This window comes from Cryptomeria japonica, chromosome 5, assembly GCF_030272615.1.
Source record: "Cryptomeria japonica chromosome 5, Sugi_1.0, whole genome shotgun sequence".
Lineage (NCBI taxonomy): Eukaryota > Viridiplantae > Streptophyta > Pinopsida > Cupressales > Cupressaceae > Cryptomeria > Cryptomeria japonica.
The window spans coordinates 802,314,404-802,386,492 of record NC_081409.1 but is presented as its reverse complement, the minus strand read 5'-3'; the positions used below and the strand labels follow the sequence as shown (position 1 = coordinate 802,386,492).

General features: G+C 34.7%; 6 protein-coding genes across 6 annotated transcripts; 2 read left to right on the top strand and 4 right to left on the bottom strand.

Moving 5' to 3' along the window:
• Positions 1-28,665: 28,665 nt before the first annotated feature.
• Positions 28,666-29,717, top strand: LOC131075563 (L-type lectin-domain containing receptor kinase IV.1-like). The gene is made up of 2 exons (XM_059221025.1): positions 28,666-29,140; positions 29,536-29,717. The coding sequence occupies exons 1-2, from the start codon at positions 28,666-28,668 to the stop codon at positions 29,715-29,717; spliced, it is 657 nt and encodes a 218-aa protein (XP_059077008.1).
• Positions 29,718-29,757: 40 nt separating this feature from the next.
• Positions 29,758-30,654, top strand: LOC131075562 (L-type lectin-domain containing receptor kinase IV.1-like). The gene is made up of 2 exons (XM_059221024.1): positions 29,758-30,452; positions 30,537-30,654. Exons 1-2 carry the CDS (start codon positions 29,758-29,760, stop codon positions 30,652-30,654), a joined length of 813 nt encoding a protein of 270 aa, XP_059077007.1.
• Positions 30,655-37,336: 6,682 nt separating this feature from the next.
• On the bottom strand, positions 37,337-38,362 carry LOC131876193 (L-type lectin-domain containing receptor kinase IV.1-like). Its single transcript, XM_059221023.1, has 4 exons — positions 38,204-38,362; positions 37,823-38,155; positions 37,607-37,695; positions 37,337-37,409 (listed from the first exon to the last, which is right to left on the bottom strand). Exons 1-4 carry the CDS (start codon positions 38,360-38,362, stop codon positions 37,337-37,339), a joined length of 654 nt encoding a protein of 217 aa, XP_059077006.1.
• On the bottom strand, positions 37,433-41,979 carry LOC131075561 (L-type lectin-domain containing receptor kinase S.4-like). Its single transcript, XM_059221756.1, has 2 exons — positions 38,970-41,979; positions 37,433-38,721 (listed from the first exon to the last, which is right to left on the bottom strand). The coding sequence occupies exons 1-2, from the start codon at positions 39,112-39,114 to the stop codon at positions 38,465-38,467; spliced, it is 402 nt and encodes a 133-aa protein (XP_059077739.1). The 5' UTR covers positions 39,115-41,979; the 3' UTR covers positions 37,433-38,464.
• Positions 41,980-42,501: 522 nt separating this feature from the next.
• LOC131075597 (L-type lectin-domain containing receptor kinase IV.3) lies at positions 42,502-45,101 on the bottom strand. The gene is made up of 2 exons (XM_058012450.2): positions 44,232-45,101; positions 42,502-43,983 (listed from the first exon to the last, which is right to left on the bottom strand). The coding sequence occupies exons 1-2, from the start codon at positions 45,064-45,066 to the stop codon at positions 42,746-42,748; spliced, it is 2,073 nt and encodes a 690-aa protein (XP_057868433.2). The 5' UTR covers positions 45,067-45,101; the 3' UTR covers positions 42,502-42,745.
• Positions 45,102-63,751: 18,650 nt separating this feature from the next.
• LOC131075534 (L-type lectin-domain containing receptor kinase SIT2) lies at positions 63,752-71,271 on the bottom strand. Its single transcript, XM_059221022.1, has 4 exons — positions 70,875-71,271; positions 70,475-70,753; positions 70,081-70,223; positions 63,752-64,985 (listed from the first exon to the last, which is right to left on the bottom strand). The coding sequence occupies exons 1-4, from the start codon at positions 71,269-71,271 to the stop codon at positions 63,918-63,920; spliced, it is 1,887 nt and encodes a 628-aa protein (XP_059077005.1). The 3' UTR covers positions 63,752-63,917.
• Positions 71,272-72,089: the final 818 nt, after the last annotated feature.

Genomic DNA, 72,089 nt, shown 5'->3' with positions numbered 1-72,089 from the left:
TTGTCAAGATAAATCACATCACCTCAGTAATTGAACTATAACAAAAGATTGCATACAAAGTGCAGGTTTGCTATGAAACCTATTAAAAGGGTTAAACTGTTTCAATTAATACAAACACTGGAACTATTAAACAACAATAGCTTGTTGGTAATCAAGATTTTGGACTATACCCACATTTTACACCTTTTCATATAGTTACAAAGAACATAGAAAACATGTACATGGAACTACAGATTCCAACATATGTAAAAATACAACAATCTAAATAAGAATGGGAAGCATGTGGAGAATGGTTAAGACATGAATAAATAAAAGGAAAACAAAAATCTCTCAATGTGTATCACAAACAAATCAAGGAAAAAAACTTTTAGGTAGGGGACCGATATGATCATAAAAATTTCAAAACTTCCAAAGTATAGAGCATTTGAGATTTTACAGAGAATGCACTAATTCAGCTTTATTCATGATGAGGCATATTCACAACTTTTGTAGTCACACCATGGTGTTGTTCGTGTCGGCTCTGTTGGACCTTGCAATTAACATTCAATATACGTACATTATTTAATAAGATTAACTGTGCAACATAATGAAATATTTAAAAGTGTGTTATCTTATTGAGCTTCGCTTTGTTTCGAGAATAGTTTAATAGTCTCTACTTAACAGGGCCAACCATGTGAAGGGGGAAGCTCATTTGGCCCCTCCCCCCCCCACCCTCCTAACATCAATCTAAATTCCCCGTTAACATCTAACATTCATTCATTCTTTCATTCATTCTTTCATCCATTATTAAAATATAACATTCATTCATTATCACATAACGTTCATTAACACATAAAATTCATTAACTTTCATTAAAATGCAACATTAATCAATAATCATCAACACATATCATTCATGAACATTCATTAGCACATAATTACATTCATTAACACATAAAAATCAGTCATTATCAAATAAGGTGGATTACAATCATTTCTTTCTTTGTTTTTTCTTTGAAGCTATGAAAAGACTAAGTGGAACATCTGTTTCTTCATCATTTCCCCCATCTTCAGATGTTCTACCCTCTTCTCATGATCTTGATGTATGCCTAGTCCTATACAAAGGACGAGGATGCTGAACCAAAGGGGGGTCCTCTGCAATAACAAAGAATTGGGTTAAATTCAAAACATTTTTTTATTATTATTACAAGTATTTCATTAATTTAAAGAACACAACTGTTACACTCTTTACCTGATGGGGCCACATCATCTTCCACATTATTATGTCTAGCCTCAACCTCGACATGCTGAACACCCTCTAGATCCTCTAGAGTTGAAATATGAAATGTTACATTAATCAATACACCAATTTCAATTAAATTTGTTTAAAGGAATAACAGTGGTCCTCTTTACCTGATTGGGGAACATCACGTTCCTAATGTTGTCTACCCGGATCATGCTCCACTTGGTCACCACCGACTACATGCTCTAAAATATTAACAATAAAGATTACATTAATTACTACACTAATTTTCAATTTAAGATGTTTAATTGTATTAATAATTACATAAAAAAAATTTGAATAGCAAATGAATACCTCCACTACTAGGATGCACATTCAGACCTTCATGTATAGGTTCTATTCCATGATTATCATGCTGCATTCCAATGTCACATGCAGTGTTATCACTACTTGCTTATTTAAAAAAAATATAGTCACTTTATGTTGAAACTTAACATCAAATAGATTATTGGTTAAGTATTCAATTTGAAATAATTTTCATTTAGCTTATTTACCATTGTGACAAATGCATCAGAATCTTGTGTTCGCCCACTCAATTCTCCTAGCCGTCCAGCCACGGCTATATAGCCTTGCTAGTAGCCAATTCTCTTGTCATCTTCCATGGGCACTCTATTGAATTCAAAGCCCTGCATTTTTGCTTAGTATTGTGAATTTTGCTTGTATTGTTTGATAAAAAAAAAATTGTTTACAATTTATAAATATTTTGATGTGATACTTAATTTATTGATTCTTACAATTCATGTGGCAAGTTTCATATAACCACCAAAGCCAAGTTTGTGTTGCCCATGCTTTTCTCATCTTGCCTTGGTTACCTTTGACGTGTCACTCAATCTATGAAAAGTTTGAAATATGTTAGATTATATAAATATAATGAATAATTAGTACATATTCACATTCTTAATAGTATCACATACCTTCTTCTGGCATTTGGTGGTGTATTTCCTTTTTTCCTTTCAATTCTCTCCTTTGCATCCAAAATCAGGTCCTTCCACTCCCTCTCTAGAATCATGGGGGGACGCTCATACTCTAGGTTCTCTAAATGTGTCCTATATTGGTCCCTCACATACTTTAGATATGTGCCATCTTTTTCCAGGAGCTTATTCTTGTCGAATGTGTCATTTCCAAACAACCCTACCATACAGTTTGTGAGTTCGTCTTTTAACTTTTTTTCTTGGTCATTCCACCTTTAAAACAAAAAAAAACCTATTAGATCTAGAAAGAAACTGAAGCTACCTTTGATATAGTTCAAAAAATGGATAAAAGGAAAACTATTCTAGCAATGATATGAAATCAAAATAGTGGATAAGGGTTAGTTCATGTATGATGTTCCACCTTTTGCATATGGTGGGCCCAAATCTCTGCAATGTAATGTCATTAAGATTTTTATAAAAAATATCATTTCCTACAAAAAAACATGGGATCATTAGTCCAAAATGAGTGATCAGTGAGTAAATTACAATTAGACTATATATAATAATAATTTTAAAGTACCTAGAACCTTCTGTATCTTCAAGAGAATCAATTCTTCGTCGCTCACCACCAATGTGGCCTGCAACATTCCTATACTAGCAATACGAGAAGATCCAGGAAATGATGGTATGTTATCACCAGTACTCGCCTCTAGCGCATCCTCATGTGCATCTCCTGCCATAGTAAATGAATCCACTATGAAATACCTCCAAGAAAGAACACTTCAAGGGTAATAAACACCTAACGAAAGAGAGAGAAAAAGAGGAATCTACCACCAGTGGGTAGGTTGACATGAGCTGGTGCAATACATGATGTCTGCATGCTACGTGTTGTCGACATTGCAGTCGGCAATATAGTTGGGGTCAACCTCGAACCCATGTCAACACCTAAAGAGTAATACATTAAATATGTAAAACATTAAAAAAGCAAGTTCACAAGTCCAAAGGAGTGGTTTTAATATATAGAACATTGTCATCACCTGAACTACCCACAATACCCTAATCATCGCCACCAGAATGATGAGGCCCTATAAATTTCTGTAAAAACAAAACATACATATTTTAGTTAATGACATAAAAGAGAAAAAAATATAAACCATTATTGAACTTTTGTTATGATTAAAGCTTTCATTACTGCTTAATTACAAGTTTTTGATTGTCCACAACAATAGTTGCACCCTCTTTGTCATCTCATCAGTCTGAGGGCTTATGGTTGCCAAATCAACAATCTCTTGCCTATTTTTTCTAATATTATTTTGTACAAATTGTATAGGGTTTGCGCTAAGTGCTATGTCATCAGCGCATAACATTGTTGAGTGCCCCACATTCCTATGGAGGTGCTGAGGTACTGCAAGTTCCTTTCCCTTATCTTGAATATCCATCTGTGACAAGAATATAATTAACACTATCAAAATTACTTCAAAACACTCAAGAAATGATCATAATGTAATAGTTTGCTTCTATCTAATTTGTACAACTACAATGAGGTTTACCTGCTCCGTAGAAGTGTCGGGACCTACACCCCTATCTGTGCTATGTGGTGGATCCATGTGGCCCTGTGACAAAGAAAAAATATAAAAATGTTAGCGAAATGAAACCAATAGACTTAGCAAAAAAATTAATAATACAATGGTTTATTGGATTCATTAATTAGAAGTTGGCTTAAATGGTATATATATAGTACGTACCACCCCCATGATAGTAACTTTGTTTGTATCTATACGATTCAAATTCTAATCGATTAGCAGCTCTTCCCCTGCACTTATTGATTTTATTGCACATACAAACACACAATTTCCCTCACGTGCCTCAAATATGCAATCAGGTTGCTTATTAGTTGACCTAGGTCATGTACTATTTATAAAACCTACAATATTCCCTATTGCTTTTGGCCTTCCATCAATGTATACAGCCACTCATTTACTTTGATCGTTATCTTTTTGTTGTATATAATTGGTTGACAGTGCATACCTATGCATACTTTTATTATATCAAACAATCTGCATCCAATCATTATAATTGTAACAAGGTCCAACAAACTCCATCAATTCAGCAACTTTGTTGTAATAGACCTTTATGTTGTCCATGGAAAATAGGCCCAAACCATATAATGACAAAGGTGTTATGCGATATATCCTCTCATTAACACAAAAATCGGTGTTTATTGGAGGAAGTTCCTTGGGTACACATTGTTTCAATAGATGTTTGTACCTCAAGGGAACCTCAATGTCGCCTTTGGTCTCATCATCATAAGAACATGACCCCCCTTGAGCAAGAAAAAATTCCATGTGTTTATTGAATTTTCTTCTAATCTTTTGACCTCTAGTTGATCTCCCTATTTGAGATCTACTACATGTCTCACTTTCATCTTCTATTCCTATATTTCCCTCACTTGAGGAAGACAAATCTGACAAATACCTATTTGGTGATACCTATGCACCATCAAATGAGAGAGTTAGTTGGTAATGAGAGAGATATTTTGCAAATGAGGGTAATATTGATGAAGAAGTCAGCCATAAAGTTGATGTTGAGATTAAAATTTGAGTAAGTCCAACTAGGGCCTCAAGTGTTGACAACTATATTAGATTTGCTGCTAATGTTGAGGTTTGAAAAACTGAGGAAGTTTGTTTTTCTTATAATTTATTTATAATATATTATTTCTATAAGGTGTATTGACTTATACCTGTTGATCCATGAGACTGTGTAGGATCCTTGTCAAAGGGGTTCAAGTTCCTGCACCAACAATTGAGCATCATAAGCATTACATTTGTAATTTGATAAACAATAAATACTACAGTATCATAAGCATCATAAGAATCACATATGTATCATCATATATGTAATTGAGCATCATAAGAATCACATGTGTATCATCATAAACATGTAATCCATCACATACGTATCATAAATCACCATCCATCACATAGCTAATAGGTAGTCCACATTCCATAAATAAACACAAAGTTCAAAAAATGTCACATGTGTCATCATAAGCATGTAATCCATCACATATGTATTTTAAATCACCATCTATCACATAGCTAGAGGTGCATCATGAATTAATTAAGTAATGGCATTAGAATTCAAAACATATGAATTATTTATGTAACCATATAAGTCAAATCAATTTCTATCAAGATATCAATATTAAATAGATAATATAATAATCGCATCTCATACATTTCATTCATGTCATTGATCTTCTTCTTCATCCAACTCATCATCATGACCATCATCATCATCATCATCATCATCATCATCATCATCATCATCATCATCATCATCATCATCGACATCATCGTCGTCATCATCATCATTGTGTTCGTCATCATCATCGTCATCACCATCACCGTCACCATCACCATCACCATCACCATCACCATCATCATCAGCAGCAGCAACATCATCATCATCAGCTTCTTCTTCATGTACATTTCCATCAGGAACATCATCGACTAATTGTCAATCGTGATCATCATCTATATCATCTTCTACTTCTTTGGTATCTTCTTCTTCCATCACATTATACATTATCGGCCTTCCTCTTGGATCATGTCTAACAACAAATGACCAACCCTATTTATGTGGAACCTCTGAGTAAAATACCTGCTCACATTGACTTGGAAGAACATAGGGCTCATCCCCAACTCGTTCAAATGACCTTGTATTAACCATTGTAAATCCATTATCATGTTCGATAACAGTTCTATCAGGATCATTTTTATTCAGTCGTAGCCTATACCATTTGATGACGAACAAAACTAATTTGAAGGAATTAAAGTCACACTCAAGTATATCATCCAAAATGCCATAGTATCAATTTTGAGACTCTTGAGGATGTATGTCATTTCTAGATGAAATATTGGTCACCTCAAAGACTGCAGTTATCCCAGAATCACAAGTTTTCTTTGTGTCATCCAACTATTTGATATGAAATTTATGACCATTGCAGCACATAGCCTTGTGGTGTTTGACCTGCAATATGTCTAACATATTAAAATTATTGCATCATGAGTTGATAAACATATAGGTGATTAATAAAATTATACATACCTGTTGATCTCTTAAACCATATGCTAAATCAATTTCCCTTTGTGTAACATTGGAATCTCCATTACGATGAGCTTCTTTAACCAATGAAGCAACACCATCCCATGTTAATGTGCAACCAGAATGTTGACATCATTCAATCCACACCGTCATCCAATCAAGATTGTTTGCAATATACAAATGTAGCGCATCCCACTCCCGACCAACTGTACAAATAATTAATAGACCACTTACAACTGATTTATTCAAAAGATGAAGAATTAATTTACTACAATAACATCTTATAATTACCTCTCACTTTCTTCAATCTACCTTTCCCCATCAAGTGCTCCCCTTCAAATTTATTAATGGAGTTGGGATCCCAAATGCGATCTACGTGGATTTTTGTTGCAAACTTAGGAAGATATTCAGTAATGTACACCATAGTTTGGTATAACATATATCCCTCCACCATAGAATCCCTCCACCATAGAATCCTCAGGGTGTGCTCTTTGTCTAACCAAAGCCTTCAAAAATTTCAAGTGCCTCTCAACCATCCACATTGACCTAGTGTGTATAGGTCCACACAATTCGATCTCCTCAACTTGGTGTATGAGGTAGTGTTCTTGTGCACTGAAAAAAGTTGAAGGTAGACACTTTTGCATTTCACACATTAGATGAGGGATTTTTCTCTTCCAATAGTTTATATATTCATTGTGGATTTCTTTAGATGACAACCACCTAAAAGAGATTGAAGATGCAAAAATATATAAATGAGACTTTACAAAATAATATACAATATATTGCATAACAAGTAAAACAAATGGCAAATATAATATCTATACAAAAAATTGAACAAACATCACTACTTACTGCATGTATTTTCCAAGATCATATATGACTTGCTTGATATTATTGTTGAAGTGGTCTGGGAGAGATAGAGGTAGAACATACTGCAACAATTATAAAATGATCTTTTCATTGTTTTCTAACATAATACAATGAAAAGTACATGTGCAGTATACAAATATATAGTAAATACACAAGAACATGAATTACCTTAATGAAGGTATGCCAATCATGTGTTTTCATCCCTGGCCCAAATTCACTCTTCTTTGATATGAGATTGTTTATGTTCGCAGCAAATCCTATGGGAAATCGAATTTTTCATATGACTTCTTTTATAGAATTGCTTTTCTGCGCCGTTAATAACCAAGAAAGGGCACTTATATTAAATTGATCTCCATTTCTATTTGATTGAATGACATTTTTCATTGCATGATTGGATTCCACAATGTCACTACAAATTTTGACATTTTTTTCTTTGTCATGCCTTCCATCCAATATTTTCCATAATGTCTCTGTTATATTCTTTCCACTATGCATTGTATCAAACAAATGAACAATTTGTAGCTGCTCGTAGTAAGGCAACCTACTGAATTGTTTGGGATAACTTATTAGTCCCTTTGGAAGGTGGCCATCCATGCCTTGATGACCTCCAGTATCATCAATTACATCATCAGCAAACAAAACATGATAGAAAAATTCAAATTCCAAACATAAACCATTAGATGGAATGACATTACCTTGACGATTAATTCTATTATATTCCAACTTCCATAAGTGAGGAGCCATTCTTCATGGCTTTGACGTAGTCTCTTCTTTCCCATTGAAAAGATGTTTTTCAGTATTCTAGTACCTATGATTTTTGTGAAGGAAGTGCCTATACTCATCAAACTCCTACTTTCCTAAACTTTTTGAATGATGGGATTTCATCTTTGGACCACAAACTGGACATGCAAATTTTCCCTTTGTTTGAAGACCTACAAGGTAATGTATAATTCTATTAAATCTATTAATTTTTATAATTATAATTATCATGCGCAACTTGAACACTATAACGTACCACAAAAATGTGTTAGCCCTGGGGCATCATGTATTGTCCATACAAGCATTGCATGGAATTGAAATTGTCTTTGTCCTATTGGTCTAGAGATGTCATACATGGTCACACCATTCCATAACTCCAGCAACTCATCAATAAGAGGCTCAATATATACATTCATATCTTTAACTTGGTACTTGCCTAGTGGAATGAACAGAAACATTACATAATTATTATGACCATTTTACTACAATATTTATAATTAAATGTAGATGACTATTAAGTGATAAAATACCTAGAACAATCATTGCCAACATTATGTACTCCCTCTTTATTGACATCCATGGAGGAATATTATTGTTGATAACAAAAGTAGGCCACACCGAGTAAATAGATCTCAACTCTCCAAATGGATTGAGACCGTCCGCTACCAATGAAAGCCTAAGATTACGAGGTTCTTCTTTAAAGTGTGGCCACTTTTCCTCTATGTCCATAAATGCTGAACCATCCATAGGCATTCAAATAATGTCATCTCAACCTCTATTGCATGCATGGTAATCCATAAATTGTGCCAAGCTAGTGCACCTGAATAATCATTGCATACATGGAATGATGGGAATATAACGAAGAACCTTGCGAGGCACCTTTTTTGTTATTTGATCTGTTCGATATCTACTGATATGACATTCAGGGCATTCTGTTCCAAATTCATGTTGTATATGATATATAATATGATCATTGGGACAAGCATCTATTGTTTGATACTCCATTCCAATATCTTTCATAATGGCAGATAATTCTCGGTATGAGTGAGGTAGAATATTTGATGGTGGTAAGAAAAACTCACCTATCAATCTACAGCAAAAAAAAAGTTTGAGGTGTGAATATAAAGAATATTAATGGTACATGATTCACCATTTATTAACTGTAATGACATGTATGACACACCTTAACATATGTGAGATTGTTATGTTGGATAAACCATTCATAACCTTCAAGTTCACCAACAACAATACAACAGAGAGAAGAGTTGTTTGGGAGCCTTTGTAAAGGGGCTCATATGCCTTCTCAAGAAGAGGTAAATCATGAACATCAAGGTCATCCTGATCATCATGATCAGATATGCCAGTACTAAATGTGTCATGGATCAATGTATTTGTACCATCATCTTCAATTGTGTTTTCTGGTGCATGATCATCATCTTCCATGGGATCATTATCTTCAGCTTCGATATTCACACCTCAATGTTCCTCCACTTCAAAAACCATATTCTTAGATTTTTGTTGATCCATACCATGTGCTCCGGGGTGCTCCACCTATATAAAATTGATATACATAAATAAACCATGATCATGATCTCATTATCAAGTGATTTCTTATGTATATAAATTATTAAAACGATATAATGAACAACTTACCAGTGGATGATAATCATGTCCCCCTTCAATATGACGATGTTGCCTACAATGTTTCTTAGTTGTTTTGATTAGAAGTCTTCTAGTCTTTAAGCCCTTACAAATTTTGCAGGGACAATAAAATTTCCCATCACCTTTTCTTTTCAAGTTAGACCATAATCTAGCAATTGTCTCCTTATTTTGTTCTTTGCTGATATTATCTAACATGGTCTTTCTTCACAGGCAAAAAAATCAGGCTATGGAAACTTCAGTGCAAAAGCTTCACAAAAATTGCAAATCAAACCAAAACCATTTAACTCTTCTTTTTCATCTTAAAACATTGAACTTAATAGAGAACGTATTTAATGTAGCTGATTGTGTGAATTTCTGAGCATTGTGTCTACAAATTCTTACTAAAAGTTTGCCTATTGCAGACTTTTAGAGAGACATTTTTAAGTATTCTAAGCAAAGCATTTATTTTAACATACACTTATTCATCCACATTGCAGGGATAACAATACAAGGCTCACATATTGGTCTAAGAGGATGCCATGGTCTCACAAAGTAACCAAGAACCATATGAAATGATGTTCTTGAATCCACACACAACTAGGGAGGATCCATATGATTATGTATGACTTCCCCCTTGTTTGTTTAATGGGATTAGCCTCCAAGACATAGCCGTCAATAATCACTAAGAATGTACAAGTGGATCGTAGCTACCCATACAACAAACACTTACCCCTATCCTCAAATTTTCCCAATGTTTGATTCCTTATATAAACTCGTCCAAGGTTATCTTCATTGATCATGGTGAGGAATCACATCACAACAAAGAAGGCAACATTTAAAAATAGCAAGAGTTTCACTAAACTACCAAAGATCATAAATATTGAAAGAAAGAAAAAATAGTACCAATAATAAGTCAAATAAATGTGTTCAATTCCAATAGCAAATCAAACATAGCCACAATAACTACACAATAGAGAAAACTCACAATAGTGATTAAACTAATTCAAACAAGATAAAATAAAATTGTTGGCCCATGCAACAAAGATGAGAGATCATCAATAATTGAAGGAAACTTCACAATCCTTAAAAGTGCACATTATATAACTATACGACTAGAAATTGTGGCTAAATAGAGTGAAGATTCATCATGACTCCAATAATAGTCCCTCATGTGTGCATTTGTGGCATGAACACAAAAACTCCCACATGGCATGGCCATGTACCTAATGGAGAAGACATGCCTAGGCTACATGCCCAAAAAACATGACTATAATAATAGTCCCTCATGCATGCATTTGTGGCCTGCACACTACAAATCCTAACATATCATGGCAATACACCTCATAGAGAAGATAGACCTAGGGCCACATTGCACATAGCAACGTGCCTCACAAAGAAGACATGCATAGGGCACATGCCACATAGCAATGTGTCTTATGGAAAAATGTGCATGCATGTCACACACCAGAGCTATATGTATACATCATGAGGCACATTCATATGTTATCAAACACAACCTATTGTATCTAACATGAGTTCCTCTCTACATGTGTGCAAATCTTCCAACACTAATTGCCACTAAGAAGGAATAATATAAAATGCATCTTCAAATATTTGTGTGTGTGTGTGGAATTGTGTCTCTGAACCCAAATTGCTACCATCAACAACATGTAACCATCACCTACACTATATCAAAAAATAAGTATGGTGTGACATCATATCTATTTGCATAATGTCAAAACACATGCAAACATGAAAATCATCATAGCATGACAAAAATCAATCTACACATGTTGGAACAAAGATATAAATAAGATAATAGGGTAAGAGGAAACCCATACCAAGAACCACATACCAACTATCAGCAATGCCATCAAGATAAATGTAGGATAGGATACCACTATGAGCCATCCAATGGTTCATTCTATGAGGAGAACTAGGGGATACTACCTTTGAAAGGTGTGGTCAATAGAGATAATCCCTACTAATGCCACAATATGTCACCATAGCTTCTTGAGTTTTCCATTCTTCTACTTAACACCACATTTATTGAGTTCCTCAACAGCGAAGTTGGTTCTCAATAGGATGCACAAACATGTAAACACACAAGCAAGGTTTCATCATACTTTTACAACAATACAAATTCATTTTTTTAGTTAATTACTTAGTTTAAAAATAACTCCATTACATAACGTAGGGCAATAATCACCATAAGTTTTCAAATAAACTACCCAAACATCAATTGGAGTTACCCTTTCTAAGGTACAAATATAATTTATTTATAACTTCAAAATTAAAATAATCACAATACATCCAAATAAGTTCAATAGTGCATGGAAATAGACGACATGATCCATAATTAAACCCATAAATTACCCTAATTGGATATGCTAATAAAATGGTGTCTCAAATAATAGAGATTATGTTGGACCTATAATAGAGATCTGGACTTTGTTTCATCATACACAAGCATGGTTTCATCATAATTGTATCCAAATACACCATCCATAAATAGGTACTCAGTACCACAATCTCATGGGTACTCTTTTAGCTGAATTTACCCTATATTTAGGTGAATCTACCCTTGTATCATTCCTTGATCTAGTATGTCATTCCACCAATCAATAATTTTCCATATTCTTGGGAGAATACACTATCCCTTAGGTGAATATGCCATATCCTTAAATGAATCCTCCTTGTCATCATCCAAAGTCATCTTTTTGTTAAGTTTTATCCCTTCATCTTTAGGAAAATCCACCTATCCTTATGTGAATCTTTAGGAAAATCCACCTATCCTTGAGCATTCTATGTGAATCTTTAGGAAAATCCACCTATCCTTCTTAGGCTTGTTGCCCTTGGAAGATTGGGTCTCATTAGTTGCTTTTAAAGTAAGTGATGTCTGATCCTTCTTCTCCTTGCTATTCTTATGTTTCTTATCCTTACTATTGTTATTACTACTTTGTCCTTTTTGTTCTTTTGTGCCTTGGTTGGCAGCAAGGGCATGTTGCTTAGAGGACTTAAGAGTGCCCATCTGAATTAGCTTATCCTATTCCTGAGTGAGAGAGATAGCAAAATGATCTAGAGATGGCATGGTAAATTGTTTACCAAGTGCACCCTTAGTAGCATAGAAGGTAGAAACAAACACAGAATATTCTGAATTTAGCTTAGAGAGAATACTAAGAATCAATTGTTCATCTTTCTTTTCATTTCCACATTGTTTTAACTGCAACCTTAGTGATTTCAATTTAGTGAAGAAATCTTGGATTGTGTTGAAATTACCTGGACTTAAACTAATTAGTTCATTTTCCAACACATGACCCTTCATTGAATCTTGTGTGCCAATTAGTGTTTCTAACTTTTTCCAGATTTCATTTGGTGAATTTAAAGACTCAATGTGAAAGAGAAAGTCAAGAGAAATAGATAAACACAATGTTCCATATGCCTCATCACATTTGTTAAACAACTTAGGCTTATCTTCATCTTTAGCAAGTCTAGTTTCAAGCCCCATAGTTATCCTATGTAATCTAGCTTTCCTTAAGTAGATTGTCATGCGTGATTTCCACTCAAAGTAGTTATATGGAGTTAGGATAGGCACTATTGTTCGATCCATGATGAAGAAGTGCAGAAAAAAAAAGCCAAAAAGAAGAGAACACAATCAAGACAACCCCCCCCCCCCCCTTTTCACTCAATCAAAGACCCCCCCAATAAATTATGATTTGGCACTTTATATTAGTGCATTTACAACTACCACTAGCAAGAAATACTAAGTGGTCTTGATTTCAATGCATTACAAAATCCTCATGAAAAGCATATGCTAAGAATGAACTTTTGGCATAATATCTAGAAAAATAAACAGCACCACTGCAATCTACACAAAAATCATGCACTTTCAAACAAACAATCACCTTGATATGAGGTCGTATGTGAAAGTTATGATCCTCCGAAGTTCACAAAATGAGAACTATGCAGTGTCACGATTGAGAATCTTCAATTTTGGAAATATCTCTGCATCAAAATCAAAAAACGGCCACACTAGTGCATAGAGCATGAAAAAATATCCAGAATCAAAAAAACTTTTGTGGAAAATGGAGTCCATATGAGCAAGGATGAAGCATTTGAAAACAACCTTCAAAACTGCAACAGCCAATGGAGAGGGGTCCTGCTGTAACTTTTTGAGTGCGTTTCTACAAAATATACAGTCTGCATGCAAAAACTAAAAGATACCCAGATGGTTTTTTTATGCTATGAACAAAATCCAGAAGGCATTTTTTTTTTCTAATGTATAGAAGATGTAGATCCAGTGTAAATAGAATGACTTTAGATATAAAAAATGACCCCAACAACCAAAAAATGGCATGCAAAGGCTGAATCAGCTACCAAAGTCAAGAAAAGGAATGTTGAAACCTGCAACATTGATTGAAAACACCAAATATGCAAGATGGTTGTCAGATTTGATATTGAAACCCTAGTTTTGCAACTGTGTATGAGGATCTCTGATTTCGGTGAAATGAAAGTCAGATTTGACTTTCTCAAGCCTCCTGGACGCATTGGAATAGCCACAGATGCTTCCAGTATAACCAAAAATGTTGCAATCACCCAGACTTCATGAAACACATGTGTAAACCCTAGCGATAAAAAAATTTCATCAAACTTTTCTAATTCTCAAGATCATCTAAAGATGTGAGAGAAGAGCATACTGGGTTTTTCAAAAAACTAGAATAAGATTTATTAGCACCCCCCCTCCGCCCTTTGAATCTATCAAATATGGAAACTAAAATCTACTCTTGCACATAGAATAGCTCTGATACCATGATAAAATATGAAAAGATTATAAACCCAGAAAACTAGTGCAAATGAATAGATATCTAAACTATGAATGCAAATGATATGAAATCAAAGTAGCAACACAGAGTTAGTCTCCAAGAGAGTAATGCAAATGCTAGAAGCAAAATAGCATTAAGAGGATGCAAAATCAAGAGATACTAAATACAAGCCAGGTAGCATGCTTTTATAGACCAGGGAGAGGGAAGAGGTGGCAATATCGACCAATCAAGAGCAACCATCTCTTGGACTAAAGATAGCAAGTATCTTCCCAAGATAGAAAATGGATGCACACATGTAGGAAGGTGACACCTCATAACCACTCACCTAATTTAGCATGATTTATTAACCTAAGCGAGATTAAAAGAAGTGTAGAAAAAACTTAGGAATATAGGAAAATAAATAACCCACTAGGAAATAAAAACCTACACTAACAATAATAATGTTAAAAAAATTGGGAGCACATTGGTGATGGAAGAGTAATATTGGGTTTGGGGAAGAGGTCCCCCTTATGGCCTCTCCTGGTGTAGGCTAGGCTAAAAACCCCTACTATTCAACAATAAAAAAAAGTGATTTTAAAGAGATATATAAAATACAATTATAAAGAATACATATAATAATTAGATTTATTTTTTTAATATAAATATTTGTATTTAATTTTTCATTTAATTTAATTAAAACTTTATCAAATCCCTATATTTGTTTTCATTATTTATATTTTCAGATAAAAAAGAAGTATTAAAATTTATATATCTATTTAGAAAAATATTTTATTTATAATATTATAAATAATAAAAATATTAAAAAAAACTATTTAAAATGGACATTTCTTTTTTTTTAAATACAAGGAAATCCAAAAAAAACATAAAAAATCTACCATTCCTAAAAATTTGCTCCTATAACATTAAATTTTTTAAACCAATCATAATGTAGATAAATAATTTTTAAAATATCTTAAATTTAAAAATAAAAATCTCAACTTTACAAAATCCAAGATTATTTTGAATGCAAAATTAATAATCACTTTTGATTGGTGCAAAATTATTGAGTGGTTGGGCATGAATGCAATAGTATTGCCTACAAAAAGTATAATAATAAATAATCAAAAACATTTTTTTTATGTATAATCCATCAAGCAATATATTTTTTTTTGATTGGTTAAATAAATTTCTATACATAAATTAATCTAGAAAATCATTTTCTACACAACAGTTTAAAAAATAAATTATTTAAAATATTAACGATATCTTAAAAAACCTATTTTACAATAAAAAATGATATCTAAAAAGCCATTAAAAAATAATTTACTGTGAAATATTTTTTAAAAATAAGTATTTAAATATTAAAATAAGTGGAAAAAATTTATAAATGTTTTTCAAACAATTAAAAACTCATTATTTTAATATTCTTTTGAAAAAAACAATTTTCTTGATTAAAATTGGAAGTCATTCAATTTAGTCATTTGAGCCAACATTTTAAGGGAAGAAAGCACAAAAACAATTTGCAATCTTTAAAAATGATTCAAAATCGAAAGTTTTTCGATATGGCCTAAATTTTAAGAACCAATTAAATCAAAGATAATTAATTTTCTTAATATTCTTAATTAAAATATTTGCATCTATACTTTAATAAAGATTAATTAATTTTTTGATAGAAAAATTCTTAAGTTTGATTTGTTAATTTATTTTTTATTAATAACTAATTAAAGAACTTCCCTTCTCAATAGTTGTATGCCTATGATAAGAACTAATAACATCACTGAAAGTAAATCATAATATCATTACTATCAAAATCATGATATTTTCATAATTTATAAAACTAGCAATCGCACCTTGGTGTGCAATGGGTACGTCGTAGAGGTGTGGAAGGTCAATTAAGAAAATGTTAGTCCATTTAAAAAGGGGGTACAATGAAAGCAGAGATGAACATGGGGATGGAGATGGAGATGGAGAATGAGAGGAATATAGAAATGAGAGGGATAAATAAAGAAGGAGAGAGAAGACATTTATAGATAGAGATGAAAGGGATAAATATATAGAGAGGGGGAAAAGGATATAATGAGAGAGGGAGATATAGAAAGATAAAGATAGAGATAGGAACTACTATATAGAGAAAGGTAGAGAAATAGATTGATATAGAGATGGAGAGAGATAACAAGATAAAGATAAAAGGAGAGATGAAAGAAAATATGGAGAGATAGAGATAGAGAAACAAAAAATCCAAATATAGAGGTATAAGAAGGATAGTGAGAGAGAGATGTACGGATAGATAGAGGGAGATGTGTGTAGAGATAGAGGGGGACAAAGGAAGATAGAGTTAGAGTGAGTAGAAGAGGGAGACAAATATATAGAGAGAGGTATAGGGACAGATAAAGATGGAGAGATAGGGGAAAGACAAGGAGAGATAGATAATTAGATAGGTAGAGAGATATAAAGGAAGAGGGAGAGGAAGAGATACAGTAATAGATAGATAGAGATATAAGGAGATTAATAAAGAGGGGGAGAGGGAGATAGAGTGATATAGACAAATAGAGATGGAGAGAGTGAGAGAGAAACATGAGATATTGAGAGAGGGAGAGATATAGAGAGAGAGATGGGAAGAGAAAAGAAGAGAGGTATAAATAAAGAGATAGATAGGGTATTGGGAAGGAGATATGGGGAGACATAGATAGGGGACATAGAGAGGGAGAGAGAAAATGGGAAAGAGAGGGAGAGAGAAGGAAGGGGGAAGAGAGGGAGAGAGAGAGATACATATGGATAGAGAGACATAGAGAGAGAAGTGATAGATAGAGAGAGAGAGAGAGGTTGTTGGAATTATGGATGAATTTATTATATGTTGCATTGATGTTTTTTCATTGATGTCAACACTAGTTGTTATGGTTGGTTATCGACAGACAAATTTTGGCTACCGACAGAAGATCTAGTGTTACCGGTAGACGAGACTATTTGTTGGACACTTCCCACATGTTTGGATATATGGAATACATTTGGTTACATGTGGTATGTGCTTCTAGAGCATGTCCTAGTCAGATGGTATTGACTTGCTAATCAGATGCTATCATACACTCTAGTAAACCCTTACCGGCACAGGTTTAAGGTTCTACTAGCAGAACTTTCACTGAGGAATCTTGACAGGATGCATAAGAGTGTTGGTGTGTCTTCTACATGGATTTCAAGATGTTGAAGATGTTATTTGATCATGTTTCAACTAATTGAAGACATTGCTTTGGCATGGTGGACCCAGAATAGGTTTGGTGCCTATCTAGGTTATGGGTCGGTATCATGTTAACATGTACTCTACATGTTGCTGAGATATTTCGGGATGTTTTATCGATTGGTTATTGTTGTTTTGGTCTTAATCCGACATGGAATATCACTGTAATATGGATTTATGTAATGATCTTATTGTAATATCTTTTAGGTGGGTGACCTAATTGGTTTAGGCCTTAGGGTTGATATAAAATGATGTAAGATCTCATTGTAGATAAGAGGAATGGAATGTAATGTGCTAATATGGTAATCTCATTCAGGCAGAGGATTAGGTTGATCATAGGTGATCGAATTGGGATTAAGGAAGAGGTCAAAGGCCTCTAGTATTGAGCTTAACTGGGATTGTATTTAGACATGGTAGATGTTATCTCTGGCAGTTCATTATTCTAGATTTTTGTCCATTTATCTTGAGATGGTTGTTGCTTCTCTGTAGTCAGTAAGACTCTTTTGTAATGAGCAGTACGCTCTAGGTAGTATGCCTTCTTGCATCTCCAAGCCCCTCATTGTATCACATACTTTCTGTAGAAGTATCCTCTGACTGTGGGTAGGCTTCCCATCATGGCTTTTCCCTTTCCGGGTTTTCCATGTACAAATCATGGTGTTATGTGGTATGGTTGCATTGTGTTGATTATCTATTTCATTGTTAAGTTTTATTGCTTATCGGCATTTGTTTCTTCTTTACTGGTACTTAATCTAGTTAAAGGTTATTAAGTAGATTAAATGTTATAATCTGTTAATAACTGATTCACCCATCCCCTCTTAGTTGCTCACCGGTTATCCTAACAATGGGTATCTGATCTTTGGTCCTCTTTTGCAGAAGCTTAACCGCTTGAGGTAGATCCTATGGCAGATAACACTTCTAATCCAGTGGCAATTATTTTCAAAAGAGAAATCCCTAAGTTTGATGGAACAAATTATGGGATATGGAAAATTCGAATGGAGACTCATCTTAGATGTCTTGGAAAGGATATTTGAGAGATCACTGAGAAAGGATACACACTTTATGATCCGGCATCTGGCAATCCTACTCCTACAAACTTGAATAAGAATATTGAGAATGATTGTAGAGCTAGAGAAGCCCTCTTGCGTGCACTTATTGATTAGCAAATCATGGGATTGACTGATAAATCATCGGTAAAGGTTATGTGGGATAAATTGAAAACTCTGAATGAAGGTAATCCTACTGTCAAAATTGCTAAACTTGATGGTTACCAGGTAAGATATGAAAACTTGAAGATGGAAGATAATGAAAGAATTATTGTGTTTATGGAAAGAGTAAATGAGATTGTTATGGGAATTCAATGTTGTGGAGGATTCCAAAGTGAAGATGAAATAGTTACCAAAGTCTTGAGAGCCCTTCCACTGGCTTATAAGATGAAAGCAACTGCAATTAATGAGTTGAGAACAATGGCAAACACTTTAGTTAATAGAGACATTATGATTGAGAAATTATCTACTTTTGAGCTTGAAGAATTTGGATTTTCTAGAGTTGTAAAGTCTAAACCTGTTTTTCATGCATCATCATCATCATCTACCAGCAAAATTGATTGGAAGACATGAGGAAAGAAGATGAATAATTTGAGCAACTTGAAGCCTTATTTGATAGACGAGTACTTAAAGGTTCGATAGGAAGTAAGTATGAAGGAAAAGAACCTTTCAAATATTTTGCATGTAATAAGATTGGCCATTTTCCATCTAGATGTCTTGAAAGGAATGCAAGGTTTGAGGAAAGAGTTAAGAAACCATTTAATCCTAACCAAAATAGATATAGATTCAATAAAAGTAAACAATGCTACATAGAAGATGAGGAAGGAGTAACTAATGACTCTGGAGATGAATTAGCAGAAGGCTCTGCTAGTGGCTCCGACAATGGAAAGGAATGGGTGTTATATTCTTTAAAGGAATATGAACCGGAACAGGCTATCAAAAATGAAGAAAAGGCCCTTGCAACAAAAGTTGAAGATAAGGATGAATACAATGACAGTCAAGTCAGATTTGGAGATGACAAAGCATGTATGATCAAAGGTAGAGGTATTATTTCTTTAAATGGCAAGTGTAAAACTAACAATGTCTATTATGTAGAAGGTTTAAAGCATAATCTTTTGAGTATTGGTCAATTGGTGGACAAGGGTTTCCAACTTTAGTTTAAAGATACAAAATGTGAAATCATTAATAAGATTGGTTTCAAGATTGCAATTGGTATTCAGAATGTCATGTTAATTTTGATTGTATTGTTAAGATTAGTTCAACTAAGGTAGTTAGAGATATACCTAAGCTTATGAAGCCTCATAATCCGATATGTAAGGAATGTCAATTGAGAAAGCAAGTTAGAACTTATTTTAAGATCATACATGATAAATCTAATGATGTACTTAATTTTTTTCACACTGACTTATGTGGTCCAGCAAGGACTAGAAGCTTTCAAGGTGATAGGTATTTCATGCTGAGTATTGATGACTATTCTAGAATGATGTGGGTGACTTTTCTTAGGGAGAAATCTGCAGCTTTTGAGAAATTCAAGATCTTTACAAAAAAGGTCAAAACATAAACTGGATTGAAAATTAAATGTCCAAGATCAGATCATGGTGGTGAGTTCACTTCTCATGAATTTAACAATTATTGTGAGACAAATGGAATCAAGAGACAACTATCTACACCTCAGACTCCTCAGCAGAATGGAGTGGTGGAAAGAAAGAGCAAAATCATTTTAGATGCAGCAAGATCTATGTTGATGGAAGCCAAATTGCCTCATATTTACTAGAGAGAAGTTTTGAGTACAACAGTCTACACATTCAACAGAGTTCACATCAAAGGTGAAACTGGTAAGACCCCTTATGAATTATGGTTTGGACATACACCTACTATTAAATATTTCATAATTTTTGGAAGTAAATGTTATATCAAAAGAGATGATTCAATTGGAAATTTTAATCCAAGATGTGATGAAGGGATATTTCTTGGTTATTCAATTCAAAGCAAAGCATATAGATGTTATAACAAAAGATTACAGAAAATTGTGGAGAGTGCTAATGTAAAAGAGGATGATAAGTACAAAAATCATTTTATATCATATAACAAGGAAACGGCAATGGAAATGATCATAACTGAACCGACAATGACTCAACTAGTATAGGAAACTGAGACAGTTACATCGGCACAATCAGAAAATTGATGATCAAAGCAATGAACCTGAAGTTCAGAAGACACCAAGGTATGTAAGGTTAAAGGTTATTAAGTGGATTAAATGTTATAATCTGTTAACAACTGGTTCAACCCCACTCCCCCTCTCAGTTGTTCACCAGTTATCCTAACAGAGGTATCGATAGAAAGAGATAAAGAGAAGGATCAAGAGAGAGAAATAGATAGAACAATGGAGATGGAGTGAATAAGAGAGAGAGAGAGAGAGAGAGAGAGAGAGAGAGAGAGAGAGAGAGAGAGGTGGAGATAGAGGAGGCAAAATTGGGAGAGAAAGAAGGTGATATAGAAAAGTAATAGAGAGAGAGAGAGAGATAAAGAGGGAAAAGATACATAGATAGATATAGAGATAGAGAGGGAGAAATAAAGAGCATGTGTGAGAGAGGTAGAGAGAGGTAGAGAGAGATAGATCTCAAGATAGATATAAGTTTGGAATAATACAGGAGGTGAGAGAGAGTGGGGAGATGGAAGGAGAGATGAAGAGGTGGAGGTAGAAATAGATATAGACATATGGGGACAATGAAAGAGGGGGAGATGGAGAGATAGAAATATAAAGATATAGGAAGTGATATACAAATAAAGGTAGAGAGATAGAAGAGAAAGAGTGAGAGAGATAGAGGGAGAAGTATATAGAGAGAGGAAGACAAAGATAGATATTAAGATGGAGAAAGAGATGAATATAGTGGGGAGAGGGAGAGGTAAATAGAGAAGAGAGAGGGATATATGGAGATGGAAGAGATACATATATAGATAGGGAGAGAGAGGGAGAAAATGAGAGAGGGAGAGATATAAGGTTAGAGAAAGATGAAGAGAATGAGATAGAGAGATAGAGATAAGGATGCAAAGAGATATAGACATAGAGGTTTATGATCAAGGAAAGGAAAAGAGACATGGAGAGAGATGGATGTATATAGAGAGGGAGACATGTGTAGAGATAAAGGGGGAGAGAGGAAAATGGAGAAAAAGATGAATATAGAGCAAGAGAGAAAGAGGTACACAAAAAGATAGAGATATAGACAAAGCGAAATAAACATAAAGAGAGATGAGAAAATAGAGAAGGGGAGATGGAGAGATATAGAGGAAGGGGAGGGGGAGAGATAGAGATATATAGAGATGGTGAGATAGAGTGATAGAGAGAGGCATGTAAGGCTCTCTCTCTCTCTCTCTCTCTCTCTCTCTCTCTCTCTCTCTCTCTCTATATATATATATATATAGAGAGAGAGAGAGAGAGAGAGTAGGTGATATGGAGAGATAGAGAGGGATATGGAAAAATTTATATAGATAAGGAGATAGATATAGGTAGAGAAAGATATAGATAGAAAGACGTAGGGAGGAGTGAGAGTGATATGGAGATAATAAAGGAATATAGAGTACGAAAGATGGAGAGTGAGAGAGAACTCAACTTAGCTCTAGAGAGGGAGCGATATAGATAGAGAGAGAAATATAGAAGGATATAAAGAGAGATATCGATCGATTTCCTATCTATATCTATTAAGATGTCTTAATCACTCTACCTCTCTCTATATATCTCATTATGTCCTCTCTACAACAATTATTAATTATAATAATTTAATATCATTATTTAATAGTTTATATTATAAATATAATATATAATGATAAATATTTATAATATTTTTTTTACTTTATATTATATAATATATATAATTATTATAATAGTTTTACATGAGCACAAAATTAAAGTAAACATTACTTTTCCTTTTCTTCTTTTGCTATGTGAATACTCATGCCCTACAAGAAACCACGATTAGCAATTTAGGTATACACAATGATGTTTTAATGTAATCTACACAAATTGTAGTGTGTTGTCAATAATGCAACAAGAAAAAAACTCACAAAAATATCTGGTAGATTAGATACATACACTTATCTTGCATGGTTCTAAGATGATATCGACCATCAATCCTCAAAGCTAGCCATTTAGATTCATATAAAATTGTGTTTATAAACTTTTAAGCTAATACTATTCACTGATGCAATGCCCAGTTTTGTATCCTTGGAAGCAAGGCATAGCCAATTGAAGGTTTGCAACAGGGCTTGGATATCCATCAAGGGACCTCCTCGGATGTTGTAGCCGCGATGATACCCTCATAGGCGTAGACAGGGTACATTAACTGTATGACAAAATGCCTCAAAGAAAAGTGGCCTCATGGATTACAATGATTTACAAAATGGATTTGTTAACAGTATGCAAAGTGTGGAAGCACGCGCATTGCCTGATAGAATGCCTCTATAGTTTACAAAGATCGCTGGATATGTAAAATAGATATGGCGAACAGGTTACAGACACTTTCAAACAAATGCATTGGCGTGTGCAATGCTAAATTCCTCCGCTGCCAAAAATGAGTACATTGAAACAGGGTATCGACAATCATCAAAACATATGTGGCAGGCATAAAGTTAAATTCCTCAACGTTTCTCAGCATTCTCACGACCTGTGAACATAAGGGGCATTCTAGTGGACACATATGTTAAATATTGAGCACACGAGTGAATTGTCATTTGAAAGAAATGGAAAGACGTTAATGTATTTTGAATGGGCATTGATTTTTATAGTGCAGATTGAAAATGATAATTCCCAGAGAGACTTGGGAAAACATTAATCCATTTGGACACGTTACAGCTGACAGATTTGTTTCAAAGAGAGAGAGAAATGAGTGGGCATCGATCCAAGGAATAGAGAAGAAAGTAGAACGTGAAAAGGCATTGACAAAGAGAATATGAATCGATGTAAATTAATTGCAAAAGAGGACTCGATAGAGGCATCGGCACATAAAAGGAGAGGGCATTTGATAGTCTAGAATGGGCCAAGGCGAAGTGTGTGGTAGCTGCCCAAGAAGAATGAAATGTATATGTGTGGAATTGCGCATTGAATGTGCAGAGAGATTGAGAGGCCAATGAGAGGGTCAAGTTTGAAATAAATTTTGCAGAGAAATAGTTAATTGTTGCATTTAAATGAGAATGTGGGTTTAATTCTTTGTTGCAATTTTTGTTTGGTTGATGTTTAATTTGGCATAGTATTACCTGTGTGAAATTATTTATTATGTTGTAAGGCAGAGGTAGTGTTTCCTCTTGCATCAATTACCGTTGTGGAGGATCTAGGCCTTACTACCAGACAATTGGGAATGACAACACAAGGTTTGAGGGATCAGATTGCAATGGATCAACGTCATTGTTCTCACAAACCCCCTCAAGGAACATAAGAACCATTCATCATCCGTCTAGATGATGGACATAGTCGAGGAAATTGCCTACAGCTAAAACGCACAGCAAAATAGACAGTGAATAAAAATACAGTCAACGATACCATTCTCACCATCGATGTGACCACTGAACAAATTAAAAAATAATCCATAAAATTTTAAATATAGTTTAATTTACATCAATTTAAATTATTCATGTAAATATAATTTTTAGATTTTACCATTTTGGACTTTCCTAAAATAAGAAAAAAGACACATTGGAATTCCGAATAAATAAGGATTTGCATAGAAAATCAAGTCAAACGAAATCCACTTGTTGGAAGCTTTCATCATCTACACATTAATACATGAATGCGATTAACGATACTATCTTTTCAAATGATAGTTTGCAAATTTTCAAAAAAAATCAGATTTGTTATTTGATATGATAGTATAAGTTTGAATTAGTTTTTGTTTTTTATATAATAGTACAAGTTTGAATTAATTTTGTTTTTTATATAATAGTATACGTTTGAATTAGCTTTATTATTTGGTATGATAGTACAAGTTTGAATTAATTTTGTTATTTGATATGATAGTACAAATTTATCTTCTTTTCATTAATGATATGAATGTAATTGACAATATTATCTTTTGTAACAATTTAAGACTAATCTTAATTTTATAATTTGATAACATAGGCGACCTCTTTGAATATAGTCAAAAACATAAATTTAATCATATTTAATATATAATTTGTTCTATCAAAATCAATTATATTTAATTTTTTTATTTTTTGCAAAATTTAAAGAATGAATTTATATTTTGAATTGATCAATTATTTAAATGTTTTAATTTTTTTATTTTTTATAAAAATTTAATACTCAACCAGCATTCAAAAGTAATTAATTTTATCAAAAAATTAAAGATCTTTAAAGTCACTTTTTAATTTAGGGGAGCTAACAATCAATTGAGTAGACTTCAAACCTCCCATGTAGAAGGCTCACAACTAACTGCTGCCTTGTAGGGTCATTCTCCACAAATTAAGAATCTTTTTAAATCAACTTTATCTATAATTTTGACTTAATGAAACTGTAATACTACTGCCTTGCGGCATCATTCCCCACAAATTAAGAATCTTTTTAAATCAACTTTATCTATAATTTTGACTTAATGAAACTGTAATATAATATTAGATTTCTACAATCTATTCCTCCATTCCTCCATTTCATTTATGTGGCAGTTTTAAATTTGATGAAGTCAAAATTATAGATAAAATTAATTTGAAAAGATTTTTAATTTGTAGTAAAATTGATTTTGAATTAATACGTTCATTCTAGAGTCCGTGTCCAGATGGTATAATGACAACATTCATTCTGGAGTGCGCCTATACCGTCCCTTACAAATTATATGAGGATGACAAGACTAGTTTTCTTCCGAGAAACAATGCTTACCTTTTGCCAGCTAACCTCCTGTTTTGTCATAGTGCTACCATGGCTATTCTGTAGCTTACACTTTGCCTGCGCCGACATTTTTACCTACGGGGTTTTCAACGAATCAAACATAATGCTACTAAAGGATGCATCCATACACTCGCAGCAGGTGGTCAGCTTAACCAATCAAACCCGGCATTCAATGGGTCGTGTTCTATACCCAAATCCCATCAAAATAAAAGCCAGCAATAATTAAATTTTACCCTTCAACACTAACCTTTGCTGTATAAAGGCAATGAGGTCCACGAATTCTGTACCAGAGAAGGAATCAAGAGAGAGTGAACCATTCCTTACAATCTGCAACAAAATGGAGTTGTTGAGAGGAAGAATCGGTCTATATCAGAGGCAACAAGGGCTATGTTGCATGATCAAGATATGCCTCATTATTTGTGGGCAGAGGCATGTAGTATAGCAGTATACATAAAGAATAGGGTTCCACATAAGGTGCTAGGGAAGATGAAATCAGAGGAAGCATTCACTGGGAAGAAGCCAAATGTTAGTCACTTCAGGATCTTTGGGAGTTTGGCATATTGTCACATTCCAAAGGATGCACATACCAAGTTAGATCAAACTGCAGAAAGAGGGTACTTTGTGGGTACAGTGAAACCTCAAAGGCATATCGGATATTCACTCCAGGGACCAGGTGGATTATTGTTCGACGTGATGTCAACTTCATGGAGGACAAGGAATTTAGAAGATCTAGAGATTTGCCAACAGATGATCAGAGTGAGTAGCCAAAACAAGCTCCAAGGATCACTCAACCGAATCAAGGTCAGCAAAGCTCTAGTACAGTTACTAGTACAAGCATAGGCTCAGGAGGTGAGAGTTCTCAAAGTATGGAGAAACAGGTGCAAGAAGAGATGCATCAAGAAGACATGGAGATTGATATTTCATCTTCTACAGTTGGTAGCAACAACTGTGAGGTTTAGCAAACAAAGAAATACTCAAGAGTTAGTGGGCACTCCTAGGAGGAGTAATAGACAACGGAAACAACTAGCCAAGTTTGATGACTATATTGCATTAGTTATTCAGTTGGTAGATAGTGAACCTTCTAGCTATCAGGGGGCCGCACAACATCAAGTGTGGCAAGATGCTATGGTTGAGGAGTATACTTCAATTATGCAGAATGATGTTTGGGAGGTAGTTCCTAGACCAACAGATAGAGCAGTGGTTGGATCACATTGGATCTATAAGATCAAGCATGATGCAGATGGTAGCATTGATAAATACAAGGCAAAGTTTGTGGCAAAAGGGTTCTCTCAGAATGAGGGAATAGACTATGAGGAGACATTTGCTCCAGTTGCGAGGTATACTTCTATACAAGCTGTAATCTCAATTTCAGCACAAATGGGATGACAGATCCATCAAATGGATGTCAAGACAACGTTCCTCAATGGTGAGTTGAAAGAGGAGATATACATAGAACAACCAGAAGGCTTTCTAGCACATAACAAAGAGACCCATGTGTGTAGATTAAAGAGAGCTTTGTATGGACTCAAGCAGGCTCCCAGAGCGTGGTATGAACGCATTGATAGTTACTTGTAGAAAATGGGCTTTGTGAAGAGTGAGGTGGATGCTAATCTCTACTACTTGAGTGAGGTGGATGCTAATCTCTACTACTTGGTGGTCGGGACTGAGATTCTTATTCTTGTTTTATATGTGGATAAGTTGTTTCTAATAGGTTCACTAGGGCTCATAGAAGAGTGCAAGAGGGACCTTGCAAGAGAGTTCAAGATGAAGGATTTGGGACTTATGCACTACTTTCTAGGCATGGAGGTATGGCAGACAGATGGAGAGACTTTCCTTGGACAAGGGAAATATTGCATTGAAATCTTGAAAAGGTTCAGGATGGAAGATTGCAGAGCCATGTCTACACCTATGATCATGAATTGGAGGAAGGTAGATACATCCAGGGAGAAGGATGTAGATCCCTCATTATTAAGGCAGTTGATTGGTTCTCTCATTTATTTGGTCAACACCAAGCCAGATATAGCTTTTGCAGTTAACTCTCTTAGCCAGTTCATGGTTGAGCCAAAGGGAGTGCATTGGATAACAGCAAAGCATGTGCTACGTTATTTCAATGGTACAATCGAGTATGGGATTAGATATGCTCGAGGTGAAGCAATCAGGTTGATGGGCTATACTGACGTAGATTGGGCAGACAAGAGGAGCACTTCAAGGTGTTGTTTCAGTCTAGGATTGGGAGTTGTCTCTTGGTTCATTAGGAAGTAGAAGTATGTGGCTCTGAGTTCTGCAGAGTCAGAATACATAGCAGCTAGCATTGCGACATGTGAAGCTATATGGCTTCAGAAGTTGCTAGTAGCCTTATTTGGTCAGAAGATGGAGACTACAATGATACACTGTGACAATTAGAGTTGCATTACGTTGACTGAGAATCCAGTGTTTCATGATAGGTCGAAACATATAGACATCAGGTATCACTTCATTAGAGATTGTGTACAACGTGGAGTTGTTCAGCTACAATGTATACCTATAGATCAGCAGGTAGCAAACATTTCGACAAAGGCATTGGGGAAGGAAAAATTCATCTTCTTCAGAGAGAAGTTGGGTGTCATGCAGAACAACTTCCTCGCTAAGAGGGAGTGTTAGTTTGTTAGTTTGTAGCTTGGACAGTTGTTTGTCCATTTGCTAAATAATTAGTAAATAATTATTTGCTAACAAATGTAGTTAGAGTCCAAACAATTTTTATTAATTATTTGACTCTTTTTAGAAACTTCTAGCAACCAATTTGGTTAGGGTTGTTTAGTTGTTTTTAATCTCAGCCGTTGATTGAGAATTAATCTTGACCATTGGTTTTCCAACGAGAGTACTATATAAGGTGGTCAGGGGGCATTTGGAAAACAATGAATTGTGTGGAGAAACTTGAAGTGTTAGCAAGTAGTCTTGCAGTGTTAGCAAGGGCGCAGTGATAGTAGCGGGGTGGAATCTCAGCAGGAGAAATATTGTCCGAAAATATTGTGTTCATTGTGTTGCGCATTTTTCTCAGTTTGTGACATTGCAGTTGTGTTATTTTCCAATATTTGTTGCTCAAATAATCTATCAAAGATAAGAAGATAATAATGAGTAACTGTAATAGATTTTTCACATGGCCTTTATCATGGCTCCTAATAACTGCGTTGTGGGTGCCCAAGATTCCGAGGTACTCGGAATCACCTCCCCTAAAACAAATGGTTTCCAATCCAGCCATTTTTTGGCAGTCGAATTTGATACAGCATATGACCATGATGTTGGCGATATATACGGCAACCATGTTGGAGTTAACCTGAACGGCATTAAGTCATTTGAATCTCAGCCGGTAGCCTATTGGTTTGACGATGATCATTTTAACAATTTCAGTCTGAAAAGTGGAGAGAACAAGCAAGCCTGGATTGATTATGATCATGTTGAAGACCGGCTTAATGTGAGTGTTGCGATGTACAGGATGGAGAAGCCTGTCCAGCCTTTGATATCCGTTACGAAATTGAATCTCTCTTCAGTTTTGAAGGAAGATGGGTATGTGGGGTTTTCTGCATCGACAGGGTCTCAAGCAATTGAAGATCATCATATTCTAGGCTGGAGCTTCAGTACAGAAGGTAATGTTAATATTATATTGAAATAGATTTTGAAAACGAGATTGGGGATACCCCTAAAACCTAAAAGTTAAGAATTTAAAATTAGCTTTATGTTTTTATTATAAGATTCCTTATAAGGTTTGATCAGAAAAGCATAGGGCTTTTTAATTTAGAATAATCAATGGTCTTTTAGTTTCATCTTATAGTTATAACGTTGTTTTTGTTGATCTGTGTTGGTATATTCATCTGGGCCTACACTTTTACCAGGTAAAGCACCGACCGTAAATCTCTCAGGCCTCCCTTCATTAATCAGAAAAGAGCAAACAACTAAATCCAGAGGCTTTGTTGCCGGTGTGACTGCGGTGTGACTACAACATTTCTGGTTGTGTTCTTTGTTGCCGTTTTCTTTGCATTAGTTAAAGTGAAAGATATAATAGATAGGGATTTGATTGAAGAATGGGAGCTCGAGTTTTGGCCTCACAGAATTCCATACGAAGAGATAAAAGTTGCCACACACAACTTCAGTGATGACCAGCTAGTGGGCTGCGGGGGTTTTTGGACGGGTTTACAAGGGTCTTCTCTCCAAAAGAGGAGTTGAAATTGGAGTGAAATGCATCACAAAGGATTCTACTACAGGAATGAAGGAATTTATTTCTGAAATCTCCAGCGTGGGTCGTCTTCAACATAGAAACCTTGTTCGATTGCGGGGATGGTGCAGGAAGAGAAAACAGTTGTTTATTGTTTATGACTACATGCCAAACGGAAGCCTGGATAAATTGATATTCCCTGACCCAGAGGCAAAAGAAGAAGTGCTGCCATGGGAGCGAAGATACGCTATTCTGGAGGGTATTGTTGCAGGGTTGTTATATCTTCACGAGCAATGGGAACGCAGAGTGGTACACAGAGACGTGAAATCCGGCAATGTGTTGCTTGACTCAGAGCTTAATGCAAAACTTGGAGATTTTGGGCTTGCCGGTTTGTACGACGATACTCAAAATCCACAGACAACTCGGGTTGTGGGGACTGTTGGGTATATCGCTCCAGAAGTGACAAATACAGGGAAAGTTACTCCAAGCTCTATTGTATTCAGTTTTGGCGTTGTTTTACTAGAAGTTGCATGTGGCAGGAGGCCCGTAGATTTTGCCAAGGATAGTGAACAGATTGTTTTGTTGAATTGGGTGAAGGATCTATATCAAAATGGAAAAATCTCGCATGCAGCTGACCCGAATCTTAATGGTGTGTATGATGTGGAAGAAATGGAAAGAGTGCTAAAATTGGGATTGTTTTGTTCTCATCCTCAACCGAGAAAAAGACTTGGCATCAGAATAGTACTGTAAATATTGGAAGGCGAAGCTCCATTTTCGGGTCATCGGGCTCCTTAGATTTCTTACGATGAGAGTTACATGGATTATGGCAGTGGTGTTGTTCATATTACAGATTATGAATTAACTGGCGATCAATTGATTTCCATTGCTGCAAACACTTCAGGAAGCCATGGTTATGAACAGGATTCTGATTATGACGTAGGAAGGTGATTTTAAAAGTCTACTTGGGCTCATGCTTTTATGCTAAATTTCAACAGATTTCTGCATATATGTTTTAGTGCTGGGCGGTCGTTGAATCTCTGTACTATTCAATCTTAAAAGATGTATATTAAAGAGCTAGTAGTTAAATTTGTTAAAGATAATTGATGATGGTGATTGATATATGATACAAAGTCATTCATCAAGGTTTAAAAATGGAAAAATGGAAGCGAGGTGATTTTAATGGATAAGATTTTCTTGGAGGTGGTGTAGATAACTGATGCTAATCTACATGTCATCTTCCATGTACCACATGATGATCAGTTTTAACAGTCAGTTATAGCTTCAGTTTGTATGCCTTTCTAATCTCTGTTTTCAATGTTCAGAAGTGTTAAAAGTTATTTGTCAACTTAATCTGCAAGTTCTCATCCTATGGGAATAATGCATATAATACATGCTTTGTTTTTTTTATAATGCATGTAATACATGCTTTGTTTTTTTTAATTGCTACCAGAGGCTACAACCTCTATAAAATACTGCCTGACTGTCCTAATGTTTGACAGTCTGCAAAAGTGTAGTCCATTTCCGAGTTTGAGTTAATAAAGATTTTCTTTATGCTTGAGATGAAAAAAAAATATGTTTAACAAAAACTGTTTTTAATGTTTGTTGTCGCATTTTTATTTTTATTGGCTGCGTTTTAGATTTCACAATTGGTATCAGAGGAGGTTGATAGAGGGAGAATTGAGATTGTAGAGAGGCAGATATCGTATGGTATAAAGAAGCCGCAAAAGTAAATGCTTGCAGCACGAGATGAGTAGATTGCTCAAAGAGGAGATCGCAGATAAGAGTGCGCAGAAAATACTGAAGAGAGCCTCCATTTGAAAAAAAATGAGATCACTATGACACCAAAATAAAAGAGTGACGAGATCAAGCTATTGTTGCTTGCGACAAAGGGCACTTAAAAGAATCGTCACCTGCAATTACATTACGAGAAATTTGCAAACCAAAGGAACCAGCCGAGCCACCATGCAAGGAAATTAGTAGCCACCATTCAAAGGTGAGGCTGATCCTCAAAGGAGGAGATCAAAATTCTTGTAGAGTTGGTTTGAGCCATCATGCAAGGAAATTAGTAGCCACCATTCAAAGGTGAGGCTGACCCTCAAAGGAGGAGATCAAAATTCTCGTAGAGTTGGTTTGAATTAGCCTTCTAGAAAAATGAAACAAAGGAACCAGCCGAGCCATCATGTAAGGAAATTAGTAGCCACCATTCAAAGATGAGGCTGACCCTCAATAGAGGAGATCAAAATTCTCGTAGAGTTGGTTTGAAGTCACCTTCTAGAAAAATGAACCAAAGGAACCAGTCGGGCCATCATGCAAGGAAATTAGTAGCCACCATTCAAAGGTAAGGCTGACCCTCAAAGGAGGAGATCAAAATTCTGGCAGAGCTGGTTTGAAGTCGCCTTCTAGAAAAATGAATATGCTTGGGTGGTATAGTGAAATCATACCCTGATACAAAATAAAGGTGAAATTGTGTATAAAGGTGGTTTTTTTTTTAATTATTATTATTTTTTAATTATTTTTTGTGTTGTCATTGACATATTGAATGGTGTCATGCTAAAGATTATGTATCTTCTTTAAAGAAAGGAATGGAAATGTTGTATAGTGAGTTGTAAAGGTTTGGACTTTGTTATATTGAGTTATCTTATATTAAGAAGATCACATCATGTTGCAAAGATCTAATTTTTGAAACTTTGAGATCAAATTGCAAATCTTAAAGTCAAAGAGTATGTAAATAACTTATGCTAATGTATGTGTCATTTTCTGTGTACCCCATGATGTTAATGCATTTGTCTCCACAATATGTGCTTTCACTTCCATGCACCATTTTAACAATCAGTTTTAGCTCCAGTTTGCATGTCTTTCTAAACTTTGTTTTGCATATTCAATTAGTATTAAAAGTTCTTTGTCAAGCTACTCTACACATTCTCATCCTACGAGAATAATGCATGTATAGCATAATTTTAAGAGGCTCCTACTTCTATAAAATATTGTCAAATTGTAATGTTTGATAGTTTGCAAAAATGTAGTCCATTTCAAAGAGGCTTCAACTTCTATAAAATATTTTCAAATTGTAATGTTTGATAGTTTGCAAAAATGTAGTCCAATTGTAATGTTTGATAGTTTGCAAAAATGTAGTCCATTTCAAAGTTTGAGTTAATAAAATTTTTCTTTGTGCTTGAGATAAAAGTTATTTTTAATTTTTTGTTGCCTTTTGTTTTCATTGTCTGTGTTTTAGATTTCACAGATGGCAAGTGGCCATTAAGAATTTTTTTTAAGTACTTAATAGTCCTAATCTAACATGAATAAAACCAGGAGAAGCCTGAATCTTACATATCCATAGCAAAGGTGACAAAACCTAGGATTCACAAGGAGAGAGAACTCATTAAAAAAAATCCTGATGCTAACCAAACCTAGCAGAAATCAATATACTAATAAATTTAGAAACTAAAACGAAAACCAAGTGCAACCAGACACAACAAAGCAACAAATAAAACACTCTACCATCGAAAGCATGAACCAATGGCTTACTAGGTGGGAGAGAACTCCAACTTCCTATCCGCACAGATATCTTTACCCTTATGTAGCACAAATTTTTTTAGAGGAATCTCTTTTGAAGGAAATAGCCAAGATTCCAAGGAAGCTTTCACCTTAGAAATAGATGCTTCTAGCCTTGTAGTAGATGGGGACTCAAGATATCTTCTTTTCTTAGCCTGCCTACTAGCTATCTCATCCTGAATGTCACCGAAAACAACAAAGTTCTTCTTTGTGATTTCTCTATGTTGGTCAAACATATTCTCCATAGTTTTCCTCATTTCTTCCTAATTAGCCTAGAGAACCTCCACCATCTCGACAAAGTCATATACATTGTTTGTTTGACCAATTTTCTTTGTAATTTATTTAACTTAATTGTCCACTGCTTCCCATTTCCCGATCATTCCAGCCAATTTCTCCACCTCCATATACGCCCTCTACTCCTGCTCATCATCCACCCAACTAGAGGCTTTGGCCTCCACTTCAAGAATAGCTTCAAGCTTGTTAATCGTCTTCTTTTCCACCTCAAATCTAACTAGCAGCCAATAGAAAACCGGTTCATGTTTATTGAACCACTCAAATAGTTTGTTAACCATGTCCTTAGCCACAAAGAGGAGAAATTCCGCCTTGAAAAAAACACTATATGGGGAGAATTTAGGTGAGGTCCTATATTTAGCATTTCCCGAGGGATTAACCCTAGTAGGAACCTTCTGAGGTTTATTAGAAGCAACAATAGTAGATTGATTGACTAAAAACTCAACACATATGCCCAAACCCAAACTCGATTCAGGAGGTTTAACATTAGGGCCAGTGGAAGGGGTTAAACTCTGATGGAACTTATAGAGATGCAAAATAAGCCTCTGATGTAGGGGAAGGAAGCCCTTAGAATTATCAAGCTCAACAAATTGAGAGATAGAAGTAAAAATCCAAAAGGGAAAATTTATCCTTACCCCATGCCAAAGGTGATTGAGCATCAGGAACAATTGAGAGTGAAACCTGAGTGAAACCTTTTGAAGCGTCTGTCGAGACTCGAGAGTGAAGAATTTTATCAAGAGCATGGTTGTGTTCTTTCAAACACTAGGAAAGTTGTTCACTTTGAAATAACTTTGGTGACAGGCCACCTTTTCACTTGGGCCCAAAAACCTTTTAAAATATTTCTTATAATACCCTTTTGACTTCTTTTGGAAGGTCTTACCCTCTATGGGCAACCCCATCACCACAACCATAGTCTTTGTTAACACAATAATTTTCACCTTCCCCACTTGTTCATTAGAAATTGCAAGGCGAAATCCCTTCATACCCTCCACATAATTTTCTAAATCACCCTTAACAACTTTCTCCCAGATGGCAACATTAGCTTTATACTTATCATAGGAATCCGACTATGTTAGGATTAAGTCTCCCCCCATCTTAGAGGCAGAAAACCCAGAGCTAGAAGCCAAGGTAGCTTTGTACAAGCCAAAATGGAAATATCCCTTTTCAAGGAGGGTAAAGAAAAAATTGCATTCCTTACCATTAATAGCAACAGTCCACCTCGAAAAAAAATGTGTTCATTCTCTTTTGTGGCTTTCTTAGCCTCTTCAGATCTGGAAGCTTTCTTTGTGGTGTCGGTTGGATGTTCAGTGTCTTTCCATTTTGTGGATGTATATGCTCTGCTCCCTTGTTATGTAGGTTTGTTCGAGGCTTTTGATCCATGGGGACAGGCATATTTATTGGGGTTTTTCTTTGGGGCTGCCTGTGTCCCTCTAGTACGTGCTTTCGGTGGTAGTAGTGCTAGGGCTTGGTTCCTATGTGGCAGCTTTGAGGCTTCCTCTGTCCCCATTGGGGTTTTCCTCCATCTTGGTTAGTCAGCCTTGTGCTTTGTTGGCTACAAATTTCTCTCTTGGGCTTATGCTGTCGTTACTCTACTTCTCATCCTTTTCTCTCCTATTGAGGTGGAGATCCCATTGGTGGGGATGGATAGAGTTTGGCTTTCTACCATCGATTCTTTACTTTGATTCTCCTTCAACTCATGCAAATTGGCCTTCTACCATGAATTCTTTCTCCAATGAATTCCTACCGCTCTTTCTCTAATTTGGAGTAGGGCTGCAACCGTAAATCCACAGCTCGTGCTTATTGCACACTGATTACAATCCAAGATTGACTATTTGTTACCTTGAAAACCAGAGTGATGCACAAATCAATAACCAAAATTATAAGCAGGTCCATTATGTGCCTTTGCGCTAATTTCCTCTTTTTTCTCAATGGCTGTACTCTTCTCTTAACAATAATATCAACCCTAGACAGGCCTCTGCATTTTTCATTAACAGTGACTATCAAATACGATCCTTTCTGATAATGGCGATGATCTCCTTCGTCTCTCAGTTCAACCTAGCTTTGATACCACTTTGAAGGGTTGGATGGAGCTGAACACAACAAAAAAAAATTAACAAATTCAAACACACAGAAAGACACAGAAAATATAAACACATAAATTAATAATTTGAATCAGACATTATCATGTGCTGCAGCACAAAACACATATTTTTATTGCTTGTAAATTACCCCACGATGGATTACAATGACCTCTTATTAATAGACGATTTCATGCAATTCATCTCAACTGAGATCAAATAAGAACTATTACATGTTAGATGGTTACTAGGAGAATAGATGGGGAGGCTGCGAGTAAACATATATTTAACTGCAACCAAATCTTTAGGAATGTGGGGAACGATTACATTGAAGTGAAGTGAAGTTTCAACTTGACTGCAGAGAATAATATGCAGACTGATTTTTAATTGTCTTAACTGCTGTTTTAAGAGTGGAAACTAAGGCTCACTGTAAACAGTGGTGGAAGAAATTACATTCCATAAAAACAACATAAATTCGAATTCGAGGTTAGTTCTTTGGGTCCAGTAGGTTTCAAACGGATAATTAAAACTTATTCTACTTTGCTTCTAAAACCTTAAACTGCATAAATTTGTGGCAAGGCCTATTCTTTATGTTTTGACGCTCTCTAACACAAAAATATGATGCCAAGCCTAATTTATTAATTTCTGAATCTTTTAAATGAATATACTCGAATGAAATAACTAATCTGTGAAGGTTATGAAGCCTTTAAACCAAAAAATTAGATAAAAGAGATAAATCTAAAGAATAACTTATTCCATCTAGTATGCCAGGCAAAATGTATATTTCGTGTTAGTGAAGATCTGGAATGCATTGATTTGATGTTAAAATTGATCTATTTAATTTTATTCATTTCAAGGCTGAGGCTTTCCAATGCCTAAACTTGAAGAAAAAACATATTTGCTGTGTTTTTTAATCTCTCAAATATAAAACCTACTTATTTAACTTTCGAAGGCTTCAAATACAATTTAAATAATCTGTTTCCTGTCTACAACTCTCAATAATGTATTTGAAACACAACCTACCTTATCCTAGTCTTTCGAATGCAGAAACTTGTAGAAAATATTGCTCTTCATTTTTGAAGCTTTGAAACACATAATTCCAATAAAACCTATCCTAATTTGTTTTTGGAGTTTTTAAACTTGTATATTTAAATAAAAAATATGAACAAAACCACTATAAACTTAGTGGTTTCAGTTCTAAAGGCCGTTTGATCTTATACTCCAAACTATGAGTGAAATATTTATTCAGATTTGTAAAGATTCGATGTCAAGGAGAGTGAATCAGCTAAATGGCTTATAATTATGCCCACGACCCTCCTTGCTGTTTGCTGTTGAAATGGATAAAGAATTTATTTAAAAAATATCTTTAGTTATAAATTCTGTAAAACTAATTTATGAATTAAAAAATACTAATTTCTAATTTAGTTTTTCAAATAAGATTATTAATAATTAATCGAGAAATATTCATTACAGAAGTATTGTCTAATTTTAAGGTTTAAAAAACTCTTATAACCTTTATACATGTAGTGACTTGCCATCTGCAAGAAAATCTTATCTGACAAATACATCCAGTGTTAAACCTAATTTGAATGTGCCTCTCCATGTTTAAATCTGGGTGAACGACATTTTAACAAATATCATCTTCACCAATTATCTTAACAATTTTAACTACGACTCTTTAATCTTTAACAGACAATAACGATATTAATCTACATCTTCAAAAGAGAATAGGTAAAGAGATTCAACGACTGCACGGCATTGAAGCCAGACAACAGAGAATTACTGCTCACCACAGCACAAACATATAAGCAGAAGTCCGCTGAAATTAAACATAAAGCATGAGCCCAAGACGACTTCTAAACTAATCTATCTACATCTACATCATAATCAATCCCAAAACCATGTCTTGTTGAAGTGGTTGGATGACTTCTTGAAGTGGTTGCATGAACAACACCAGTGGCATAATCTAAGTAACTCACATCGTAAGGAATCGAAAGAGCCTGATCAGTGGCAAATGAAGCTTCTCCTTCAAGTATTTGCAGTACTGTCCTAATGCCAAGTCTTTTCTCTGGTTAAGGATGAGAACAAAACAATCCCAATTTTAGTACTATTTCCATTTCTTCCACATCATAGAAACCCTCAAAATTTGGATCAGCTGCGTGCAAGATTTTTCCATTTTGATATAGATCCTTTACCCAATCCAACATAATAGTCTGTTCACTACCCTTGGTCAAATCTATAGGCCTCCTGCCACATGCAACTTCCAGTAAAACAACGCCAAAACTGAATACGTCCGAGCTTGGAGTAACTTTCCCTGTGTATGTGACTTCAGGAGCGATATACCCAATAGTCCCCACGACCCGAGTTGTCTGTGAATTTTGAGTATGGTCGTACAAACGAGCAAGCCCAAAATCTCCAAGTTTTGCATTAAGCTCCGAATCCAGCAACACATTGCTGGATTTCACGTCTCTGTGCACCAATCTGCGTTCCCATTGCTCGTGAAGATATAACAACCCTCCAGCGATGCCCTTCAGAATTGCGTATCATCGATCCCAAGACAGTACTTCCGTTTTTGCCTCTGGGTTAAGGAATATCAATTTTTCCAGGCTTCCGTTTGCCATGTAGTCATAAACAGTAAACAACTGTTTGCTCTTCCTACACCGGCCTCGCAATTGAACAAGGTTTCTGTGCTGGAGACGACCCACACTGGAAATTTCTGAAATAAATTCCTTCATTCCTGCAGTGGAGTCCCTTGTGATGCATTTCACTGCAACTTCAACTCCGCTTCTGGAGAGAACGCCCTTGTAAACCCGTCCAAAACCCCCGAGGCCCACCAGCTAGTCATCACTGAAGTTTTGTGTGGCAGCTTTTAGCTCTTCGTATGGAATTCTGTGAGGCCAAAACTCTAGCTCCCATTCTTCAATCAAATCCCTCTCTTTTATTTCTTTCACTTTAACTAATGCAAAGAAAACGGCAACAAATAACACAACCAGAGATGCTGCAGTTACACCAACCATGAAGCCTACGGATCTAGTTGTCTGCTTTTTTCTGATCAATGAAGGGAGATACGACAGATTTACGGTCGGGGCTTTACCTGATAGAAGTGTAGGCCCAGATGAATATACCAGCACAGAAGATAAAACAACCATACAACTTGAATATAAAACAAAAGGATTTATTATTATTATTCTAAATTAAAATGTCCCTGCGCTTTTCTAATCAAACCTTATAATAAATCTTATAAGAAAAACATAAAGCTAGTTTTAAAATCTGAAATTTTAGGTTTTAAGGGTATACCCAATCTCCTATTCAAAAACTATTTCAATACAATATTTACATTACCTTCTGTACTGAAGCTCCAGCCGAGAATATGATGATCTTCAATTGCTTGAGACCCAGTCGATGCAGAAAACCCCACATACACGTTTTCCTTCAAAACTGCAGAAAGATTAAATTTCGTAACAGATATCAAAGGCCGCATAGGCATAAGAAAAACATAAAGCTAGTTTATGCTTGATGGTGGCATCATTTGACCACTTTGACAAATTTCAATTTGGAGCATGCATTCAAGACACAAGTTTCAATCAGCCATGGTAGAGGCAAAGGAAGATCAAATTACAAAGGCAGAGGATGAAATTCATATAGAAGTGGAAGAAGCGGCCCATCAAGCTCAAGTGGAAGAGGTAGCCATCAAACATCAACTCAAAATCAACCCCAAAGCCAAAGGTAAGATAAATCTTCAATCCAATGTCATTATTGCAACAAGTTTGGACATTATTTAAGTAAATGTAGAAAGAAATTGTAATGGATGGAATTTGCCACCTCAAGGATGATGAATCCACAAGGGCAAATTATCCGTCCAATTACCTCTTCGAACAGGCGCAACGCTGAGCCATGGGATAAAAAGAATGCTCTGGGTTTGTTAGAGAACCGAGACGACCCTCTGACAAGCTCTGCAAGGTTCTGTAACTGAGACAATAATGTGGACCCCAGACTACAGTGTGGACCCCAAACTGCAGTGCGGAACACGGACTGCAGCGCGATGCACTAATGTCCTAGGTGAATAGAACACAGAGTTAGGCAAAGGTATCTGGTTCTTACAAACAAAACACAAAACAACAACAAAAATAACTAAACTATCAACTATTTAACAAACTAACTAATTACAAACAAATGAATACAGAATGCACAAGATACGAATAAGATGAGTTGTATACTACTTAAAAAAAAAGGACAGAGCAAATGAAGAACCTGAGAGACGCTTAGATTTGGGACGCTAGCATGCGGCACTGTCATCTATGAGTCTTGCAAACACTAAATCTATAAATCAAAGCACTGGACTAAACCTATACCTATGCACATTGGAAAGGGGAAAAATGTTGGGGTTGTATTGGGGCCTACCTCAATCAGACCCCTGTTTAGGTGTTTCCACCACCACAGACAGCCAGATTGGTACAGATTGGAAAAATAGATAACTTGGAATAAATTGGTAAATTGATAAATAGATGCAATAAGAAATTTAATTCCTATTGCATGCAAATGAATATTGGAATATTGGTAAATACACTAATTAATGCAAAGGACTCATTGCATGAAAGTGAAATAAAGAGAGAGTAAGTTAGGAAATTAAACCCTTCTTGATATTTGGCACTATGAGTGTGATGAAGCTCACTTGGTAGATGAATTGGTAAGAAGCTGCCACGAGGTCAGGAAACTTGATGCTGGTATTGATAGCTTGCCTTTGATGTTGATGTTGCTTGAGATAGCTTGAGAGAGCACAAACATTAAGATAGCCAAGAACCCCAAAGTGGGAACCCTTTCAAATGAGTTGAAGAGGGTTTTTAATTCGAAGCAAGTGCGGGGAGCCATTACGGCACGACGCGGGCCAAGGGACATGCGTCGGCGCGCATATGAGTCACTGACACTTTTGAATTCTTACCATTTTCCGGGACTTTAGTGTGGCGTGCAGACGTCCCCACGTCGCGCTGTTGTACATTGGGAATATGCCCCAAAGGGTTGGCAAGGCTAGGCAATGATCCTTGTAATGAAGGCTTTACGATGACAAAATGTTACAATTTCAATTACAGGGTCGTCATAAATGCCTTAGGCATCATGCAAACATGTCATAAATGCACCAGGTACAATTTAGAACACTACTAAAACAATATGATTCTAGATAGCAAAGTGACTCCTTCCACACCCATTCAAGGTAAACAAAGTGGTCAAAAGACACTATCATCAAGCATAAGGACAACCCCACATATTCAAGCAAATACTCCATCAAATTTGCAGCAAACACCATCTTCAATTGGTACTCTCGGTGCTAGACCATCAAGTCCACATTCAGCAAGTTCAAGTGACATGTCGAACCCCACATTAGCAAGCTTAAGGAGGCAAAAAAATAAGAAGCTTAAGAGACATTTATGAGCAAAATGAAGGTGAAAACAATGGAGGTCTGTCTTCTCTCTTTTCTTTATATTCACATGTTGAAGATCAATTTGCAGACATCTTTACAAAGGCAGTGGAAAAATAAAGCTTTATGCATCAAAGAAGGGAGTGTTAAAATTAATCCCAACCACCCACCTACTTCTCTGTAGACTGATTACATTCTCTACTATCCATTTTATTTATTCAACCAGACCGTGTCTATACCTTCTCATTCACTCAATAGGACAGTTCGAAAATTCAAACTTCTTTTAAAATCTGCATTGTAGATACAATATTTAAGGTTTTTTATTTTGTTGCTGTCCTTGAGGATTGGAATACACAGAAAGACAATTTTTAAAAGGTTTGTATGACAAAGAAAAATCTATAAAAACTAGGTAGCTGTAGCAATAGCAGTAAACAAAAAACAGGGGCAGTTTTGGTATAAATTTGGAAAAACAGAGAGAACAGAGAGAAGGGACATAAGCTTATGTATTATTGCAGCCTGAGCAGGGGACTCTGTTTTCAGTAATATTTCTCAGCATACAATGAATAGCAGCTCTATGTGATTTCGTTTCTAATCTTTCAAATGAATATATTCGAATGAAATCTTTACGAAGTTTATGAAGCCTTTAAACCCCAAAAAAAAAGAGAAAATGACATTTCTTAGCTATATAATCAGCATAACTTATTCTATCTAGTATGCCAGGCAAAAAGTATATTTCGTGTTAGTGAACATCTGGAATGCATTAATTTGATAGCAAAACTGATCTATTTAATTTCTGAAGCTTCCGATATGCATTTGAGGCGAAAACTAATCATTTCAAGTCTGAGGCTTTCCAATGCCTAAATTTGAAGAAAAACTTATTTACTGAAGTCTCAAATACCTATATTTTAAGCTATACAATTTAAATAATCTATTTAGTGTCTAAAATTCTAAATAAATTATTAAAGTCCTAATCTTTAAAAAGGAGAAACTTGTGGAAAAGATTGCTCTTTGTTTTTGGAGTTTTTAAACTCGTATATTTCAATAAAAAATATGAAAAAAAATAATAATAAACATAGTGGTTTCAGTTCTAAAGGTCTTCATATCTAATACTCCAAACTATAAGTGAAATATTTAGTCGGATTTGTAAAGGTTCGATGTAAAGGAGAGTGAATCAGCTAAGTAGCTTATCATTATGCCCACGACCCTCCTTTCTGCTCGCTGTTGAAAGAGGTAATGAATTTATTTAAAAAATATCTCTTGTTATAAATTTTGTATCACTAATTTATCAAATTAAAAAATAGCAATTTCTAATGTTTTTTTTCAATTAAGGATTATTAATAGTTAATTAAGCAATAGTCATTACAAAAGTATTGCGTAATTGTAAGGATTAAAGAATTCTTAATCAACCTTTAGGCAAGAAAAACTTATCTGACAAAGCCATTTTGTGTTAAAGCTAAGTGGTGGACGAAATTTTTATCAAATATCATCTTCAACAATTATCTTAACAAATTCAACTACAACTCCTCCATCTTTAGCAGATAGAATAAGTACATTAATCTACATCTTTAAAAGAGAATAAGTACAGAGATTCACCGACTGCTCAGTAGTGGAGCCAGACAACAGAGAAATTCTGCTAACAAAAGCACAACCATATAAGTAGAAGTCCGTTGAAATTAAACATAAAAGCATGAGCCCAAGGCTTCTTCTAAACTAATCTACCTACATCAGGATCAGAATCAGTACCAAAACCATGGCTTGTTGAAGTGGTTGGATGACTTGTTGAAGTGGTTGCATGAACCACACCAGTGGCATAATCTAAGTAACTCACATCGTAAGAAATCGAAAGAGCTTGATGAGTGGGAAATGGAGTTTCGCCCTCCAGTATTTGCAGTACTGTTCTAATGCTAAGTCTTTTCTCTGGTTTAGGATGAGAACAAAACAATCCCAATTTCAGTACTCTTTCCATTTCTTCTACATCATACAAGCCATGAAGATTTGGGTCAGCTGCATGCAAGATTTTTCCATTTCGATATAGATCCTTTACCCAATCCAACATAATAATCTGTTCACTACCCTTGGCTATATCTATGGGCCTCCTGCCACATGCAACTTCCAGTAAAACAACGCCAAAACTGAATACATCGGAGCTTGGAGTAACTTTCCCTGTGTATGTGACTTCGGGAGCGATATAACCAACAGTCCCCACGACTCGAGTTGTCTGGGGATTTTGAGTATGGTCGTATAAACGAGCAAGCCCAAAGTCTCCAAGTTTTGCATTAAGCTCTGAATCGAGCAACACATTACTGGATTTCACGTCTCTATGAACCACCCTCCGTTCCCATTGCTCGTGAAGATATAACAACCCTGTAGCGATGCCCTTCAGAATTGCATATCTTCGTTCCCAACACAGTACTTCTGTTTTTGCCTCTGGGTTAAGGAATATCAATTTTTCCAGGCTTCCGTTTGGCATGTAGTCATAAACAATAAACAACTGTTTGCTTTTCCTGCACCAGCCCCGCAATTGAACAAGGTTTCTGTGCTGGAGACGACCCACACTGGAAATTTCTGAAATAAATTCCTTCATTCCTGCAGTGGAGTCCCTTGTGATGCATTTCACTGCAACTTCAACTCCGCTTCTGGAGAGAACGCCCTTGTAAACCCGTCCAAAACCCCCGAGGCCCACCAGGTGGTCATCACTGAAGTTTTGTGTGGCAGCTTTTAGCTCTTCGTATGGAATTCTGTGAGGCCAAAACTCTAGCTCCCATTCTTCAATCAAATCCCTCGCTTTTATTTCTTTCACTTTAACTAATGCAAAGAAAACGGCAACAAATAACACAACCAGAGATGCTGCAGTTACACCAACCATGAAGCCTACGGATCTAGTTGTCTGCTTTTTTCTGATCAATGAAGGGAGATACGACAGATTTACGGTCGGGGCTTTACCTGGTAGAAGTGTAGGCCCAGATGAATATACCAGCACAGAAGATAAAACAACCATACATCTTGAATATGAAACAAAAGGATTTATTATTATTATTCTAAATTAAAATGTCCCTGCGCTTTTCTAATCAAACCTTATAATAAATCTTATAAGAAAAACATAAAGCTAGTTTTAAAATCTGAAATTTTAGGTTTTAAGGGTATACCCAGTCTCCTATTCAAAAACTATTTCAATACAATATTTACATTACCTTCTGTACTGAAGCTCCAGCCGAGAATATGATGATCTTCAACTGCTTGAGACCCAGTCGATGCAGAAAACCCCACATACACGTTTTCCTTCAAAACTGCAGAAAGATTAAATTTCGTAACAGATATCAAAGACCGCATAGGCTTCTCCATCCCGTACATTGCAACACTCACATTAAGCCGGTCTTCTTCGTGATCGTAATCAATCCAGACTTGCTTGTTTTCTCCACTTTTCAGACTGAAATTGTTAAAATGATCATCGTCCAACCAATAGGCTGCCGGCTGAGATTCAAAGGACTTAACACCGTTGAGGTTAACTCCAACATGGTTGTCATCTATATCGCCAACATCAGGGTCATATGCCGTATCAAATTCGACTGCCAAGAAATGGTTGGATTGCAGACCATTTGCTTTAGGGGAGGCTATTCCGAGGTACTGGGAATCTTGGGCGCCCACAAAGGAGTTACTGGAAGCCATGATAAAAACCATCCCATTCCCGCCCTTGCCTTTAGATGGAACCCCTATGTACATAACAAAGGTAGTGCTGAAGGGTAAAATTGAATTATTGCTGGCTTTTATTTTGATGGGGTTGGGGTAAAGAACACGACCTATTGAATTAGGGGTTTGATTAGTTAGGATGACCACCCGCTGCGAGTGTATGGAAGCATCCTTCTGTAGCATTATGTTGGATTCGTTGAAAAGCCCATAGGTGAAAATGTCGGCGCAGGCAAAGTGTGAGCAACACAATAGCCATGGCAGCACTATGAGAAAACAGGAAGTTAGCTGGCAAAAGGTAAGGATTGTTTCCTGGAAGAAAACCAGTCTTGTCATCCTCATTTAACTTGTGGAGGACGGTGTACCTGCACTTCAGAATGAATGTACTCCTTATACTGTCTGGTTATTTTAGTTTGGCTAAGTCAAAGTTATAGATAATGTTGATTTTAAAAAATAATTAAAGTTTATTGTGAAAGATTTTTTTAATTTGTTGATAAAATTGATTAATTGTGAATGATTTTAGACAGTGAAGTCTTGTGGAGTATAAAGATTAGAATTCTAAGAGATATCAGTATAGATTCATTTATTTTATCAAATAACAAAATTAAAATCAGTTTTCAATTGATACTAAAAGATAATATTGAAAGTCACATTCATATAATTAATATAAAGAAAAAACTTGTACTATTTTAAGAAATAAAAATTAAGTCAAACTTGTACTATCATATCATGGCACAAAACTAAGTCAAACTTGTACTATAATTTTTCTATTGAAAATTTTGAAATTTTGTATACTGTCAGATACGAAAAGGTGGTATTCCTAACTGCATTAATGTGTAGAAGATAAAAGTGCCACAATTTAGAGGAAATGTCAAAGAACGCACGTGGATTTCTTTTCACTTGGCTTTCTATACAAACCCTTATTTATTCGCAGAAAATTATATTTCCAATGCGTTTTCTTTTTTTTAAGGTGAGTCCAAAATGACAGGCGTGATAACGCACCAGTGGAACGGAATCTACAAATTATATTTACATGTTAATAATTTAAATCGAGGGAAATTGGGATAAATATAAATCATTTAAGTATTCTTATTAAAATTAGAGTTGTCATTAAAATTAGGGTTAGGGTTAAGTTATGATTATGATTTAAATAGTGTAAGGATTAAAGATTAATTAGAGTTAGGAATAACCTTAGATTAATGTTTAAACAAGATTAGCATTAGAATTCATGTAGAGTTAGATGAAATATTTTATTAGGGTTAAGGTTACAATTAGGGTTAGAATTAGTTCTAGAGATACAATTCAGTCTAGTTTAAAATAGGGCTAGATTCAATTTTAGATTAGCATTCAAATTAGAAAGAGAGATAGGGCTAGGGTTAACCAAAACACTAATAGTAACACTAACACTATGTCCACTTGTAATCACAACCCTACTACTATTGTTAACCCTAATCTTGCTACTAATGTTAACCTTAACCTCAAAAATTGTAGGATTAGGTTTTATTATTGTTAGGGTTAGGTTAGGGTAACCATAAATGTAACCTTAGAGTTATGGTTAGGGTTGATGTTAGGTTAATATTATTAATAACATTATACTAATAATAAATATTGAATAATATTATAACATTACTAAAAAAAAAAATTATGATATGATAATTTTTAATAAGTTATTGGGGATGACCGGACAATGCAATGGTTAGCTATGAACCTCCTACATTGGAAAATATTGGTTTCGAGTTTTCTGGAGTCCCATGTGTCCCACACATAGGCAATGGAGAGATAAGATGATGCTTGGGCATGGAAGGGAGGATGACACAAGGAGATATAAGGTTGTGGTATCACTAGTTCATAGCTCTAATCAAAAGAGATTCAACTTCGGCCCATTACCAAGTAAAAAATAAAAATAAAAATAAAAATAAAAAATTATTATAAGTTATTAATATAATATAGTATTAATAAAATATTATACCATTAAGATTATGGTTAGCATTCAAATAGAATTAAGGTCAGGGATTAGTTACAATTATGGTTAACATTAGACTGGTAATGGTATAATTTTGAATGGTTAACAGTTAGGGTTAGTATTATATTAGAGTTAGGTTTTGTAATGGTATAATTTGGAATTAGGGTTTTAATTAAGATAATAAAACCACAAACAATCTCAAATTAACCAAAAAATGTGGAAATAAGAGTGAATCTAATAGATCTAGCCTTAATCCAAATAAGGAAAGGGCTAAAAGTATGATTAGATTCACCTAGTGTTGGGGTTTTCTTCTTTTCTAATGTTGAAATGGATTGATAATTATAAATTAGGGTAAATCAAAGGATAAATGAAGTGAATTGTCAAAAACATGCTATTACAGATATCCCACAGAGCCACAAAATGAGATCTGGGCAAAAGAAGATGTTTAGAACCTGTTACCATAAGTTTGGCCTAACTTTTAGGACTAGGTAGTACATATTTTCCCCAGTCCTCTAATTTTTTCTTCATCAAAAGTTGAACTTGTTCGTCACAATTGATTATGCCAAAATTGCCAACTATAGCTTGTTGTCTTAGATTTCAGCATGGTTGAAATCATGAGGCAACCCTACAAAACGAGTCTATTTCGTACCTCACATCCTCTGAGAAAGATTAATCAACCTTGTCGATTAGTCACTTTTCATTTTTTGTCTTTATGTTTGGTCGTTTAGAAGTTAGAAAGTTTTTTATGTTTTGAATAACAGGTCAGACTGTAAAGTCCGACCTTCAGTAAGTCATGTTAGCATATCGAACTTTAAAGTCTGATGTGCTAGTTTCCCTTGTGTTAAGTGACTAGTAGTTTTTGTTTGATACAAGTCAGACTTTAAAGTTCGACGTTCATTTTGTTTGATGCAAAGTGCAGGTCAAAGTTTTTTCTCCGACCTACAAATTTGTTATTTCCTACTTGCATATCGGACTTTAAAGTCTGATATGCAATCGTGATTGATTTTCCTTGCACATCGGACTTTAAAGTCGGATGTGTGAATATTGAGTTTCCTTCCCAGACTACATATCGGACTTTTAAGTCTGACATGCAGCTGCTTGTCAAGTTTTTCCCTTGCAGGTTGGACTGTAAAGTCTGACCTGCATATGATGTTTATTTGAACTCGTAGACCAGACTATAAAGTCTGACCTGCAAGTTTTTCCTAGTTTTTCCCTAGGTCATTTCTGACTCCTATTCCTTGTTCTAATCAATGAAATTTTCTTGTCCTATGGTGATCATTTTCAAAATAGTAATGATCCATGTTGAAATGTCTGAGCCCTCTCCCAACAAATCAACAGAGAAAAGAAGATGTGTTGATGAGATTGTTGATATGGAGCCAAACAAAGCTAAGATGTAAGCAGCTTTGGCTCGGTTTGAAGAATTTCAGAAATGCAATGAGGGGGAGATAGTAGAATAAAGTATCTCATTGACACTATCTTTTCATGTAGCTGCATCTTTAGGTGCTGCAAATTTTCTTGTAGTTGTACATTTTCTTTATGCATAAGTTGTAGTCAAGTGGGACTGTGTAGTTGAATTAGTCAATGGTGCCCATATTTTTCTCCACTCTTTACTTATATAAGGAGGACCCTCATTTGTAAATATTTATCTTTTTTATGCTTAGCAAAACTTTGCCAATTTTTTATCTCAATTAAGACTTTGTTCTTTTGATGTAAAAGTTGATTCAAAGAAATAAAGATAGCAATCCACTAGTTTCCAAACTTTGTGTTGGGCCGAAGATTTTGATTGTGATTGGAAATATTCTTATGTCTAGTTCTCATAATCATTTTTTATGTATGCTTAGCATGCTTATGAAAGAGATTTCTACTTATATAGATAGACTTTGTGTTATCTACATATTTGGGAAATATTCTGATAGTTAAGTGATTATGTGGGAAGCTTTGTATTTCTACTGATTACTTATAGTTTTTAGGAATCATTGACCACGTTTTGGAGACTTTGAGCTATAATTCATGATTAAAATTGTAATTGTGATAGTTAGTGTAATTACATCAAGTAAGACTTTGAGCTTACATGATTGTGAATATATTGAAGAATCATTGTAATACGTTTGTTAATTGTCAAGTTCAGTAGTTGTAAGAAATACCAATAAGTGAAGGGAAATACATGAATTCTGAAAAAAGAGAATTACATGCCCCGAACTTAAACTCAAATTTTATTTTACAAGTTGTTGAAATATTAAAATTCCACTAAGGGAACCTCCCCTTGCTAAGAGGAGAGACTTTGTCTCATCATAGTTGTGTGTGAAATACATATTTTTTCATTGGTACGCTAGGGACAAAATATTCACCCAACATAACTCCTGCACCTATTTCCTACACACATAAAAATAATGAAAGATGTGGTGGATATGGGTTTGCCTTAGGTCAAACCTCAACTTTGGAATTAAACATGAAATTGAAATGATAAATGTAATGAAAAATATAACAAAATACTTTCCTTTTGAGGGAAAGGTTGAATCTAAAATGAAATGCTTGAAATTGAAATGTATACCTTGATTAAGTTTTGTTTTATCTCCATACAAAGGCTTTAGGGTTTCATGTAGAATTCCTTCATAAAAAATTGATCATGGATGCCATCTTCAATTCTTGAACCCAATTTCACTTTTGCTCTAGTTCTTGATGAATGACTCATTGCTTGCTCACTTGAATTTCGTAAGGTTTAATTGAGATCATAATTTTGATTAATTTCAAATAGGGATAGACCTAATTTTATACTTGACTACTCGAAAACAAAATAAATATTTGGAGTAGGTTGACACAGGATCAAACTTCCTACTCATTTGAGATGACCATTATAGCGACCCAATTTAGGGCTTGATGAAGAGGACTAGGGTGTTGGGAACCCTAGTCCAAAAAATCAGAACTCCAACAAATGGGGAAGATAGTGAAAATGTGAGTTTAATAGGTGATGTGAGCATAATCAGTACAACTATCAGGTATCAGAAGTTGAAGCACCAAACTGAGGTCTAGGAGAGGACAAAATTACACATGAGTGTAATTTATGATGCTAGGCATACTCATGGTATGGTATAATGTTGCATTGAAAAAATTTCACCAAGACATCAAAGAGACAAGATGCACCAAGCCCCCAAGGACTTTAGGATCTTTATTACTCTGGTATCAAGATAGAAAGCATGACTACATTGACCTAGTGAGATTTTCTTACTATAAGCCAGGAAAATGAAAAATACCAAATTACAAAGAAAAAGGATCAGTTTGTAAATTAACTTGAGTATCGATAGCATGTCATAGTGTGTGCGTAAAGTGTAACATTGAGTGGAGTGTATGTCCCCAAGAAAGAAGAAACAAAAAGATAATGGTCACAAAACAAAAAGCACATTAGGGATCCAAAAACTCAAGGGTTCGTATGCTCTTATGATAAATAATATATATCAAGAATATTTTTGTTGAATTGACCTCATTCCCCAAAGGTAGTGGAACTATGAATACAATGAAAGAAGAGCGCAACTGATAATAAACAAATTTCTTTTTGAGTCAACATGGAAGATACCAAAAAGAGATCTCAATGCTTTGCATCATCCCCAAGTCGATAACACAAAGCACATTTACAAATGATAGAACATGTATGACATAACATAGAGATCACATATAGAATAATGTCACAATAGATTTATCCTCTTTATTACCTTGCGCCAATGGAGTAACAAGGGTACTAACATAACACACAAAAATTCAAACAACACATTATGAGAGAAGTACATTACGAACAAGAAAACACACAGATGAGAATCCATGACATGAATGAAAATAGTCAACAAAATCATTTGCCTCCTAGAATTTCTTAACATCATCTAGCCCAATGGTGGACAAGATGCGTTAGGAGCCACTTCGAGCACAATATATGGAACTACTACAATTTACAAACAAGGACCATGCTCTAATGATAGATCACATTGTTTGTCACTAGGAGCTAGGGTTTTTTTTTTTTTAAATGTGAAGGTAAATCACAATTAATGTCAACAAGTTCATACATTTCATTAGAATCAATAGAATCAACATTGTTAGCATGAACAATATCATCATCCATATCATTATTTAGATTAAAAAAAATAGGATCTCTAACATGAAAAGAACTTGAACCATCATTTTTCTTAAAAAAAAATAATTGAGGTGATTTGATTTGAAATTCCTCCCTAGGGTTAGGTAAAGGCTAGACAAATGGGATCAAATCAAAATTTGGTGTCTTCAAAGAGGAGATGGTCTAGGAAGAAAGCTCACAAACCTTATCACAATGTCTTCATCGATATTCTCTTGGAAAATGATTCCTTTTAGTTTTAGCCAAGAATTTTGAAGGTTCAAGATCAATAGACATAGACTTCTTTTCTTCCCTTAAAGGAGGAGGAATAGAAGAAAACCCACTAGGTTGATAGATAAAAGATGTCAAGCACTTTCCTTTGTAAGACATAGGAGGCAGTACTGAGGCACATATAAGAGGAATAGAAGATGTAGGAAGAATACCAAGTCCATTATGAGGAGGAGGAATATCCATAGGTCTAGGGTCTCTAGGTTTACTCAAGGACGTGATCATCTTATTTTTCTACTTTTGATAATATAAGAAAAGGATTTTACTTCAAGGATTAAGAGGCTTAGGTTGTTCAGGTCAAAATTAATCAAGAGTGAAGTTTCCATGCTTTGTTGTGGGTTGGTAAAGGCTATGATTGATTGTTATAATAGTGCCATTATGAGGGAATTTAAAAAATTTATGAATTGCAGAAGGGATAGTTTTCATGGAAGAGAGCCAAGGATGTCCCAACTTCACATGAAATTGATCTTATGTAGGAATAATAGTAAGGTGAAATCTAAGCACTTAGTACCAACCTCAATGGGAGGAGTGATATAACCAATAGTAGGGAAAGAGAAACCATCATATACCTTAACCATAACATGAGATTTATCATATGTTACTTGATTAAATTGTTCAATATTTTTTTTTTATCTACTAATCACATTCACCATACATAGTATATGATTGAACATTCCTCATGAAAAAATTTCTTTGATCTTCATACTGATATATAATGGGCTATTAGGTGAAACAATAATCTCAATAGGATAAAAATTAATGCATAAATATTTTGGAGGTGTAGGTTTATCAACAAGATTCGCAATATTGTTGGATTCTATACCAAGGTCATTAGGATAAAAATAAGGACACTTAGACTCAACAACATTGGTAGAGTGAGAAGGCAAAGGATTGGTGAAGATTTGGAGGTTTTGATTAAGGGGAGATACAAATTTATTTCCTTGGTCATTCACACCAACTAAAAATATAACATTATTATCAATGAAATCTTAATCCCTCAACTTGGAACATTTTTCAACATCATGGTTAGGTTGACAATGATAATGACAAAAAGCTTTGGGATCATGGTAAGGTGGCAATGGTTTAGAAGTATCAATTTGTTTGATGGGAGGAAGTTGTAACACATTAAAATTTATCAACCTCAACGTTATACTATGCAAATACTTCAAAAGAGGAGTTAATTATTTTCTAAAGTATTTTGATAAAGGGGTCACACCTAAACTTGTGTCTGCCACTTGAGTGTTGATGTTTTTATTTATGTTGATAAAAATTTTGTTCGATTTGAACTTCACAAATGATTGTTGACCACTCTCATTCTTATCAAACATTCTCCTCATTTTTATTTATTTGATATCATAGTGGTTATGAAAAATGACATGAATTTTTTTTGGAAGATGTTGTTTAGTCTATTTCATGATGGATAGTTGTTATCCACACACACTATGAGAAGACAAGGTGGATAATAAGGCTCAATTTGTATTGATTTTGACTGCCTCTTTTGATGTTGAGAAGCCATGTTTTAGTTGCAGTCATTGCTAGTCTTTGAACACAAACAAAATTATTTCTTATCATTATGAAATTCTAGAAAAAGAAGGCATAACATAGACAACTCATACATAAGGAGCCATAACATCTCTTTTCTTATGCAAGTTGAAACTAGGGATGCCTCAATATTCAAATCATGGTGTGATGTATCATTATTGACCTCTACTTTTTTACACTAATGTTAAAGATGCGTATTATATCTCCCTACAAACTGTAGATCATATGGCTTGGATCAAGATCGATAAGTATTAGTAAAGAAACAAAAAGTCAATATATTGATCACTAAAATGAAAAGTGATGTGTCATAGATCACCATTTCAAACTCAAAATATTATTATGAATGTCAGTGCACTGAATCATACCATAACATTTTTTATATGTATAGAAATTTGGTAAAGATGAATGTTTGATGCACCTACAATGTAAGTCATATTTTCGCCAACATTTTAATTTTTTATGTAAACATACAAGAAAAGGTTTGGAGTTGATACTAGCACAAAAGTTTGATAGAGGTTTGTCAAGAAGGAGTTTCATAGAATAATTTTATTGGTTGTATAGGAAGAATAAGTACATTGAGTGGAAGGATTTATTATAAGGTTGTGCATCATAAAAGTTAAATTTCATTTATAATTGTTTCAGTTTTGGACATATAGCTTTGGAAAGTTTAAAATTCTTAATGCAGGATATAGAAAAAGACATGAAATTGTTATATTCAATTTGGGTTTAATCTTAACAACCATTAGATTTGAAAATACATAAAGATAAAAAAGGAAAGACTATAATTATGTATCGAAACAAGTTTAAAATTAGTGAATATTGGAAAGAAAGAAGAATTTTATTGCATGTCCATGTTTGTTCATAAACAACTATTATAATGTTCTCTAGAGTTTGAGTATTGCATGAAGAATAAAGTCGGCATTTGAAAAGTTGATAGTTGATTTTTTTGGCATTTGGATTACATAGTTAAGATACACACATTAGGCTACCCATATCTCCCACCATTTAGATATATTAAGACTTCTACACAAGTTAATACCAATGGTATGTATCAAAAGGCTAGAATGTTTTTTCAGCCACTACGATTGAGGTAGATGTTTGATTGCGTGAACAAAGTAAAAATGAACATGTTGTATCCGATTGTACCATATGTGAATTTTAGATTATCTAGTGAGAAAAGAAATGGAATTTAATTTGGAGCCATCCATTTCACACTTGATAAAACCTTTCAAGTTTTGAATGGATTTCAAAATAGTTATGATTGAAGTTTTAGGGCTATTGTTTCTACACGTAACAAGGCCTCCAAAGAATCACATGAGTCATCAAATTAATAAGAACTAACGAGTTCATACTAAGGGTGGTCGCATCAGAGGATGGAGGAATTTTGATCATATCAAGATACCTTCTCTCTCTAAGATAGTGTTTATAATGAGAAGTGTTTTTAGGTTTAGTTTCTTTCTTTTATTATTGTTGTTGATTTATATGAGGAATAAACATGTATTATGGAGTTTGATTTTTGAGACAGGTAAGGGATTTGGTGATGAGTGCAATATGGATTGTTGTCCAGCAAGCTTATGAGACAATGATTAAGAATTATGCCCTTCCAAGGATTATCCAAAAACTTGATGGAGCTCTACCACAACTCATTCTAGACTTTTGTAGAATAATTTATGAATATGTAATTTGAGAGTTTAGTACCAAGAGCTAGGGAGATTATATCAAAGCTACACCCTTTTGAGGGTCAAGAGACATATTGATGGAGATTTGATTGAATTAGGATTTTTTAATCAAAGAGATTTCTTCTGAAAAATGTGTACTATTTTATAATAAGATAATTTTATGATTTTAGGAGTACTTTTGCAAAAACAATATTATAATTTTAAAACTCTCACATGTATAAAGTTGAAGAAAAACCTAACCTATTTTAATTTTGAGGATTTCAAATGTGTATGTTTCCAAAACAAAATGGATCTATTTGAATTGCATTAATTTGAAGAAAATATTTTTAAGTTTTTTAATCTTTGAACTAATACATTTGAGGAAAAAGATTTAATTTCTAAAATAATGCTATTTGAAAAAATGAAATGAAATTTTAAAAGTTAGAACAAATAAAATAAAATACACTTGAAAATGTATTATCTATACTTAGATTACATAATTGTTTGATGTTATTTTTTTCTTAAACAATGACAAACATACTACCATATTTATTGAATTCATATAGATTTTTGGAAGATGTTATCTAATGTCTAGAAAAGCTTAAAAAAGAGAAACTTGGAAACTAATAAAAGATTCCCTATGATAGGAAGTTCAATGTAATGAATGACCATTATGTCGAGGACTCTAGTCAAAACCAAAATAAATATTATTATATAATAGCCCCCATAATGTCTATTTGGAGAGGATAATTAAAAAAATAATTATATAGAAACTTTTGTGAGATGTGACAAGTCTCTAAGTTTGAGTATTTTTACAATACCCAATGCTTTCATAAATATATTGGTAATTTAATCCTCCATTGCACAAAATGCAGCTCTACAACTTTTCTTTCAATCAAATTATAAACAAAGTGATAATTTAGCTCAATATGCTTAGATCTTTTGATTATCAAAAAAGTAATATTTGGACAATCTTGTAGATGTTGTGTTTCATCAAGTAGTCATCTAGTCCATAATTTTATTTGAGATGCTTTTGATAAACTAATATATTCAAGTTCTGTAGATGATAGAAAAAACTATTTATTACTTCTTCTTGTAGAAACTAGTCATGAGTCAAGATGAGGAATGTATCGTAAGTTTTATTTTCCATCGTCATTGTCACCTACATAAAAGGAATTGGTATATCTAACTAGAGTTAAGTCTTCTTCATATTTATATTTAATTGCAAGTTGCTAAATACATTTAATATATTTTAATATTCTTTTAGTTGCTTTCCAATGTTCAACATGGGGATCTATCATGTACTTGGATACAAACTCAACAACATATGCATAATTGGTCTAGTTATAGAAATGCACTTTTTGAATCCATTTAAAAATATTTAAACTAAATTTTGCATCTAAAAAAACTATTGTGTGAATTGAAGTCATTTTAGCAATTGGTAAAATGGTTAGTCAATACCTTCCATTTCTAAGAAACCTCTAGCCACTAGCCTTGATTTGCATTTTCAATTAGGTTCATCTGAAGTGAACTTTATTTTTTACGTCCATTCAAAAACAACCACATTTTTACTTTTTGGATCTGTTTTCAATTCCCAAGTTCTATTTTTCATCGAAGAGTTGTACTCATCTTGCATAGTTGCCTCGTATTCATATTTTCCTTTTTCTTCCTTATATGTACTTAGAGTATCAATTTGCATCACCTTAGTCTTAAGAGCATAGTTAACAAAAAAAAATGTTAAGGCCTTCTTTGTAGATTTCTTGAAATTTTGTAGTATTTTTTGTGTCTTCCTCATCACTTTCATTTGATAGTTCAACTTGCACTTCATCTCCTCCTAGAAAATATGACACACCTTCATTTGAATAATTCAAATAAGAATATTAATCTTCCTATATCAAGATTGAAAAGAAGGATAATTATCCCTTTCACTATCTTCATCAAACCATATATTTCTTTTGATATGAATTTCCCTTTTTTTCATATTATATAGCCTATATCCTTTTGAATCCTCTCTATACCCTACCAATATGTACTTCTCATTCTTCCTTTCTAACATGTTTCTTTTTTATTAAGAATTTGAGCATAGGAATTATATTTAAAGATTAAAAAATGAGACATTGTAGGTTTTCTACCACCCCATGCTTCTTTCGGTGTTATTTTCATAGCTATTTTTGTATGTGTTCTATTCAAAATATGTATTGTAGTGTGAATTTTCTTAGACACAAATTTAGCTTCTATATTTCTAGAGTGTAGCATGCATTTATTCATTTATAGTTCTATTCTTTGTTACTCCAACCCCATTTTGTTGAGGCGAGGAAGAAATAATTGCTTCCTTTAATGCTATGAGATTTCCACAATCCATTATGTAATTCTCTTATTTATTTCTGGATTCGATTGTGTCTGCAATTTTTTCATCAACGTTTCGAATCACACTCCATGATTCATCATGAGTACGAATTTAAATGAATTTATTTGAAATATTTTAAATTTCTCAATTTGAAATAAAGCCTTATTTTAATATGGATTTTTGTAAGAAGTAAGACAACTTTTAAATTTTTAAAATAGATTTAAATTTTAATAAAGAAATAAATAAGAAAATTGCTTCCCTTTTTGTAGAATGTTGTTTATATAATTAATATTTATTTATATATTTAATACCTTTGTTTGTCCTTATTATCCTTAGAGATCTCCCACTTTCTATTTGGATAAATCTTTAATCTCTTTAAACTTATAAAACACTTCATCTTTCTTCTGTAGAAAATATATCCAAATTCTTCTAGTATAGTCATATATAGAAGTGAAAAGATGTGTAGAAGTGAAAAGATGCATTGATCCTCCAAGTGAGGGCATTCTAAAAGGACCAATTACATCACTATGAATCAAACGTAAAGGAGGTTTTGGCCTCTGTGATTTTCCTTGTAGGAAACTTTGCATGTGTTGCTTTCTCATTACATATCTTTCACATACCTTATTTCTTGGTGATATTTTTTAGCCCATGTACCATATGTAGTTTTTCCATAAGCTCGAGTCTTTGATAGTTTACTTGTACCATATGTGCATGCCCTAACCTACTAATATCATTATATTTGGCAATAGTAGACATATACTCATCTTCTTTTTTAGAAGTAAATTCCTAAAGTTTATATAATCCATTCTCCCTTTGACTATTCATGGTCACTTTATAAATATCATTCATAGATCCTTGGTTAAACATTTTTCATTGTAGGATTCTATTTTGTACCCTTAATTTTCAATTTGAGATACAAAAAAGAGATTTCTTTAAGTATTAGATATCAATTTTACATTTTAAATACACCATTATCACTTCAAATTGGTACTTACTATGAGACATGTATTGCGTAGCACAAGAACCAATAACATAGTCATCCTTGTAATAATTATTTTCTTTAAGAGCAACACAACAAGCATTTCTTTTAGAGTAAAAACAAATTATTATCTTATTTATCTTTCCTTATTAATTATATCTTTTCTGATAGAAGAAACTTTATTTTTCTTCTCCTAATTAGATGATGGACTAATACTTTTGAATTTGATAATTTTATATTATATGATTATGTGGTGAGAGTTAAAATCCATACAATGCATGAATTTTTATATGTACTCTTCAAAATACCTCATTCTTTGATTCCACTTTTTTTATTCCAAATTTTTAGAGCAATTTCCTAAAAAATGTAAGCTTGATCAATGCTACTGCTCTTTTATCTCTTTTATCTCTTTTATCCCAATATTCCTTAACCTTTCACTCTAGTAACTATTTCATAAAAAATGCAACCATTAGAAAAATCACCATATGAGATTCCCAAGCATACTAATTCATTCCATTTGATTTAATTGCTGGTAGGGGATTACCAATATAATCCATTATGTTAAAATTCCCTCTTTCAAAAATAAATTAAAATCCTTAATGCATAGATGTTAAATGAAAATCTCTCACATTTTTTTGTATTGATTTTTTTTTAATTTTATTTTCAATATTACTCATTTGCTCTACCACAAGTAACAATTACTATTTATCACAACCAAATGGCAACTCTCATAGTTAAAAAAATCCACATATCAGGGACCAATATTTAAAAATTATCTGATACCATATTTGAACAAACAAAATAAAAGCATTAAAAATAGAATAAAAACACTTGAAAATGTATTATTTGCACTTAGAGTACATAGTGTTTGTTGTTCTTGAACAATGACAAACATGCTAGGGGAAAGGACCCAGTAGTTGTGCACTCTAACTTCGCGCTTTCGTAGAAGGTTTGAAGAGTAGAGAAAATTGATTGTCTGGGAAGAGCAGGGAGATCAGGGATGTGTCAAAGAAAGTTGCTGACCAAGAGAGAAAGGAGTACAATTGCTGACCAGGAGAGAAAGGAGTTGTTCAATGGCTACAATCTCCAGTTAATTGTGTAAAGATATGGAGTCAAAGAAGATATCAGCACCTTCAACTACCAGTCATTAGAATGTGTTAGAAATTTGCAGAAGTCTAGGGAGGATCCAAGAGGTGTAGCATAGTTCATTAGATGAATCTACCCAATCAGACAAATAGACAGAAGGTTTCTGAAGTGTGCTCACTCAATGATAAGCAAGGAGGTGAAAAAGAGGGTAAAAGCCGATCCCAAGATAAAATGAGGTTGCTCTATCTAAGTTTACCAGTTGGCAGAGAAGAAGAAGGTGAATTGTGACAGCGAAGAAGTTTTAGATAAGAAGAGAATCGATTTGGAGAAAGTTTTAGATAAAGGAGGCCATAGTAGATTAAGGCTCGGGGGCTAGTAGTACTGTTCTACATACCGGTCGTGGTAAAGACCTGTGTTAAGAAGGTTACGTTTGATGAAAAGTAAGCCGATGCTAAGAAGGTGATAATGGAGTGTGCTACAGCTTGCAGAGTTTACTGTTTCTTTTTTCCTTGTGCTGTTCTGTTTACGTTTTGTGTAAATGCCAGTGGAGTAAATGACAGTGGAGTCTTGCATGGACTAATTTGGTGAAGCCTGAGCTATTTTTTGTGTTTGTCCCAAAGGTGGATCGCTGTTGTTTTGGTGTTTGCCAGGCAAGTGAAGGAGATATAGAAAAATCAATCTGGCGACTCATGTGTGAGAAAATTAGATGTTTTTTGCAGAAGGTGTCAAAGATCAGCCCTTTATAGACTTTCTCATCTGCAGTGCCTTTTATCTTTTGAACTACGTGACAGATTGTTGAAGGAAAGATTTGTGTTTCTTTTTAATGTAGATGAAGGAAGAACTGCTAAGTTACCGTGAGAACATAGTTGCAGTTGTTAATCTTTGGAAAGATAACTCGTGCAACAGTTGCCAAAGTCAAAGAGATTCAACCCAAAAGGAATGGTCATTGCCTATCAAAGAAAGCAAAGAGAGCAGGTTAGAAGGTTCCATGTGAGAATGATGTCAAAGTGTTAGCTGGACAAGACAAAAGGGTTTGAGATTGGAGCAAAGGTCAAGGAAGTCACTGTATACAACACAAGCTGCCTCCCATAAAGATAAAGAGCAAGTGAGAGTTACAGCAATAGCTGTTAGAGGATTAGTCACGACAATGAAGGGATAATAAGGAAGAGTGAATAAGAAGGCATAGACACGGTATGGTTGAGTAGATATAATGGATAGCAGAGAATATAATCAATCTATAGTGAAGTAGGTGGGCAATTGGGGATTAATTTTAATACTCCCCTTTAATCATAACTACCATCTAAAATATCTAAGTTGTTTGATTAACTACCATCTAAAATATTCAATTGGTTTTTTTTTTTAATGCACAAAGCTTTCTTTTTCTAGTACCTTGGTAAAGATGTCTGCAAAGAGAGAATATAAACATGCAAAGCTTTCTTTTTCTAGTACCTTGGTAAACATGTGAATATAAAGCAAAGAGAGAATTTAAACCTACATTGTTTTCACCTTCATTTTGCTTATAAATGTCTCTTAAAATTCTAATATTTTTCCTCTTTAACCTTGCTAATGGGTGGTTTGACATGTCACTTGAACTTGTTGAATTTGGACTTGATGGTCCAGCACAAAGAGTATTAATTGAAGATGTTGTTTGCTACACATTTGATGAAGCATTTGTTTGAGTATGTGGGGTTGTCCTTATGCTTGATGGTGGCATCATTTGACCACTTTGACAAATTCCAATTTGGAGCATGCACTCAAGACACAAGTTTCAATCAGCCATGGTAGAGGCAAAGGAAGATCAAATTACAAAGGCAGAGGATGAAATTCATATAGAAGTGGAAGAAGCGGACCATCAAGCTCAAGTGGAAGAGGTAGCCATCAAACATCAACTCAAAATCAACCCCAAAGCCAAAGGTAAGATAAATCTTCAATCCAATGTCATTATTGCAACAAGTTTGGACATTATTTAAGTAAATGTAGAAAACTGTAATGGATGGAATTTGCCACCTCAAGGATGATGAATCCACAAGGGCAAATTATCCGTCCAATTACCTCTTCGAACAGGCGCAATGTTGAGCCATGGGATAAAAAGAATGCTCTGGGTTTGTTAGAGAATCGAGACGAACCTCTGATGAGCTCTGCAAGGTTCTGTAACCGAGACAATAGTGCGGACCCCAGACTACAGTGTGGACCCCAGACTGCAGTGCAGAACACGGACTGCAGCGTGATGCACTAATGTCCTAGGTGAATAGAACATAGAGTTAGGCAAAGGTATTTGGTTCTTACAAACAAAACACAAAACAACAACAAAAATAACTAAACTATCAACTATTTAACAAACTAACTAATTACAAACAAATGAATATAGAATGCACAAGATATGAATAAGATGAGTTGTATACTGCTTAAACAAAAAGGACAGAGCAAATGAAGAACCTGAGAGACGCTTAGATTTGGGACGCTTGCGTGTGGCACTGTCATCTATGAGTCTTGCAAACACTAAATCTATAAATCAAAGCACTGGACTAAACCTGTACCTGTGCACATTGGAAAGGGGAAAAATGTTGGGGTTGTATTGGGGCCTACCTCAATCAGACCCCTGTTTAGGTGTTTCCACCACCACAGACAGCCAGATTGGTACAGATTGGAAAAATAGATAACTTGGAATAAATTGGTAAATTGATAAATAGATGCAAGAAGAAATTTAATTCCTATTGCATGCAAATGAATATTGGAATATTGGTAAATACACTAATTAATGCAAAGGACTCATTGCATGAAAGTGAAATAAAGAGAGAGTAAGTTAGGAAATTAAACCCTTCTTGATATTTAGCACTATGAGTGTGATGAAGCTCACTTGGTAGATGAATTGGTAAGAAGCTGCCACGAGGTCGGGAAACTTGATGTTGGTATTGATAGCTTGCCTTTGATCTTGATGTTGCTTGAGATAGCTTGAGAGAGCACAAACATTAAGATAGCCAAGAACCCCAAAGTGGGAACCCTTTCAAATGAGTTGAAGAGGGTTTTTAATTCGAAGCAAGTGCGGGGAGCCATTACGGCACGACGCGGGCCAAGGGACATGCGTTGGCGCGCATATGAGTCACTGACACTTTTGAATTCTTAGCATTTTCCGAGACTTTAGCATGGCGTGCAGACATCCCCACATCATGTTGTTGTACATCGGGAATAGGCCCCGAAGGGTTGGCAAGGCTAAGCAATGATCCTTGTAATGAAGGCTTTACGATGACAAAATGTTACAATTTCGATCACAGGGTCGTCATAAATGCCTTAGGCATCATGCAAACGTGTCATAAATGCACCAGGTACAATTTAGAACACTACTAAAACAATATGATTCTAGATAGCAAAGTGACTCCTTCCACACCCATTCAAGGTAAACAAAGTGGTCAAAAGACACCATCATCAAGCATAAGGACAACCCCACATATTCAAGCAAATACTCCATCAAATTTGCAGCAAACACCATCTTCAATTGGTACTCTCGGTGCTAGACCATCAAGTCCACATTCGGCAAGTTCAAGTGACATGTAGAACCCCACATTAGCAAGCTTAAGGAGGCAAAAAAATCAGAAGCTTAAGAGACATTTATGAGCAAAATGAAGGTGAAAACAATGGAGGTTTGTCTTCTCTCTTTTCTTTATATTCACATGTTGAAGATCAATTTGCAGACATCTTTACAAAGGTAGTGGAAAAATAAAGCTTTATGCATCAAATAAGGGAGTGTTAAAATTAATCCCAACCACCCACCTACTTCTCTGTAGACTGATTACATTCTCTACTATCCATTCTATTTATTTAAGGTTTTTTATTTTGTTGCTGTCCTTGAGGATTGGAATACACAGAAAGACAATTTTTAAAAGGTTTGTATGACAAAGAAAAATCTATAAAAACTAGGTAGCTGTAGCAATAGCAGTAAACAAAAAACAGGGGCAGTTTTTGTATAAATGTGGAAAAACAGAGAGAACAGAGAGAAGGGACAGAAGCTTATGTATTATTGCAGCCTGAGCAGGGGACTCTGTTTTCAGTAATATTTCTCAGCATACAATGAATAGCAGCTCTATGTTATCTATGTTAGCAGCTCTATGTTATTTCGTTTCTAATCTTTCAAATGAATATATTCGAATGAAATCTCTACGAAGTTTATGAAGCCTTTAAACCCCCAAAAAAAAAGAGAAAATGATATTTCTTAGCTATATAATCAGCATAACTTATTCTATCTAGTATGCCAGGCAAAAAGTATATTTCGTGTTAGTGAACATCTGGAATGCATTAATTTGATAGCAAAACTGATCTATTTAATTTCTGAAGCTTCCGATATGCATTTGAGGCGAAAACTAATCATTTCAAGTCTGAGGCTTTCCAATGCCTAAATTTGAAGAAAAACTTATTTACTGAAGTCTCAAATACCTATATTTTAAGCTATACAATTTAAATAATCTATTTAGTGTCTAAAATTCTAAATAAATTATTAGAAGTCCTAATCTTTAAAACGGAGAAACTTGTGGAAAAGATTGCTCTTTGTTTTTGGAGTTTTTAAACTCGTATATTTAAATAAAAAATATGAAAAAAAATAATAATAAACATAGTGGTTTCAGTTCTAAAGGTCTTCATATCTAATACTCCAAACTATAAGTGAAATATTTAGTTGGATTTGTAAAGGTTCGATGTAAAGGAGAGTGAATCAGCTAAGTAGCTTATCATTATGCCCACGACCCTCCTTTCTGCTCGCTGTTGAAAGAGGTAATGAATTTATTTAAAAAATATCTCGTTATAAATTTTGTATCACTAATTTATCAAATTAAAAAATAGCAATTTCTAATGTTTTTGTTCAATTAAGGATTATTAATAGTTAATTAAGCAATAGTCATTACAAAAGTATTGCGTAATTGTAAGGATTAAAGAATTCTTAATCAACCTTTAGGCAAGAAAAACTTATCTGACAAAGCCATTTTGTGTTAAAGCTAAGTGGTGGACGAAATTTTTATCAAATATCATCTTCAACAATTATCTTAAGAAATTCAACTACAACTCCTCCATCTTTAGAAGATAGAATAAGTACATTAATCTACATCTTTAAAAGAGAATAAGTACAGAGATTCACCGACTGCTCAGTAGTGGAGCCAGACAACAGAGAAATTCTGCTAACAAAAGCACAACCATATAAGTAGAAGTCCGTTGAAATTAAACATAAAAGCATGAGCCCAAGGCGTCTTCTAAACTAATCTACCTACATCAGGATCAGAATCAGTCCCAAAACCATGGCTTGTTGAAGTGGTTGGATGACTTGTTGAAGTGGTTGCATGAACAACACCAGTGGCATAATCTAAGTAACTCACATCGTAAGAAATCGAAAGAGCTTGATGAGTGGGAAATGGAGTTTCGCCCTCCAGTATTTGCAGTACTGTTCTAATGCCAAGTCTTTTCTCTGGTTGAGGATGAGAACAAAACAATCCCAATTTCAGTACTCTTTCCATTTCTTCTACATCATACAAGCCATGAAGATTTGGGTCAGATGCATGCAAGATTTTTCCATTTCGATATAGATCCTTCACCCAATCCAACATAACAATCTGCTCACTATCCTTGGCTATATCTATGGGCCTCCTGCCACATGCAACTTCCAGTAAAACAACGCCAAAACTGAATACATCGGAGCTTGGAGTAACTTTTCCTGTGTATGTGACTTCGGGAGCGATATAACCAACAGTCCCCACGACTCGAGTTGTCTGGGGATTTTGAGTATGGTCGTATAAACGAGCAAGCCCAAAGTCTCCAAGTTTTGCATTAAGCTCTGAATCGAGCAACACATTACTGGATTTCACGTCTCTATGAACCACCCTCCGTTCCCATTGCTCGTGAAGATATAACAACCCTGTAGCGATGCCCTTCAGAATTGCATATCTTCGTTCCCAACACAGTACTTCTGTTTTTGCCTCTGGGTTAAGGAATATCAATTTTTCCAGGCTTCCGTTTGGCATGTAGTCATAAACAATAAACAACTGTTTGCTTTTCCTGCACCAGCCCCGCAATTGAACAAGGTTTCTGTGCTGGAGACGACCCACACTGGAAATTTCTGAAATAAATTCCTTCATTCCTGCAGTGGAGTCCCTTGTGATGCATTTCACTGCAACTTCAACTCCGCTTCTGGAGAGAACGACCTTGTAAACCCGTCCAAAACCCCCGAGGCCCACCAGCTGGTCATCACTGAAGTTTTGTGTGGTAGCTTTTAGCTCTTCGTATGGAATTCTGTGAGGCCAAAACTGTTGATAAGTGATGCTGCTCTAGCATGCAGCTCCATGCAACTCCAGTTTGGACATGAAGCTATCCATTCATCACCATGCATAAGCTATTTTTAGTTAATAGTTTTTTTTGTTTATTCATGCAAGCATGTATTCCAACTTGCATAATTCCTTAGGACTATTTTTAGTTTTGCTTTTTGCATGAGTTTGTTTTTAGTAAATAAAGCATGTTGTGCATGCACTTATTGTATTCTTAATTTAGGGAGTAGTTTGTTTTTTTTAGTTTGAGAGTCTTAGTAGCTTTCCATGCAAAGCTAGGAATATATTTAGAACTGCAGTTATTATTTATTCTTCTAGACTGCAAATTCTTTATATATACAGTCTCTATGTAATTTTTTAATTAAGCTTCAATAAAGATATTGGTGTTTTCTTCTTTTTACCGTTATTGTTTGCTAATCAGTTGGTTCAGAGAGGATAGGTCAGGTTCAAAATTCTACAAGTGGTATCAGAGCAGGTAAAATTGTTTTGGGTTAAAGTTTTATTGTTGGAATTTCGCCAAAGTTAATCATGTCAAATTCTAACCATATGCCCGTTCCAGAATTTGATGGGAATGATTATGATTATTGGTGCATTAAGATGCTGACCTTTTTTATTGGAAAAGATTTATGGGAGATTATTGAATCAGGTTATGAAAAGCCAACTGATTGGAATGCCCTTACAGCCAATGAAAGAACAACAAGAAAGGAAGCAAGGAAAAAGAATGCTCAAGCTTTGTTTCACATTCAAATAGCTCTTGATAAGAGCTTATTTCCATGAATATCAGGAGCAACAACTGCCAAAGATGCCTGGAAGACTCTACAAGAAGCTTACCAGGGTAGTGATCAAGTTAAAGTGGTCAAGCTTCAGACATTGAAGCGAGAGTTCGAGAATTTGAAGATGCAAGAAGCTGAAAGTATAAGTGATTATTGTGTCAGAGTCAAAGATGTAGTCAATAAAATGGCTACACTTGGAGAAATTGTAAGCAATGAAGTTTTGATTAAAAAGGTGTTGAGATCTTTGACATCCAGATGGAATCATGTAGCAATAATCATAGAAGAAAGCAAGGATTTGACAAAACTATAGTTTGATCAACTAGTTGGATCCTTGATGTCTCATGAAGAAAGATTGAAAGATTCTTTTGAAGGTGTAGAGAAAGCATTTTCCTCTAAATTGCTAATCACAAAAGATAAAGATACAAGCAGCAGTAGTGCCAAAATCAATCAAGGCCAAGGTAAAGGGCAAAGCCAAAATTCTTCAAGAGGTAGAGGAAGAGGTGGCTCAAGAGGAAGTGGTGGTTTCAGAGGAAGAGGTAGAGGCAGATTTGATAAGAGAAATGTTCAATGTTACCATTGTAACAGGTATGACCACATTGAAAGAGAATGCAGATTGAAAGAAGGTAAAAGTGCTAACTATGCTCAAGAAAGTAGTGACAATCCTCCTAATCACTTATTCTTATCTTATGCCAAGGGTGAAAATACTAGTAAAGATGTTTGGTACCTAGATTCTGGATGCTCTAACCATATGACAGGGAATGAGAAGTTGTTCTCAACAAAGGATGGAAGTTTCAAATCCAAGATCCAGCTTGGTGATGATAAATCATTGGAGGTTGCTGCCAAAGGAGCTATGGAGGTCCAAACAAAAGAAGGTATAAAGAGTATTCATTAAATTTATTATACTCCACAATTGAAGCACAATTTGTTAAGTGTTGGGCAGCTATGTGAGAAAAATTATAAAGTAGTCTTTGAGAATAAGACTTGTACTATCTATGATAAGAATAAGGATAATAGGGTGATCACTGTTGTTCCTATAACAAGAAATAGGATGTTCCCCTTGAGGTTTGGTGAACATAACAACAGTATGGCAAATATGGCTTATGAGGATTCAAGTTGGTTATGGCATCTCAGGTATGGGCATTTAAATTTTCATAGCTTGAAGTTTCTAACCTCACATGCATTAGTTTCTGGTTTGCCCAAGGTTGAGGAACACAAGGAGGTTTGTGAAGGTTGTGCTAAAGGAAAGCATGCAAGAGAAAAGTTTCCAAAGGGCAATGCATGGAGGGCTCATCACCCACTTCAGCTTGTTCATTCAGATATATGTGGTCCTATGCAGACTAAGAGTTTGGCTAAGTCATCATATTTCATTACTTTTATTGATGATTACTCAAGAAATTGTTGGGTATATTTTTTGAAGGCCAAAGATGAAGCCTTGGATACATTCAAGAAGTTTAAAGCCCTTGTGGAAAATGAGAAAGGGTGCAAGATCAAATGTTTCAGGACTGATCGTGGAGGAGAGTTTTGCTCAAAGGCTTTCCAAAGTTATTGTGATTTTAATGGCATCAAGAGGCAACTTACTACCTCATACACACCTCAATAGAATGGAGTAGCTGAAAGGAAGAATCGTACTGTGGTTGAAATGGCAAGGTGCATGTTACAAACCAAGGGATTGAGCAATTCTTATTGGGGAGATGGAGTTGCTACAGCGGTGTACATCCTCAACCGTAGCCCCACCAGTACACTAGAAAAGATGACTTCTTATGAAGCTTGGTATGGTAAAAGGCCTAATGTTAATCATTTCAAAGTTTTTGGTTGTTTGGCTTATGTGCATGTACCAGATCAGAATAGACAGAAGTTAGATGCAAAGAGTGAGTCATGTATTTTTATTGGGTATAGTGAGAAAAGCAAGGCTTATAGATTGTATAATCCCCTCACTAACAATTTTGATGAAGCGGGAGTTTATGGTCATAAAAAAGGCCATGTTGAGAATCCAAAATCTATTTTGAATGATGATATAATTGCTGATATTGATCATGAGTAGCCATCTAATGTTTCTATATCCAGTGGTTTAACTCCACCAAGCAACCCTTCATCAAGTTCTTTAGTACCAAGTTCAAGTCCAGCTTCTTCTCCAAGTTCTACAAGGAAAGTAAGGAGATTGAGTGATATCTACCAGAGGAGTGGAAATCAAGTACATGAAGAAAACCCAATAGGTGAAACAGTGAATTTTGTTTTATTAGCCAAGGCTGATTTTGAACCATCATGTTTTGAAGATGCATGTACTAATGAGGTTTGGGTGAAAGCCATGGAAAAAGAGATGTATTCCATTCACAGGAATGACACTTGGGAGTTAACAGAACTTCCACATGACAAAAAAAGGATTGGCACCAAATGGGTCTACAAGACCAAATTTAACAGTGATGGGAGTGTTGAAAGACACAAGGCAAGATTAGTTGCTAAAGGCTTCACACAGAAATATGGAATTGACTATGAAGAGACATTTGCACCAGTAGCAAGACAAGAGACCATATGAATGCTGATTTCATTAGCAGCTCAGAAGAAGTGGAGCATACATCATATGGACGTGAAAAGTGCCTTCTTGAATGGGTACTTAGAAGAGGAAGTATATGTGGAGCAGCCACAAGGTTTTGAAGTGGAAGGAAAAGATAATTATGTCTACAAGTTGAAGAAGGCTTTGTATGGCCTCAAGCAAGCACCAAGAGCGTGGTATGCCAAGATTGATGGATATTTTCAGGAGAATGGCTTCCAGAGAAGTAAGAGTGATCCTACTCTCTACTACAAACAAGAAGGTACTGATATTCTCATCATAAGTTTGTATGTTGATGATCTTTTGTATATGGGTAGTAGTTCTAAGATGAAAGATGAATTCAAAGCTGCTATGATGAAAGAATTTGAGATGAAAGAGTTTGGTCTAATGAAATATTTTTTAGGAATGGAGGTTTATCAAAGTAAGGATGAGATTTTCATTTGTCAAACAAAGTATGCACAGGATATGCTGAAGAAATTTAATATGACTGATTGTAACCCTGCCTCCACTCCAAGTGCTCATGGAGATTTGTTATGTAGAGATGATGGTGCTGATTTAGTTGATGAGACAACTTACAAAAGTATTGTGGGGAGCTTGATGTTTCTAACCCACACGAGGCCAGATATTGCTTATTCAGTTTCACTTGTTTCAAGGTATATGACAAATCCATCTGAAATACATATGAAGGCAGCCAAGAGGATTTTGAGGTATGTGAAAGGGAATTTAAGTTTTGGTATTCATTACTACCCTTCTGAAAAGTTCAATCTAGTAGGTTTTAGTGATTCAGATTGGGGAGGTAGTATGGATGATCGTAAATCTACATCTAGAAATTGTTTTTCTTTTGGTTCTGGTTTGATTACCTGGAGCTCGAAAAAACAAAGTATTGTTGCCCTCTCATCTACAGAAGCAGAGTATGTTGCAATTACCTCAGCAGGTACACAAGCCCTTTGGCTTAGAAAAGTTTTGGAAGAAATTGGAGAAAAACAAATTCAGCCTACAGTAATTTATTGTGACAATGTGAGTGCCATCAAGTTAGCTAAGAATCCGGTTCATCACAGCAGAACTAAGCATTTTGATTTGAAATATCACTTCATATGAGATTTGGTGCAAAAGAAGGATGTCGAATTGAAGCACATCAACACCCAGGATTAGCTAGCAGATATATTCACCAAAGTAGTTGCGAAAGCTCAGTTTATAGCTCTACGAGATAAGATTGTCAACCCTCTCAGTATCAAGAGGGAGTATGTTGATAAGTGATGCTGCTCTAGCATGCAGCTCCATGCAACTCCAGTTTGGATATGAAGCTATCCATTCATCACCATGCATAAGCTATTTTTAGTTAATAGTTTTTTTTGTTTATTCATGCAAATAAAGCATGTACTCCAACATGCATAAATCCTTAGGACTATTTTTAGTTTTGCTTTTTGCATGAGTTTGTTTTTAGTAAATAAAGCATGTTGTGCATGCACTTATTGTATTCTTAATTTAGGGAGTAGTTTGCTTTTTTTAGTTTGAGAACCTTAGTAGCTTTCCATGCAAAGCTAGGAATATATTTAGAACTGCAGTTATTATTTATTCTTCTAGACTGCAAATTCTTTATATATACAGCCTCTATGTAATTTTTTAATTAAGCTTCAATAAAGATATTGGTGTTTTCTTCTTTTTGCTGTTATTGTTTGCTAATCAGTTGGTTCAAAGAGGATAGGTCAGGTTCAAAATTCTACAAAAACTCTAGCTCCCATTCTTCAATCAAATCCCTCTCTTTTATTTCTTTCACTTTAACTAATGCAAAGAAAACGGCAACAAAGAACAAAACCAGAGATGCTGCAGTTACACTAACCATGAAGCCTACGGATCTAGTTGTCTGCTTTTTTCTGATCAATGAAGGGAGATCCGACAGATTTACGGTCGGGGCTTTACCTGGTAGAAGTGTAGGCCCAGATGAATATACCAGCACAGAAGATAAAACAACCATACAACTTGAATATGAAACAAAAGGATTTATTATTATTATTATTCTAAATTAAAATGTCCCTGCGCTTTTCTGATCAAACTTTATAATAAATCTTATAATAAAAACATAAAGCTAGTTTTAAAATCTGAAATTTTAGGTTTTAAGGGTCTACCCAATCTCGTATTCAAAACCTATTGCAATATAATATTTACATTACCTTCTGTACTGAAGCTCCAGCCGAGAATATGATGATCTTCAATTGCTTGAGACCCTGTCGATGCAGAAAACCCCACGTACACGTCTTCCTTCAAAACTGCAGAGAGATTCAATTTCGGAACAGATATCAAAGGCCGGACAGGCTTCTCCATCCCATACATTGCAAAAGTCACATTAAGCTGTTCTTCTTCATGATCATAATCGATCCAGGCTTGGATATTCTCTCCACTTTTCAGACTGAAATTGTTAAAATGATCACGTCCAACCAATATGCTGCCGGCTGAGATTCAAAGGACTTAACACCGTTCAGGTTAACTCCAACATGGTTGTCATCTATATCGCCAACATCAGGGTCGTATGCCGTACAAATTCGACCGCCAAGAAATGGTTGGATTGGAGACCATTTGTTTTAGAGGAGGCGATTCCGAGGTACTGGGAATCTTGGGCGCCCGCAACAGAGTTATCAGGAGCCATGATAAAGGCCATCCCATTCCCGCCCTTGCCCTTAGATGGAACCCCAATGTACATAACAAAGGTAGTGCTGAAGGGTAAAACTGAATTATTGCTGGCTTTTATTTTGATGGGGTTGGGGTACAGAACACGGCCTATTGAATGCCTGGTTTGATTGGTTAGGGCGACCACCCGCTGAGAATATATGGATGCATCCTTTAGTAGTATTATGTTGGATTCTTTGAAATCCCCGTAGGTGAAAATGTTGGCGTAGGCAAAGTCTGAGATACACAATAGCCATGGCAGCACTATTGCAAAACAGGAGGTTAGCTGGCAAAAGGTGGGCATTGTTTCTCAGAAGGAAACCAGTCTTGTCATCTTCATTTAATTTGTATAGGAGGGAAAATAAAGAATGGGTCTGTATATGGGTCTACATATGGCTAACAGCAATATGAAACCACCCTACATTCTTTGTGGGAGACACCTAACTGCACTACAAATGAGACATACATACTCCTTATACTGTCTAGTTATTTTAGCTTGGTTAAATCAAATTTATAGGCAATGTTGATCTTAAGAGATAAAACAAAGTATATTTTTAAAGATTTCTAAATTGTTGATAAAATTGATTGGTTGTAAAGGATTTTAGAACAAGTAAAATCTTGTGAAATACAAAGATTAGTATTCTAAGAGATATAAGTATAGACTTATTTATCTTATCAAATAACAAAATTAAAATCAGTTTTCAATTAATACAAAAGATAATATTACAAGTCACATTCATATAATTAATGTATAGAAGATAAACTTGTACTATCAAATAATAAAATTAAGTCAGATTTGTACTACCATATCATATCAAATGACAAAACTAATTCTAAGATAATATAAAATTTCTATTAAGTTATTTCAAATTTTGCTAATACCAAAAGATAGTATTCCTCATGACATTCATGTGATTAATGTATAGAAGATTATAAATAATTTTAGAAAAAGTAAAGTATTATGAAATATAAAGATTAGTATTCTACAAGATATCAGTAATATAGGTTCATTTATCTTATCAAATAAAAAAATTAAAATCAGTTTAATAAGATAATATTACAAATCACACTCATAAATTTAATGTAGAAAAGAAAAATAGTCATACTTGTACTATTATATCA

Bases quoted from the DNA above. Each gene is read 5' to 3' on its own strand.
- LOC131075562 (XM_059221024.1), top strand. From the start codon at position 29,758: ATGAAGGAATTTATTTCTGAAATCTCCAGCGTGGGTCGTCTTCAACAT. The intron at 30,453-30,536 runs GTAAATATTGGA...GGATTATGGCAG, and splicing joins CTTGGCATCAGAATAGTACT to TGGTGTTGTTCATATTACAG.
- LOC131876193 (XM_059221023.1), bottom strand. From the start codon at position 38,362: ATGAAGGAATTTATTTCAGAAATTTCCAGTGTGGGTCGTCTCCAGCAC. The intron at 37,696-37,822 runs GTAAAGGATCTA...ATCCTTAACCAG, and splicing joins AGACTATTATGTTGGATTGG to AGAAAAGACTTGGCATTAGG. The intron at 37,410-37,606 runs GTGAGTTACTTA...TGTGGTGAGCAG, and splicing joins CTCTTTCGATTCCTTACGAT to TAATTCTCTGTTGTCTGGCT.
- LOC131075561 (XM_059221756.1), bottom strand. From the start codon at position 39,114: ATGCCTATGCGGCCTTTGATATCTGTTACGAAATTTAATCTTTCTGCA. The intron at 38,722-38,969 runs GTAATGTAAATA...CACTTCTATCAG, and splicing joins CTGGAGCTTCAGTACAGAAG to GTAAAGCCCCGACCGTAAAT.
- LOC131075534 (XM_059221022.1), bottom strand. From the start codon at position 71,271: ATGCCCACCTTTTGCCAGCTAACCTCCTGTTTTGCAATAGTGCTGCCA. The intron at 70,754-70,874 runs GTCTCCAATCCA...TTTGAATCTCAG, and splicing joins CGCCTCCTCTAAAACAAATG to CCGGCAGCATATTGGTTGGA. The intron at 64,986-70,080 runs GTGAAAGAAATA...GCTGCATGCTAG, and splicing joins TTTTCTTTGCATTAGTTAAA to AGCAGCATCACTTATCAACA.
- LOC131075597 (XM_058012450.2), bottom strand. From the start codon at position 45,066: ATGAGGATGACAAGACTGGTTTTCTTCCAGGAAACAATCCTTACCTTT. The intron at 43,984-44,231 runs GTAATGTAAATA...CACTTCTACCAG, and splicing joins CTGGAGCTTCAGTACAGAAG to GTAAAGCCCCGACCGTAAAT.
- LOC131075563 (XM_059221025.1), top strand. From the start codon at position 28,666: ATGGCTCCTAATAACTGCGTTGTGGGTGCCCAAGATTCCGAGGTACTC. The intron at 29,141-29,535 runs GTAATGTTAATA...TCTTTGCATTAG, and splicing joins CTGGAGCTTCAGTACAGAAG to TTAAAGTGAAAGATATAATA.